Source organism: Onychostoma macrolepis, chromosome 03 (genome assembly GCF_012432095.1).
Source record: "Onychostoma macrolepis isolate SWU-2019 chromosome 03, ASM1243209v1, whole genome shotgun sequence".
Classification (NCBI taxonomy): Eukaryota; Metazoa; Chordata; class Actinopteri; order Cypriniformes; family Cyprinidae; genus Onychostoma; species Onychostoma macrolepis.
The window spans coordinates 4,384,018-4,445,552 of NC_081157.1; the positions used below are offsets into that span (position 1 = coordinate 4,384,018).

The window sequence follows — 61,535 nt, forward strand, 5'->3', positions numbered from 1 at the left end:
TATATTAAAGTGCAACTGAACTATGCTTTGATTCAACATCCCAACTTTCCTCTTTTATCAAAATGTGCTTTTTACCTTGGACTGGGTAATGTAAATTTAACTTTATCTTTAACAGAGATCAAAGTGTTTTAAACATATCAAAACACATCCTCATGTTAGCAGACAGATTACACTTTCACATGTGACCAACAATACTTTAAAAAAAAAAAAATATCATAATCATTTATTATCAAAATATTCATCTGACGGAGGTGCCAGACCTGACAGTTCACATATTATGGTGGTGACGAAAACCTGAATTTGAAGCATCACTGAATCAATCAATTACTGTATGAAAACAAATACAACAAACAGTGAATATGTTATTGTTTATACAGCTTTTATTCAAAATTCACATTTAAGTATTTGGATATAGCATTGGAAAACAAATGATCTATTTTCTCTCATCTCAGAACAGTATGTCTGCTGTGCATCTGCTATGGTAACACAGTAACTTTTAAAAACAGCTATATGAACAAATAAAACAATTAGTTGTTTAATTAACAACGCCTCTGATTGGATATGGCATTCATGAGCTCAAGAGAAACGTGTGATTGGTTATAATGCACAACACTGCAGACCACAGAATCCTCTCACAACACTTAAAAAGAAATTGGACGTAACGTAATATAATAAATCTTGATCTTGATCTGCAGCGAGGCATGTCAACGGCGGATTTTACTTCTTTTGAATGTTTAACGGCGGTTGGCATTCAGTGTAATTGGTGCATTACCACCACCACCTGCTCCAGAGTGTGGATCAGATAATAGGTTTACAGACTAATTCACCCAATTGCTGGATCTGAAGATGATCTACTTAAGGCTCATCCACACAAAGCCAACTCTTTCCCTGTCCAAGGGTTTTTTTTATTTTCCTCATTCTTCCGTAAACATATCTGCGTACACACGAAACCACTGGAACTGACTCGAAACAATGCCAGACCAGTATGTGGCACTGTAATTCTGAGATACACTAAAAATAGAGAAGACTTGGAGCATGCGCATAAACCTTGCACGCTCTATACAAACCCAACACAACAACAAGAAAAGCTAGTAAAGTTAGTGAAGCTAATAGGCTTCTGCAGCACGAACACAAGCATGTACTCTGCCTTTGTTATTGTTGATGCTGTTATGTGATGTAGCAGTGTCTGACTGGGGTAGAGACGTGGGGTGATGACATCGTTTACAAAATATATGGATTGGTTGTACAAAGGTGTCGTTTTCAGATTTATCCACTCTGGGACCCGGTTTAAAAAAAAAAAATAGCAGTTTCAGGCTCCCAAAACGCTGGCTCCGTCTGGACGAAATGCTGATATGATATGAAAAGTTTTACGTATACTGCTAAATGCTTCTCTTGTGTATGAGGCCTTACTATGATTGTTTTTTGTATGACTGTGTCGAGCAGATGATTGAATGAAACGCTTCCCACGTGCAGTGCAGTGATACGGTTATTCTCCAGTGTGGATCCTCTCGTGTCTTTTCAGATTTGATGACACACTGAATCTCTTGTCGCAGTGTGAACACTTATAAGGTTTCTCTCCAGTGTGGATCCTCTCATGTGTTTTCAGATGTGATGAATGATTGAATCTCTTGACACAGTGAGAACATTTATAAGGTTTCTCTCCAGTGTGGATCCTCTCGTGTGTTTTCAGGTCTCCTGACTGAATAAATCTCATGTCACAGTGAGAACACTTATAAAGTTTCTCTCCAGTGTGGATCCTCTCGTGTGTTTTCAGATTTGGATACTGATTGAATCTCTCGTCACAGTGAGAACACTTATAAGGTTTCTCTCCAGTGTGGATCCTCTCATGTGTTTTCAGATGTGATGAATAATTGAATCTCTTGTCACAGTGAGAACACTTATAAGGTTTTCTCCAGTGTGGATCCTCTGATGTGTTTTCAGGTCTCCTGACTGAAAAAATCTCTTGTCACAGTGTGAACACGTATAAGGTTTTTCTCCAGAGTGAATCATCTCATGCCGTTTTAAACACTTTGCTGAAGTAAAAGTCCTCCCACACTTAAAGCACATGCACTCTCTCACAGCAATATGCATTTTCTGATGTTCTTTCAACTTTTGTAGACAAAAAAAACTGTTACCACACAAATTACATGAATACGGAGTCTCCTTTGTATGAACTGTCAGGTGTTCTGTCAGGTCTGAAGCCCACAAAAATGTTTCATCACATTGATCACATGTGTACAGTTTCTCTCCAGTATGAACTCTCATGTGACGCTCCAGACTTGTTTTGCGTGTCAGACTCTTTCCACACTGAGTGCAGATGAAAGATTTCTTGGCTCCTCTGTTCATTAAATCTTTCTGTTTGGTTTGAGAGCAACTCAAATGTTTTTTTCCAGTTTTGACATTGTTTTTCTCCTCAACTTCACTTGATTCTTCATTCTCCACTTTTTCTTCAATCAACTCTGAAATTGAAAATTAAAAATGGTTCATTTTCAGTAACTTGTAAAAAGCTGAGAAATGTGAACATAAAAGTTATCCCTGATGTAACGGTGCAGGGCTCCAGACTACATTTGAGAGCAGTGCCACTAAGTTCTACAGATGGTGACACCAGAAGTAGATTTGGTAGCGCTGGGTAGAGGCCTGCACGGGGCCTCAAATATAGGTCCTAGCCTTATCAGAATTCTTGGCCCCACTCCAACATGACCTCGCCTTTTTTTCCCCCTTCTCCCAAAACAGCTTAAATATTGCTGTTTCAGATAATGAATTAGTTCCCTTTCGATACTTCACTTGTACTGCGTCTTGTAAAGACGCATATGGGGAAAACTCCTTTTTCTCCAATAACTGAACCCTTTTTTAATAATGCAGTGTTACTGCATGGCCATTGGTTCGTGCAGTGCTATAAAGGTGCTGCACTGGACTCACCAGTGTCCCCCACTGGCCTGTTCGGACCCGCTGTGGAAGGGTTTGCAGAGCGCTTCACTGCGGCACAGATGTAGTCCCAGGCAATGCGACACTTCCTGCGAAAGCGCTCCTGCTCTGCAGCTGGCTTGAGTCGCCGCAGATCTGCGCCGACTCCCCAGCTCGCTAAGACTGCGCCACTGGCTGCCCAGCCAGAGCCCAAACCTGCGCCTCGAGACAAATCTCGTTCGGCTAGACGCCGCTCACCTCCTAAGCGCAAAGAACCCCGGCCCAAGATAGTGCTGGACTCGGTGCCCAAAGCGTCGTCCTGATCGACGGGACAGGAAGAGGAGGGGGCCAAGTCCCGCGTTTGCCGGATCAACCCCCAAACTGCCTCGGTTGAAACTCCAAGCACCCCGTTTAATACCGGGTGCCAAGGGCGATGTGTTTTTTGCAGTCACTGGGCCCGTACAAGCGCCCAAATAGCCTACTGCTGTGATAGCGGAAAAAAATAAAATACAAACATTCTCAAAAAGAGAGCAGATTTCCTCTTCCACAGAATACGAGTGGCACATCCCCGCACGGCGACAAACCACTCAAAGCAATCCAACCCCTTGTCACGCGGGCTGAGGTCTGGCAGGCCATCCCCGCAGTGTCAAATTGGGTTATGGGGATAATAAAAGGAAGTTACTCACTGTAATTCGCTCAAAGACCCCCGTGCTTCAGCAGCGTAGTCCCCAAAGACACACACGTCTTTTACAAAGTGCATGGACGCAGCTCTTTCCCCTCTGAGACAGATGTGAATCCTCATTCTCAACTACCTCGACGACTGGCTCCTTCTGGCCCAGTCAGAGGTGGAGCTATTGTCGCACAGTTCCCTCCTCCACAGCAAGCTCTGGCCATACAGCGCCTCATGGCCTCCTCCGCAACAGGAGCCTCTCGCTCAAATCGTTTCAGAAGATTCTGGGCCTCATGGCCTCTGCGTCTCCACTACTACAGCTGGGCCTGCTTCGTATGCGGCCCCTTCAGCGCTGGCTGAAACCGAGGGTTCCATCAGACGCCTGCTAATCAAGGTAAACTGGGCCTGTGTGGCAGCCCTGGGCCCTTGGAAACGTCATCAGTGGATGGAACAGGGCGTACCCTTGGGAATGGTCTGCAGAAGGAAGGTGTTCTCGACAGGTGCATCCAACACGGGTTGCAGATCTCTGTGCAAGGGCCGAACGGCTTTCGGCCCATGGTCAAAGGAGGAAGGAAGTCTCAACATCAACTGTTGACCTCCGATCCCCGTCGCTAAAGACTGCTGTACTACTGGCGTTAGCATCAGTTAAGCGAATGGGTGATTTGCAGGCGCTCTCTGTAAGCCCCACCTGCCTTCAATTTGGGCCTAACGACTCCAAGGTCGTCCTAAAGCCAAGGCATGGTTATGTACGAAAGGTGCTCTCCAAGGTGTTCAGAGCACAGGTCATTTTGCTCTCTGCCCTTCCTCCCTCAGACGAGGACCAGGAGCTGAATTTACTCTGCCCCATTAGGGCGCTGAAAATCTACCTGGAGCATTCCGCCCTCTTTAGGCTGTCGGAACAGCTCTTCGTTTGCTTCAGTAACGGCACCAAAGGGTGTCTGGTCACGAAGCAGAGACTTTCAAGGTGCATAGTTGATGCTATTACGCTTGCATTGCCCCATTTGAGTACGAGCACACTCCACAAGAGGCGATGCCTCGTCGTGGGCGTGGTCTAGTGGAGTGTCCATCGCAGAAATATGTGCGGCGGCCGGCTGGGCCTCGCCATCCACATTTGCTAGGTTTTATAACCTGAAAGTCCCTGCCTTATGGCGCTTTTCCACTGCGTGGTACGACTCGGCTCGGCACGGCTCAGTTCGGCTCGGTTTGCGTTTGCTGTTTTCCTTAATGCATAACTTCACAGGTATATTCTCCATCTGTAAATGTTAGAAAGCCATGGAAATATTTCCATTTTGCTGTCAGAAGTGCATGAGCTTTTGCTTTGCGATTCTCCTCTGAACTTCACAGACTTCGTTTAGAACAAGCACAGTCACGCACATGCACGCCAAACAGACAGAGCTCAATCAAACAGGAGTGCAATAACTCCAACTAAAATATACATTTTGCTCAAATATTTGTAGTTAGGCAATAAATGTGACATATGCAGAATTTTAAACTTACAAGTAAGTGTATTTGTAAGATAGCACTTATTGTAAAGCGTAATGGGGTAATCAAAATAGCCTTTTTACTCAAGTAGTCTGTGCTTTTTTATTATTTTCATTTTTAGTTTAGTAAATTTAACTTCTGCTTTAAAAGCATTTTTGTTTTTAGATTGCACTTTGTTGATTGTTACAATGTTAGAATGTAATGTGATTTTAAACCTTTTTTGCACATAATATTTGCCTACATGCTTACATTCAATTTATTTGTTTAATCCAAATACAAAATACCGAGATATATACCATACCGCAAACCATCAAAAAAATACAGATATGAATTTTTGCTCATATCGCCCAGACCTAATGCGGAGAAGATGTTGTTGACCTCAAAACTGGAACCAAGCCATTCACACAGAATGCATATTATGTCATTTTCTATAGAGACATCTATCACAATTGCACTCACATCTCACACAAGAGAGTGGCATGTTTAGAAAGCCATGTAAAATTAATGTAAGTTCAACTTTTAAAAAACATGTCTCGAGACTTTATGGTGGTTTTTCTGCATCCCACTGCATCTAATGATTTTAAATTAAAAAAAGTAGGCTACTCTTTGTGAGTGGTTTTCGGCCCTTAGTATACTATACACTTACATGATGCTTGTTGTTTCTAATTGTTTAAGCAACTTAATTAATTATATAAGGTTTATAAACATTATTTTAAACATTATGCACTTTTTTCAAAGATAGTCTTGTTTTATTATTGCTTTGAAGAAACGTGCATTAGTATGGTAATATTTTGCTCGATGCGAGATTCCACAGGAGAAAAGCCAAAAGCTCCCTCCCCCCCAACAGAAATTATGCCTTTTAAATTCAAATATAATTCAAATTTTGATCATATTTTAGTACAAAATTCTAATTTAGTTTTTCAGCCAATTTGACAGCCCTACCGTGCAGTAACACTGCATTATAAAAAAAGGCTTTAGTTATCGGAGAAAAAGTAGTTTTCCTCGTATGTGCCTTTACAAGACGCAGTACTCGTTCCCGTATCTCAGAGAATGTGAATCTACGTCACGCCGCGTTGCAAGCTGGGGCGCCGCTGCCATTTTGAGAGGATCACCCTCTGCTACAAATGCTGAAATTAATACAGATACCTGCTTATCTATTGTTTTGTTTTTGCCTACAAGTTAAATATTCACATTCTTCATGGGATTGCTTGCAGGGAATAGAAGTTATTTTATCGCTTCACATGATAATTAGATTTTTTTTCTCTTAAATTTTGTAGAATTTTGTTTACTTTGATCTGATTAGCGTGAAAACAGTTTCGCCCGCTGGACGCTTCAGCCATCACATGGTAGATTATCCAAATAAAGTGTTTGTTCAACAAGCTGACAGAAGTCGATCCATTTATTTGTTGGAAACGTTTTAAAGATGAAGTATAATTGTCGTCATTGTAAAATATGAATTGTCCTAATTGAACTATGGCCTAATCCTGGTTTAGTCTAAGCCCTGTCTGTGAAACCGGGCCTGTATGTTTATATTTATTTCAACAACTGACATCTAGAATTAAATCCCTGGAAGACTGAACAGTTTTGTTAAAATGCTGGTTTAATGTCGTAAGACAGTGATGCTAAAAGACATGCAGATGAGGCCAGAATATTAACTTGTTTAATTACACATTAAGTGTTTTCCTCCCTTTAGAAAATCATAATGACGAAAACGCTTATGCATTAAGATAGCATCCTTGTTCCACAATCACGACAGAAAAACAAAATCCTGCCCTAAACTCAATAGCGGAGAGGCAGCGTGATTCTCCCAGTATGGCGGATAAATAAAGCAGTTACCCAGAACTCTACGCGGCGTGACGTCAGCTTCACTTTCTCTATAGCACCAGTTCACAACAGAAGTCATTTAAAGTTACCTTTGCTATAGAACAGTGCTCTGTTATTAAACTAAATAGCCTTATGTTATTTATCTTATTTACACGACAGCATGTCATTTCTCTCTCTACATGACATGGCAGAGATCCGCCCCGATATTCCTATATAGCTACATTATTACCTGAAGCTACTTGATGGCTCGTGTCAAAATTGTAATTCCACAATGTGCAAAATGCAAGATTTAAATCTTTGTAAGCCTAATGTAACATTACCACAAACAGTCATTAAAGATGAATGAAGAATAAACACCAACCTTCTTGTTCCTCCTGTTTTATTCTCAACGTTTCTGGTTCTGGTTCTGGTTCCTCCTGTTTTATTCTGCAGGTTTCTGGTTCCTCATGTTTTATTCTCCATGTCTCTTGTTCCTCGTGTTTTATTCTACAGGGTTCTGGTTCCTCGTGTTTTATTCTGCAGGGTTCTGGTTTAATCATGTCCTCCTCACTCTCCTCTTTAACAAACACCATCTTCACAGCAGCAGATCTCAGTTCAGATGATACTCCTCCAGATATTCCTGCTTGCTTCAACACTTAGTCATGACTCTGAGGATGAGAATATCACAGGTATTTACTGACCTGATTCAAAAACTGTATTTCTCCATTTATATAAACAACATTTTGTATTAACAGCATCACAACAAAACAACAGAGAGCGCGGTGAAACTGAACTTCTTCTTCTGAGGTTTAATGGTGTTTGACAAACAAATGCTTGTGTTTTAGCGCCACCCGCTGGACTGGAGTGAAGGGGCGCGAGGAGGGGATATTTTTAAACTGATCTGCACAAATAAATGAAAAGGACTTTAAATTATAGACTCGTATGGTGTTTTATCAGAATCAACAGTATTCGTGTGTGAGGATTAGAGGAGAAAAAGGAGCGAATTATTACTAAAAAATTTCAATGAAAATCACACAACAGTTGCAGCATGTAAATATGTAAATGAAGATCAATGACAAGATGTAACCTAATAATAATAATAACGATAATAATAATAATAACTAAATCCAAGCACCACATCTTGGCCAGATTATGCTTACTTGTTAAAACTGAAATATTGCTTGTGCTCTTTATTTTTTTAAAGTTTCATGATCATTGTCAGTTTCCGGTGTTCCTGTGGCTCAGCGGTAGAGCATTGTGTTAGCAGCACAAAAGGTTGTGGGTTCGGAACGTATAAAATGTAAATGGTACATGAAAAAAATGTTAATTACTTTAATTACTGTATTGCAATTAATGTAGTTATTTAAAAAATCAAACTGTTGTGATTCATATGGACATGTTAGGCTGTAGTAGTCAATTATTATATTTGACACACACACTTCCTGTCTGCCGTGCTGCTGAGTGCTTTTGTAACTTTGATTATCTGTTGATATCTATCTTAATCACTCTCTGTTGTTTAAGTATAATTTAATTCTCACCATATTTCTGATTTGGTCACCAGACTAATTTTCCTTTTTTCTCCCAAATAACATTGTCATTTACAAACATACTTTGTGTTCACTCAGGTTGCCTTTGTTTTATGGCAGGTTTTAATTTCTGAATTAATTTAGTATGAGAGGTACACAAAACCCAAAAGAAATCAAGATGGGGCAAATATTTTTGCAATGCATTATTTGACCATATCACTGTTTCATCTTCTCTTTTTTTAAAAAAAAATCTATACATGTGAGTATCACAGTATTTTGTTTGGCGATACTGTATCGATTCTCAGAACGAAATATCGATATTTAAAAAAAAAAAAAAAATCATACAGGATTCATGGCAGTTGTTTCGTTTTGAGTGTATATCCCGATCGCTAGATAGCAGTCCTATCTCATCTCTGAACTTAAACAGTGACAGGAAATACTAGCACAAGGGCACGCCACTAATGTTAGCCTTGGAGGATAAAAGAATTGTTCCAGATCCTGCCTCGGTGTACAAATTCACGTCTCAACCAATGAGAGCATTTGGGCTGGGCAGCAGCTCACGACTTCATAAGTGGGAAAGTGGGAACCCAGCAAACACAGTACAATGTGAGGACGTCGCCAGTTCGTCGTTCTTTGGTCAGCGCGACATTAATTTATGGTGATGTTGTGAGTAAAGTTCCATTTTTTAGAATCTCGGCTGACGTTCCAGAAACGTTGTGGGCACAGCCTCAAAAGACGTCGTTAGTTAGTCTCGTGAAGAACGTTGTAGCGACGTGGTCAGCTGGTCTCATGATAACGTTTCATATTATTGCACCATTTGGATAGCCTATTATTTGGGAAATATACTGAATTCATCAAGCATTTTAAAAGATGGCATGAATATTATATTTGTAGATATATCTGTTATCAAATTAAGGACAAAACAAAAAACAAATAGTTTGCTTAGCAAATGGTGATAATGTTTGTTAATGACAACTGACAGCTCGAGGTATCGCACACATTCTAAACGCGCGAGCTCAATTTCGAGTTCTGAGCTGCAAGATGGGTGAGTTTTAACTTCATTTATTATTATCATTTTAAATATATTATTTCAGTTGATAATAGCGGAGTTTTTAATGTTAATCAATGAAAAGAATCTGTGTTATGAAAAGTCTGTTATTGTTTTGTTGTATCTGTCTAGGCAACTATGTTACATACAGGGTTTGAAATTAACACCCACCAACTCGCTAGCCAATTTGGCGGGTTACTTATTACGTTCACTCATTATTTTCTTGGGGAAGTTCATGCAAGTCAAATCTGCGCAGGTTTAGCACAAATACTGAACTCGTGAGACATCATGATATTATCGAGTATATTGCAAAAACCAAACAAAACACACACAGAATGCACGCATATGCGACTATGATCTACTTAGACTATAGGCATATATATCAATTCATATAGTTATTCAATATCACACGAAGAGTGCCGTTTTGTGATATTGACTTTATAGAACAGTTCAATAAAAAAAAAAAATAATAAAATAAAGTTAATATCAAGAGACTTATGTTTTAGACACAATATTGGCCGTTTTTGCTCGATTTTGCCAACAAAAACATTCCAAACACAAACACTTTACATTTTAAATGTAAGAATTTGACTCAAACGATGATGCACACTTTTAGAAAAAAGTAGGTAAAAATGCCCATAAAAGGTAAAACTCAATTTAATCTTATTGGAAAAGTTTAATGTTACAGGGCGAACAAGACGTGAGACGTGTGGATCCATGTGCAGAGCTTTATTCAAAGGGGTGGTCACAAACAGGCATGGTTCAGTAAACAGCAAACAGACATGAATGAGGCAAGACAAAGAATATTCCTAGGACAAGCGTGGGTCTTGCGTCCATATCTGGCAAATTTTCCTAGGACATGCGTGGGTCTTTGACCGGCGAACAGTATCCAACAGGGCAAGGCAAAGAGAGATAATCCAAGTACACAGCAAAAACACAATCCAAAACAGGCAAGACTATGACTGCAGCTGTGTCCCAAAGTTAAGTCCACGGACTTGGAAGGCCACGCCTCCGAAGTGCATGAGACGCTCCACCTTTGCAGGATTTCCTAATTGCGACACCAGGTGTTCCCGATTGCCGCTCCTGTTGCATAGCAACAGTGCGAGAGGAGAGCTGCCATCCTGACAGGATAGGGGGAGCCAGAATTACTCATTTTTGTTTTATGTCATAATGGAGGAGACTGATTCGTCAAGACCGAGGCCAGGTAAGTTACACTGGTTTGCTGAGTCCTTAATTGCCTATGCAGGTATTAGCTTGGAGCTTACTTGAATAATGTAATGATACATATGAAAAACTACAACACACAAAACCTAACCCTAACACACACACAAAACACACAACGCTTTATTGTCTTGACCATGGTGATCATATGTAGACAGGTTTGCAACCTGGACTTTTTAGGCAAGCATAAAAATAAAACTGTAAAATAAAAATAGGGCATTGTTCAGCTCAATGTTCGGTGGCAGCTGTCACAGCTGAACAGTGCTCTGTTTGACCGGTCCGAGTCCTTCAGATGCAGCGTCTGATATAGTTAGCAACAATTTGTTAATATTCTGACAATAGATGTTACTTTCATTTTCAAAATAATCAGTGGTGGACTGTAAGGAAGTACATTCATTAAGTATTCTCGTACAAATGTGAAATACTAAGTTTTCTTTGTCTATTTCTCACAGGACAGCAACGCTACAAAAATATAGTCTTTTGCAACATTATGCATTGTTGTAGATTAAACTACCCAACAGCAACTTTAAATTGAACAATCTTGAACATATTCAGAAGTAAAATGCAACACACACAGTAGTGCAGCAGTAATATTAATGCAAAACCATCCTGACGAATTCTTTTTCAGAACAATACTGAATACCTTTACTTTTACTCTCAATACCTGAAGTATATAGAGTATATTATAGAGTATATAAGATAATACTTTTAATTAGAGGATAGATACCCAAAAATGAAAATTCTGTAATCATTTACTCACCCTCAAGTTTTTCCAGGTCTGGAATTTCCTTACCAACTATCCCTTCAACTAAGGTTATAAATATGACTAGTTTTTCCCCAGTGAGGTATTACTACAAGTACCTCAATATTTCTTCTACTAATTACTTTGTCATAGCTCTAAACACTTTCTCTTTTCCTTCTTTCGCTAAATCAGACCAGACCCCTGTACTGCAGGAAACAGCTGAATGTGTCAGCGCTGGACAGGTTTTTAATGGTTTTGGGCTGATCAGGGAGGCGCTGACAGTGCTGCTGGATCTTCTGAGAAGTGAATGATTGTCTCTCCTGTGCTCTTCTCTCCTCTCTCTCTCTGGGGATGTCCTCCCTGAGTAGCTCCACCAGCTTCCACTCACTCACTCCCGCACCTGTCCCAGGACACCTGCAATCCTAAGGCAGAGCAAATAAACTGTGCCTGTTAACAACAACAACAGCACATGAATTTCAGCAAAAATGTGTCCATTAACTTGATTACTTTGTATTTTTAAGTCCTTCCCCAGCAGGCTCATCTTCTCCAGAATAGTCCTAAAACAAGAGAAAATGGAAACACTTACGAAAAATATTTAGACAGCGGTGCAGTCTTTGAAAATATGTACAACATATTTAAACATGTGTAAAAATTGGTGCAACATTAGAAAATATGACACAGCAGCACATGCATAAAAAAATACTGAAGTGCTCAAGTTTGGTTAAAACGTGTGGACGTACAGTATCTTGCATGACAGCACTACAAAAACACAACAAAGGGAAAGATTGCCTTATATACTGGTTGTCTTATTGTTTGTGGGCTTTGTGTTTATATAAAAAAAAAAAAATTAATAAAAAAAAAAAAAACTGTCTTTTAACACTTTAGCTATGTATTTGAGTAAATGAAAACAATATTTGCATTTCAATGTGAATTCCCCACAGAACTCTCATCCGCCGTGTTCTCGGAATATAAATTCCATCGTCATCTGCGCGCTATGAATTCTGGGATATGGTGGGGTACCAAGTGTCCATCAGATGTACACTTTATTTTCCTGGGAAACGGAGGGCGCATTGGGACAGCTTACGTCCTGATGCTGTGACGCAATCACACTTCAAATCCGGACTTGGAAGGGCGCGCACTCAACTTTGGGACACAGCTCGCGACTACGACTATGACAGGCTCCGTAAAGTAACTATCAGCTAGGGTAGCGATATGTGCTTATAATACTTGAGCTGTGTCTGAAACCGCTCCCTATCCACTATATAGTGCACTATATCGGGTGTCAGCCATTTTGTAGTGCTGTCCGAATTCTGAGTGAACGACTACATTCCCTACATTCGTTCACTACTTTTTACCCACAATGCATTCTGATTTCGAGTGTACAACCGATGTACACTCGCTGAAGCACTATTTCCCACAATCCAATGTGGAGAACCGATGAGCTGTTAGAGAGAGCGGGAGCGAGCGAGTTTGAACGAGAGATGCCGTTTAATTTACAAAAATTATGAATTTGGTGGATTTTAAAAAATGTTTGTTGGTAGTGTATTCATTCTGATGTCAAATTAACGGTCGCCTGAGGGTGCTCTACGGTCATCTTATTTGAGTGCAAAAACGCTGCTCGGGAGAGTTTCAAGATACAACAAACAATAAATGCATACAATTATTAATATGTGCTAATGTGAGTTTATTTTTGTTGACAATATTTTAATAGTATTTAATGATTATGACCATATTACAGAACAAATGAATAATATACCATCAATGAAACCACAAAGCTGATTACAATAGTCATTTTAAGTGTTATTGCTATTAATATTATTTTCTAAAATGAGGTACATGAAATATAAAAGTACATCTAAGATGTTTTTGCAACAGCCAAGTCTCACGCGCAGTGTACACGTCACTGTCCGAATCCGTTCACTTCATTTCCTTCACTCCTTTCTAATATAGAGCACTCAACTGCCTTACACTATATAGGGATTAGTGAACGAGTGAGCGATTTCGGACGCAGCTTTGGTGATCTGACTTCTTAAGCGTTTTTGGCGGTTGGCAAACCAGCTAATAGGTGCTTTACCGCCACCTGCTGGACTGGAGTGTGGAACAAAAGTCTGACTGAGAAAGATAACAGGAGAAATTAAAAAAATAATAAATAAATAAAGACACACACAAAAATTCCATAAATAAACAAATAAATAAATCCTATTCTATTATCTTCATATTCGCTCTAGTAGACCAGTCTCTTTCATACATGAAAGTAACTGTGCGTGTTTTCCTTAGTGCTTTTTCAATTATATACAAGTTTATATTTTTCAAATACTTCTTTTAATATTATTCTCTTATTTTCATATGCATGACATTCTATTATTATATGTTTTACTGATTTAGGTTGGTTACAATGTGTACATAAACCATTTGTGTGTTTACCTATTAAATGCAGTGTCTTATTGAGTCCTGTATGCTCTATTCTGAGACGAGTAATGACTGTTTCCTCCCTGAATATTATAAAACTGTCTTCCTGTATCATTAATATCCCAGTATTCCTGCCATAGATTTTGTGCATGTACCTTTATGATAGTCTTGGCTTCATCTTTACTTAATTTAACCTGTAAATCTATTGTTTGGGGTTTGAGAGATTGTTTTGCTAAAAGATGTACCAATTCGTTTCCTTTCACACCTACATGCGCAGGAACCCAGACAAATTATACATTCTTACCAATATTATGTAATCTGAGGATTATTTGATATATTTCATTTAAAATGTCAAGTCTACATGATTTCCCAGATCCAATACTTATGAGAGCAGATAAACTATCAGATGCAACTACTACATTGTTTTTATTTCTTCGTTCTATCCACTGTAAACCTAATATTATTGCTACCAATTCTACTGTATACACTGATCGGTAATCTGTTGTTCTCTTTTTAATATTTTCCTTGCATTGTGGGATATATACTGCAGCACCTGTTCTTTGAACCATCTGTAAATACAATTATTTTATTGATGAAATGCAACTCCATATAATTTTTAACTATACACACCAGACAGTCATAAGCTTCGATTTCTTTTTCATTTCTTCCTGTAATTGCAAATCAATTACTGGCATTATAAATTTCCAAGGGGGAATTTCAGAGTATGGAACTGTTGGACAATATTGTATAGTATGTAAACATGCCTTCCTTGCTTTTGCATCTCCTACCCATCCAAAACTCCTAAAATTTGATTTATTATGTTCCCAACACTCTTGTACTATTTCTTTTGTAGGGCGTAACTCACTATGCCCTTGTATGTTAACCCAATACGCAAGCATAAGGTTAAGTCTTCTAATGATTAGTGGCATCTCCCCAATTTCTACCTGTAAAGCCGCTACTGGAGATGAATTAAATGCTACATATTCTAAGTTCTTGAGCTCTATGTCTAATTTCTTTAAGTTTGTTTCTGATGCTGACATAAGCTATACACCCATAGTCAAATGTTGACCTCATAAGAGCCCAGTATATCCTTCTCAATGAGGACCTAGTTGCTCCCCATTCTAGTCCAGACAAGCAACGCAAGACATTATTCATTTTCTTACATTTTAATTTGATCAATTTGCTGTTTCCACATCAGCTTCTCATCTAAAAGAACCCCAAGAAATCTAATTACCCTAACGTGTTCAAGTTCTTGGTCATTTAACTTTAATACAATTTTCTTAGCTAAACAAAATACCTGTGATTTTGTTACTGATATTTTAAAGCCCCACTTATGTGACCACTTTTCCACTGCAATAATTGCTTTCTGCATTTTCTTTTGCATATATTACACATTCCGTCCCCTTATCCAAAGGGCCCCATCATCTGCATATAATGATTTTCCTATATTGTGATCAATTTCTTCAAAAATGTCATTACTCATTATATTAAATAATAGCGGACTGCATACACTACCTTGTGGTGTACCATTTTCTACAGGGTGCATACCGGAGAAATCCTTTCCAACCCTTACTTCAATTGTCCTATCAAATAAAAAGTCTAATATATTATATATATATATCTCAAGCACACTATCCTCCATATGAGCTATCATTGTATAACAGATATTATCTTTTCATTTAAAACAGCTTTCTTTAATTCTGTCATATTAAAAGGTAAATCAATATCATTGGCTGTCATATTTCTTTTATCCTTTATATTACGATTTTCCACCATTGTATTAATTCCTTCTTACTTAACTGCATTTGATAAATTTTCAGAGCTTCCACCAGTTATGTCTTTCCTATCATTTCTTATTATCCATAGATCACAAAGTCCCATTGTGGTTTCAGCCATGTTTCTTGAATACATATGACATGAGGTTTATTTTGTAAAGTTGATATATATTGTTTGAACTCCTGTCCATTGGCAATTAAACTTCTTGCATTCCACTGCAGTATATTTAATGTACTGCAGTATCTCCATCCCATATTTGAGAACTAGTAGTCCCCCCTCCTAACATACTCTCTACCGTTTCCCTTCCCAGACCTTTAATTCCAAGATATTTCTCTGCTGATCTCACCATTATCTTGAGTTTTCTCAGTTTTCTTATCAGTTTGTGCTGTACAGTTGATCACATCTACCATGAATAGGATGAAATCTTTTTTACCTACTATCAACGCATCTTCCTTTATCTTGGCACAACCGTCACACGCACTCTTTGAGATACCTTCTGTTTCCCTCTCTTTTGGTCTTTCTGACTGAACCGTTACTCTTTTCACTGCTTCTGCATACGAGATCCCTTGAGATGTTTTCACTCTCTGAACTTCTGCTGCTTTCTTACTGACTTCACATCCTCGGTATGCTGAACTATGTTCACCTCCGCAATTACAGCATTTCAGCTTAGTTCCTTCTTCACATTTTCCATATTCATGTTCTCCAGCACACCTTCCACATTTTTGCTTGCCTCTACACACGGGTGCAACATGTCCATACTTTTGGCACTTAAAACATCTTAATGGTGGAGGAACGCATGTCCTGACTTCATAACTCATATATCCAGTGTATACTCTAGACGGTAACTTTTCACTGTCTATTTTAAGCATCAATGCTAAGCTATCACACTTCTCCCCATTTCTTGTTGTTTTCAGACGTTTTACGTCAACCACTTTGGCTCCAGTTACATTGTTTTTAATTTGTTCAATTTTACGGCTGTAGCAACCCCAGAGATAACTCCTCTGACAAATTTTTTATTCTCTACCCTTGTAACGACCACTCTTTGTCCCTCGATTTTATTTAGTTTGGCGGCCTTATTTTGTTGGGTGTTGTCTTTACATTCAATTAGCAATGCTCCATTTCGCATAACTCTTGCACTTGTAATTTCTCCTATTAGTTCATGTAGTGATACTGTAAATTGAATTGGGTTCCACTTACCAAATGATAATCCTTCTTGCTCTAGCTTTATTATTACTTTGTACTCTCCGTATTGCTTATCGATTTCCACTGTAGCTTTTCCAATTCCTTGATCACTGTCCATACCGTCACCATTTCAGATTATTTTTTTGTTTATGCCGTCTACGCGTTCGATGAGATTTAATGTCTACCAAATTCCAGTCTTCAAATTTCCCACTACCTACTTCCATTTCTCCTGCTTCGCTATCAAATCCGTCACTTCCTTCTGCCATCTCCTGTCCATTCACAGTCCAGGGTGTGAGGCAAAAACCCAGCCAACTCCTCGACCGAAGTTCAACAATAGCCAGGTGATCTGACTAAGGAAGTCCATGGCTTAAGTAAGGCGTGTGATGGGAATCAGCTGTGTGATCAGTGCAATCAGCTGTGTGTGTCATCAGTGCAGTGGATGATGGAAACTGTAGTCCGAGGTGAAGTGCAACAGTTAGTGTAGTGCAGAGATGCCCAAACTAGGGCCTGCGGGCCAAAGTTGGCCCGTGGTAACCTTTGATTTGGCCCGCCATAGTCATTTCTAATTTGACATAACATATTTGTTTGTTTTATTGTTGAACTACAACAGAGTAAACTGAAATTAAATGTTTAAATTAAATGTAAATTAATTCGATTTTTTTTCTGTACATGCGCAATTCAAGGTGCAGCACTGTGTGCTTTGCGACACTTGACATCAATTAATGTCAACAAATTAACAAACGCAATAATGGAGAAATCAAGGCGGTGGCACACAGACAAGATACATTTTTAAAAAGTTTGGCAAGATGAGTTTTTATTCACTGAAGTCAAATCAAAGGCAGTATGTCTAGTTTGCAAACAGTCTGTTGCTGTTTTAAAAGAGTACAATATCCGTCGTCATTATGAAACAAAACATTCTGCAGCTTTCTCAAAGTACAGCGGCGAGGAGCGAAAACAGAAGGCTAACGAGCTGCTTGCTAAACCTCGATCCGAACAGAGCGCGCTGCTACGTAGGCATGGTGAAAGAGAAGGTCCATGAGTATGATGCTGTTCTCAGCAAACTTATCCAGGAGTTTGACAGTCGCTTTGAGGACTTCAGACACAACACTGCTGACTTTGAGTTGTTTGCTCAACCCTTCACCATCAGTGTGGATGCAGTCAGAGATGATCTTCAGATGGAACTAATTGAGCTTCAGTGTGATTCAGAACTGAAACACAAGTTCACATCCCTTCCTTTGACAGACTTCTACAAATGTGTCCCAACAAACAGGTACCCAAAGATGTGTAAGCAGGCACAAGTGATGCTGTCTCTGTTTGGCAGTACCTACCTCTGACGCAAAATAACTGACTCTCACCTACATAATATCTTGTCTTTGTCTGTAAGTCAGCTACAGCCCAATCTTGAGAAACTTCTGAAAAATAAGGACCAGCTCCATATCTCTCATTAGGTCACTGACATTGCAACCACATGGTTTTATTATTGCTAGTGTATTTGGTATTGAACTGTATTGTACATTGAACACTTGAGGATTTGTTTGTTTTTATTGTAATAAGTTCATTAAAATGAAAAACTTTACAAATAAAACTGCATTAGTTAATCAGATTAAAGTTGTTTTATATTTATTTTAAATATTATGAAATAAATAAGGGGAACCCATAGCAACTTTAATGTAATACAGTTTGATTTATGATGCAAAATTTACTTTTGGCCCACGGCCCTCAATCAAGTTTGATTTTTGACCCTTCATAGGAAAAAGTTTGGGCACCCCGGTGTAGTGCAAGAGTCCATGTGGTGAGCGGGTGACCTCTGGTGGTGAGTGAACAGAAGTTCATAGACCAGATTTGTGACAATTAATTTCTATCACTGCTGTGAACTGACCACACAGAATATGAAGAATATCAAAAACTTTAGGAGTCAGCTGTCCACAGCAGTCCTTAAGATATCAGCACAGTAACACACTCAGCAAAATATTGTCTAATTATCTTTATTGATAGAATCCCAGAAAATATTGAGATATTATTTTTTGTCAATATCGCACAAGCCTTAGTAGCCTGGAACGTCCAGTGTAGACAGCCTCAAGCTGTTGGTTTATTTCTGTATTAATTTTTTTTTGGCTAGTAGAAGTTATGAATGGCCGGCAACTTAAAAATCTAGTAGCCAAATTGGCTGGCGAGTGAAAAAGTTAATTTCAATCCCTGGTTGTGAACATCGCTGTGTGGTTCCTCCACTGCATGGATCTTCATGTGTAGCTTCAGGTGACTTTTAAAAGAGAAACTCTTTCCGCACTGATCACACGTGTGCAGCTTCTCTCTGCTGTGGATCTTCTCATGTGATTTCAGAGATCCTGACCGACTGAATGTCTTGTCTCCAGTGTGGGTCCTCACGTGTCCTTTAAGGTGTGCTGATTGTGTGAAACTCTTCCCACACTGATCACATGTGAACAGTTTCTCTCCAGTATGAACTCTCATGTGACACTCAAGACTATGTTTGTTTGTGAAACTCACTGAGTGCAGGTGATAGATTGATTGGCTCTTCTTTTCTTTAAAAATGTATTTTTAGTCTTTGAGCATCTCAAAGGTTTTTCTCCATGTTTGTCATGATGCTCCTCCTCCACTTCACTCAGTTCTTCTCTCTCCTCGCTCTCTTCCATCAGCTCTGAAATAACATTTAAAAATCACTTTAAATACACCAATATTCAAAGAGAGAAATATGAAAGTGAGTCCTGATGTAATAGCAGAAACAAGACAGCTGCTGTAAAACATAATAATCATTCTGGTGTGTTTTTATGAATTAATTGCATGAATGAGGTACATTGACATTTCAGTTATTGTTTTCAAAACATTTTAGGCACAAATTAAATTTTGTTGTAGTGATTACTATCAATCATTTAATGATAAGTTAAAGGGATCAAACAGATCTCGCCCCCATTTACTTCCATAGTAGGAAAAATAATATGAAAAAGAAATACTATGGTAGTCAATGGGAGGCTATATCTGTTTGGTTACTGACATTCTTCCAAATATCTTCCTTTGAGTTCAGCTAAACAACAACAAAAAAAATATACAGGTTTGAAGCAACCAGAGGGTGAATAAATGATGGCAGAATTTTAATTTTTGGGTGAACTATCCCTTTAAGTTATTCTTACAACCCTGTCAGACAGTCTGGAAAGTCCATTTACTTCATACAATTTGCTGTTTATTGCTTATTGCTTAAAAAAATATAACAAAAAACACAATGTTGTATCCAACAAACTGAATATCTGTTGAAAACTCTACTCATTTCATAATTTAACTCTTTATCTAAATGTGATGAAGTGCTTGACGCTTTCTAACATGAATGTTCTTCAGCATGTAGATAACACATTATTCTCTGTATTTGCTAATATTGTTTAAGTTAAGCAGAGCTGACTTTGCCAAATTTAAATGTGTACACTCGCAAAGTATTTCTCATATTATTTCCCTCCTCTTCACTCCAGTCCAGCGGGTGGCGCTAAAACACATGCGTTTGTTTGTCAAACACCATTAAACCTCAGAAGAAGAAGGTTAGTTTCACAGAGCTCTCTGTTGTTATCTCGTGATGCTACAAACTGTTAGTTGAAATGTAGCCTACTATTTCTAAATAGAAAGACACAACATTGAATCATTTACCTGTAATATTCTCATCCTCAGAGTCGTGACTAAGTGTTGAAGCAAGCAGGAATATCTGGAGGAGTATCATCTGAACTGAGATCTGCTGCTGTGAAGATGGTGTTTGTTAAAGAGGAGAGTGAGGAGAACATGATTATACCAGAAACCTGGAGAATAAAACACGAGGAACAAGAGACATGGAGAATAAAAAATGAAGAACCAGAACCTGAACCAGAAACCTGGAGAATAAAACATGAGGAACCAGAACCTGAACCAGAAACCTGCAGAATAAAACACGAGGAACCAGAACCTGAACCAGAAACCTGGAGAATAAAACAAGAAGAACCAGAACCCGAACCAGAACCCTGGAGAATAAAACAGGAGGAACAAGGAGGTTGGTGTTTATTCTTCATTCATCTTTAATGAGTTTGTGGTGTTAAAGATTTAACAGGGTGCCTGCGGATCCTTAAATAGCTGTACATTCCTTAATGTAAAAAAATAAGTCTTAAATCCACCTTTCAAAGGTCTTAAAAATGCGATAGAACTGACAACGAGAAGATTTATATTTTATGACTCGTAAAACTGTTTAACTCGGAGCCTGTGAGACACATCAGATTCTAGTTGTTTTTGCATTAGTGTAATCTCAAACATTTTGTGGGGCAAAGCTTTACCTGTTTTCTGTCTAAAAATAATTAATGTACATTTATCACACTGTACTTGGTGTAATGTTACCTTGGCATGAATATGAAATATTTAATCTCTTTTGTCTGTCCTTTTCCTTCACTGTTGGACCAAACAGTGATAGAAAATTATATTTGCTAACTTGATAGGTGTGGTCAGGGGTTAAATTGGGATTTGTTATGTGGGGGGGCTCTATGGTATTGAGCGCATATATATATATATATATATATAAATATACCATCACTTAATTTACCATCATCTCACAATTGAAAATGTGACACTGATTTCATATGACAGTTCAACAAACAAGTTAGTAATATTAAATCACTTACATTTTAGACGAAATAATGACTGTTTTGGTCTATTTTAGCAGTGAAAATAGATCCGATGAATCCATTTACGTTTACATTTAATCATTTAACAGATGCTTTTATCCAAAGCGACGTACAAATGAGAACAATAGAAGCAATCAGACCATTGAGAGTGCAGCAGTATACAAGTGCCATGACAAGTCTCAGTTAGTCCAGCACAGCACACGTAGCTATTTTTTATTTTTTTATTTTTTTAAATAGATAGTCATAATAGGTAAGTGTTAGTATTAGTTGGTCAGGTGCTGGCAAAAAAGATGTCTTTAGATGATTTTTGAAGATGGCTAAAGACTCGAATTGAGATCAGGAGGTCATTCCATCAGCTGGGCACAGTCCAGGAAAAGGTCCGTGAGAGAGATTTGGCACCTCTTTGTGATGGCACCACAAGGCGTCGTTCACTTGCAGAACGCAAGCTTCTGGAGGGTGCATAAGTTTGAACTAGTGAGTTTAGATATATTGGTGCAGTGCTAGTTGTCGTCTTGTAGGCAAACATCAGTGCCTTGAATTTGATGCGAGAAAATTCGCACAAATGCGAAATGCGAGCTATTGGTAGCCAGTGCAACCTGATGAAGAGAGGAGTAACGTGAGCTTTCTTCGGTTTATTAAAGACCACTCTGGCTGCTGCATTCTGGATCAGTTGTAGAGGCTTGATGATACTTGCGGGAAGGCCTGCCAAGAGCGCAAACAAAGATCACAGCATAGCGCATCTCACAGCAACACTCAATCGTGTTTTGAATGACTCCCCCCGGGAGAGTGTCCACCGGTTGAGAACCACTGTTCTAGGTATTATCAAACGGCCAGTTTTGAGAATGCAGCGGACGTGGAGGACTATAATGTGATAAGAGCTCACTCAAGTACTGAGGAGCTAAACCATTCAGGGCTTTATAAGTAATTAACAAGATTTTAAAATCTATCTGATGTTTGACAGGAAGCCAGTGCAGTGTTGACAGAACCGGGCTAATATGGTCATATTTCCTGGTTCTAGTAAGGACTCTAGCTGCTGCATTTTGGACTAACTGTAGTTTGTTGATCAAGTGTGCAGAACAACCACCCAATAAAGCATTACAATAGTCTAACCTTGGATTCATAAATGTCATGGCACGGTAGGGATGCGCCGCGGAAAGAACAAGGTCTGGGTCCAAATGCAGGAAAAGACTACTTTAATAATAAATGAAAAGGCCAACACGGCAAAAAACAAAACAGGTTAAGGAGTGGGATACATGAGACGGCAACACAGTGCATGTATCCCCAGAGTTAAACAGCAACTACAACAATCAATTCAACCAGACAGAGTAGCAGGAGTGTGGTGTATAAATAGTCCATGGTGTGTGGAGTTATGGCAATTGCGTCCGGGAAGACGGGAGGTGGCGACCTCTGGTGGTGAGAGGGATCATCGTGGGCCCGGACTCATGACAATAAACACATGAATTAGCTTTTCTGTATTTGACGTTGTGAGCATAGGTCGCAATTTATATATGTTTTTGAGATGAAAAAACGCAGTTTTACAGATGCTAGAAACATGGCTTTCAAATGAAAGATTGCTATCAAACAGCACACCTAGGTTCCTGACTGATGACGAAGAATTGACAGAGCAGCCGTCAAGTGTTAGATAGTCTTCTAGGTTATTACATGTGGGGTTTTTAGGTCCGATAATTAACACCTCAACACAATTCTTTCAGAATTTAGCAGTGAGAAATTACTCGTCATCCAGTTTTTTATATTGACTATGCATTCTGTTAGTTTCTCAATTTGGTGTTTCACCGGGCCACAAAGAAATATAGAGCTGAGTATCATCAGCATAACAGTGAAAGCTACCACCATGTTTCCTGATAATATCTCCCAAGGGTAACATGTAAAGCGTGAACGGTACCGGCCCTAGTACTGAGCCTTGAGGTACTCCATACTGCACTTGTGATCGATATGATACCTCTTCATTCACTGCTATGAACTGATGAAGGTCAGATAAGTACTATTTGAACCATGCTAATGCACTTCCACTAATGCCAACAAAGTCTATTCAAAAGAATGTTGTGGTCGATAGTGTCGAACGCAGCGCTAAGATCCAGTAGAACTAATAAAGAGATACAACCACGATCAGATGATAGAAGCAGGTCATTTGTAACTCTAATGAGAGCAGTCTCAGTACTATGATACGGTCTAAATCTAAGGTGCCAGTAGTGAGCATTTAATGAGTGAGTCATTGAGTCGTTCATTCAAACAATTTGTTCAAACGGCAGATTCATCAGATGTTTATGCATGAGCTAATGAAACTTTGACTCAACCGATTCGTTCAAAACACTGAATCATTCAGCAATGAATCGGATGGTTGCTTTGAGATGCGCTGTGGTTCCGCCAAAAAATGTAAGTGACCTAATATTATTGTATTTGCTCATTGTACTGTTTATAGAACTATTAAACACTGGTAATGGTGAAAACGTTGATTGTACTAACTGTATTTTAAATATAAAAACTTTCCATTTTGAATTTTTACCTCAGTATGCTGAGTTTCTTAGTGTAGCGTTTGATTTCTCCTGGAGAGGCTGTGTGAACCTTGCCTCAGCAGCGCAACCTTATACTGTCAAATAGATGCATTATATACTGTACTATTCGTCACTTTCTCTAAATGTAATAAAATCAGAATAATACTTGCGATTTGGTGTTTACATGGTTATTTTTGGTTAGTGATGTTTTAATCATGTTAATTGTCTGGCATTAATGAAGCGTTAATGTCGAGCCCTGGAGTCTTATGTGCTTTAAATTGGGCCGGGGCCATCCGGCTCAGCCCCGGACGGCCCCGGCCCAATTTAAACCCTGGGTGTGGTGTATGCTGGAAAGTAGTGATCGATGATAAAGCGTGGCAATAAGCACAACTCTGCCTCTTTTTGTTAAATGACAGTTTTAATTAACAATAATAGCCATTATTAAAGTTTAAGAGGCTTAAGAGGAAATAAAGACAAAAGCAAACAATTCAGGCAAACATATGCTACAAAGTCAGCACTGTAACGTTATACTAGGGCTGCACTATATATCGTTTCAGCATCGATATCGCGATTATGCACATCCGCGATAGTCACATCGCAGGATGTGCGATTTTTAGTATACTGACCGTTATATTTATACTGATCGTTTTCGCGACAGCTATCGCATCACGCCACCTCGTGACGCACTGTCTTCACTGGATGCGAAAAACGACCGTTGCAAATCCTTTGAACTTTGTGTCAGTAAGTCATAAAAAGAATGAGGGATTTACTCGCAAGGATTTGCCGTGTCGGCGTGGCGGCAACCTCCGCTGCCTCTAGTGAAACCAACACGGAAGTGACTAAAACTGCAGTTCATCGACTGGCCGCTGGAGGCTGGCTCCAAAAGGGAGTCAATCAAATTGACTCCCCATGTTAAAATGCCCAACTTTACAGCAGAAAAAAACATGTTTACAGCCTGGTACAAAAAATTATTTTGGTCTATATAGCTAATTTTGCCCTTCGTGACAACTGTGAGGGGGGTGAATTTTTTTATAACTCATCCGTTTAAATTATATTAAGCCTTAAAGTTCTGCATAATTAAGGGCGTGGCCACTTGAGTGACAGGTGGACTGCCATGAGCTCTGCTGCTCCAGAGTGTGAAACTCACTAGTGCGAAACTTAGAAAACTGGCTTTAAAGATTTGTATTTGTACAGAAAAAAATAATTATAGGTAGGACACTGGGAATCTGGCAATTAGATGTTTTAATCGTTATTGCTTACAGTGCTTTGTTATATGGAGCAGTTTGTTAGATCGCGGTCTCTCTCATTCAAAATATAAAGCGCTGTTTATTTATTTTATATCTTTGTTCTATTATATTTATCTATGTTTGTAATTTGTTAATTTTTCTATGCTGATTTACTCATCTACAATATTTTTTTTCCAAATAGAGATTTTCAAGTCATCTGGAGTTTTTTTTTTTTTTTTTTTCATATCGCAATATATATCGCAGAAATACAAAATATCGCAATGTGAGTTTTTTCCAATATCGTGCAGCCCTACGTTATACTATGGTAAAGTTAAAAATAAATAAAGTTAAACATAATTTTGTGTTCAGCCAAAACGATATGACCAGGAACAAATCATAGATTCATGAGACCACGAATGCCTGTTAAATATACCCAAAACGAATTGTATCTCATGTTTAATCACTACAGACACATCAGAGCCAGCGACAGATGTCAGAAGGACTAAGGCTGCTCGAGGTGGATACACGAACACTGAGCGTCCGGTGATCGCCTGGAGCTCAGAAATCGTCGAAGCAAATTTTCCAAATAGATGCTATCTTTATAAATAAATCGCAGATTTGAGTTTTAAACAACTACATTCTCGCCTGAAAAACTCTTAAAATTACATTTCATGACACAATAACAGTAATATTTTGAAAATTACACAGGTTTTTGGGCAATGATGTTTCACAAGTCCACAAGAACGCATATTGAGAAACTGCTGTTGTCTGTGTGAAAATATCAAATTTAGTGCTGTCAAAGTTAACGCAAATTCATTTTAACGGCACTAATTTTTTTTTACGCACGATTAACTCTAACCTGTGGCTCAACCGTAGTGAAATGGAGAAATGGAGATGCACAGTGTTGCCAACTTATCAACATTGCAGACCCCTTTAGCGACGTTTTTCCCTTCAAAAAAGCGCCCAAACATTATTTATTTTCTGAGAATCGCCGGTACTGCCGCGTGAGCACGAGGTCTTGCTCTCCCAGCGTGCGCACACCTCTCTATCTCTCTCTCTCTCTCTCTGCGTCTGCTCAGTTTCTGTTCAGCACGCAGTGGAGAGGAGCAGCGCTTTAGTTCAGTTAAACACAGATATTATGTTGCTTCTCTAATTTTACATGCAAGCATAGCCGAAATCACAGCACAGCTATTGTCTTATCTTATGTCTGTTTGATTTCTTCAGACGACGGCTCGATTATCATGATTTTTTTGTGCAGATTAACATCTTAAGTGAGAGCTGGTTATGTTGATCGCGTTTATGGATCACATTTCAGTCACCATTTCATATTCATTCCGTTGTCTGACAACAAAAACAGTAAAGTATATAAAATGAAAACAGTTTTAATGAGAATTTAGCTTTATCAAAATACAGTATGTTTGCAATAATCAATAATAAATGTACATTTGGCATGTTCAGAAGAAGAGCTTCCCTGTCATGCAAAAATGTAAACAGGTTTGTGTCAGTAAACTGCTCAGTGCACAGAAAGAGAAGTAATGGAAACCTGGTATTTCTTCTTGCATGTGTCTAATAGACATGAACAAGTTCTTTGAAAAACATCTATGACCTTTGAAACATGTCTCGTCTTCATGCTCTGTTGACTATAGTTTCAATAATAATAAACATACATTTGCATAAAGCATCCATATTTGTCCATGGCCATGTTGATTAGAGTATTATAAACTTGAAAAGTATTAATTTAAGGTACATTTAGAACAAATAAAAATGTGCGATTAAATTGCGATTAATCACTAGTTAACTCGTGGCAATTGTGCGATTTAATCGCGATTACAATTTTTAATCGATTGACAGCCCTAATAAAATTATAAAATACAGTTATATATTTTTTTGTGTTTGCACACCCTGATGTAATTATAAGCCCAACACTCATGGACAGAGCAGAGCGAGTGAAGGAGGAGCTTTATCCCCTTGTATCACACAAAAGTGACGATTCTAGTAAACCAATCAAGCTTCTGCAGTGAGTTTAGCTCCACCCTTTTGGTACCCTTTGCTGTGCTAGGTACCCCAACGGAAGGGTACCAAAAAAGTGTTACGGTACGGTTCGCTATTTTGGTACCATTCACAACTTCTGACAATGGAAACGGACATAATTGTGTACCGTACTGTACTGTACTGAACCGCACCGCTCAGTGAAAATGAGCCATAAGAAACACTTTATATGAACTGGGTTTTTAATAACATTATGTTTGATCATTTTTGTACTGGATTAAACATATTTAATAGTTCTTCCTATAGAAACATGGATTTTTGCCTATAATGTTTTAAAAATCATTTGAAGATCAGTGTACCTCATTCATGGGAAAGATTTCAGGGATAATTTACAAAAAAAACTTTGTATAATAAATATCTACTTTACACTTTTATATCAGGTTTCATTTTTATGTCCACATTTCTCTGCTTTTTACGAGTTACTGAAAATAAACCATTTTTATTTTCATTTTTAGAGTTGGTTAAAGAAAACAAGGATAATGAAGAATTGAGAGAAGTTGAGGAGAAAAATCATGTCAAAACTGGAGAAAAAACTTTGAGTTGCTCTCAAACCGAAAAGAAAGATTTAAAGAAAAGAGGAGCCAAGAAATCTTTCACCTGCACTCAGTGTGGAAAGAGTTTCACACACAAACATCATCTTGAGTGTCACATAAGATTTCATACGGGAGAGAAACCATACACTTGTGATCAGTGCGGGAAGAGTTTCTCACAATCAGCACATCTTAGGGGCCACATGTTCATCCACACCAAAGAAAAACTGCATGCATGTGATCAGTGCGGCAAAACATTTTCGAGGACTTCAAACCTGAAGAAGCACCTGAGTGTTCATACAAAGGAGAAGCCACATTCATGTCATTTGTGTGGAAAGTGTTTTTCATGTCTAGAACATTTGAAAGAACATCTGAAAACACATTCTGGTGTGAGAGATTATATGTGCATCGAGTGTGAGAAGACTTTTACTTCAGCAAAGTGTTTAAAACGGCACCAGAGGGTCCACACTGGAGAGAAACCTTATAAGTGTTCACACTGTAACAAGACATTCAGTCAGTCAGGAAGCCTGAAAAGACACGAGAGGATCCACACCGGAGAGAAACCGTATCACTGCACTGCATGTGGGAAGAGTTTCAATCATTCATCTGGTCTACACATTCATACAAAAAACTATCACAGTAAGTAGATCATCTTCAGATCCAGCTCTTTCAGATCTGATGCTGACTCCTCAGCAATTGTGAAACAATAATGCATCAAGCAATAAGATATCATCTGGATAAATCTTTCCTAACCAGACATTACTAGCAACATGACAAAGAAACATTATCTAAAGTTTTCACAGTGAATAAAGTCCATCTTCATCTTCAAAACCAGCAGATTCAACTGAGATTCAGATCAACTCAAAGATGGAGTTCCTCCCCAAAGAACAATGTCACAAAGTTATATTCGTGTATATCATTTTGTTTCATGATATAAATGATATCAGTGTTTTCTTATGAGTTTCATATTGTGTTCAATTGTCTTATGATGCATGTAGCACTTGTACTGTGAGATTCAGATCAACTCAAAAGCCCTCTTCGGATTAACATGATAGTAGATGATGGACTCATGAAACAGCGGAAGTTCTCTCATCATTTGATGTTGGATTTAAGTATGATGTGGTGATGATGATGATGATGATGATGTTTGTTTTATACATTATGTTTATTATGTTTGAACTGAACTAACAGACATGATCACAGCAGTCCTACTGACTTCAGGAGGTACCACACACGTCTTTACATTGTTCGTTGTTTTATACCTTTCATTTCATTCCCAGTTTCACAGACTGAGTCTGTTTTCTCTTCTTCTCTTGATTGTGTCTATCATCTGTCCTCTCGCAGTGATTGTGATTATTGTTGAGTTTGCAGTGTTTGCTGCTCCTGCTGTGATTCTTCTTCAGATCAAGAAGAGCTGGTGAGTTTTTCAGCTTCACACAATCCAAATTCTGGCCAGAGGAGAACTGAGCCCCGTCTGAGCCTGTTCTCTCACAAGTGTTTCTCTCTCTCTCTGATGGAGTTTAGGTTTCTTGCCACTGTCACCTTTGGCTTGCTTAGTTGGGGACACTTAATATCTGGCAGTATTGTTGACTTGATTGCACAGACACTATCTGAACTGAGCTGGACGATATAGACATCACTGAATCAACAATGAACTGACTTTAACTGGAAAACTGACTGTTCTCTATTGTCCTCTTGCATTATCAGCACACGTTTAACACTATAAAGCTGCTGACACAATCTGTATTGTATAAAGTGCTACGAATAAAGGTGACTTGACTTGACAATCTGATGATTCACATTGATCTGGAACAATCTGCAATCATGAGAGATCAGTAAATGCTTTTGTGTTGAATTATTTTGCAGGGAGGAAGAAATCGCAGCACCGAGAGGAAATAGTGATGAATACAATATTAGAATAAAATACCCTCTACAAATAACAGGCCAGATTACAGCAATATTTATCTTCATTTTTTTATTTTATTTATTTTAATCTCTCAACATTTTACAACAGTAGCCCAGTGGTGAAGACAAAAAAAAAGAAATAATTACAATGTCAGTTGCAATCGCCACCTACACTCTCCTCTCCTGTTGCAATCAACACAAATCATGTGTGTTGCCAATGGAGACGACGCTGTGGTGGTTCTCTTTCATAGGTTCATCTACACCAGGGATACTCAAATCTGAACTTTACTTTGTCATTAAATAACTGACCAACCAATTATCAAAAGAAAACCTTTTAAATCTGAGGAATATTTGTCACACTATAAAATCCCAGTTACAGCAGAGAATTGGCTATTGTTTTTGGAGCCATATTCCTTCTGGGATTATTATGTTTATGAAGGGTTTTAATAACCAGTTTTCTGACCTGTGCACTGTAGCAGACCTGACCTGTTGAAAGAGATGGTGTTCATCCCTCCTGGGGTGGTGCTGCTCTTCTCTCTAGAAATATGACACATAGTCTTAGAGTTGGTACTTGACTAACTGGAGCCCAGGTCAGGAAGCAGACAGACTGGCTAAACCGACCGTCTGCTAGCCGCCTCACGTCTGTCACGTGTCTGCCTGTCTGAGTTCCCGTCTGTCCTTATTTGGTTTAGCGCTACCAGAGCGCCCTCAAGAGTCTCCGCTGGTTCCGTCCAGCTCCGCGCTGCCAGAGCGCCGCCAAGAGTCCGCGCAAAGACTGAAAGCCCCTAACGTCATCAAAAAAATTGGGGGGGGGCTATATACCCGTGATCCTGTTAGCCATAGTGGCCACGCTCAGGACTTTGGTCAGGGCCACTATGGCTCCCCTGTCTAGGCCTTTCAAGTTCCCTGCTCCACCATGGCCTTCCAAGGCCCCTGACCCGCCATGGCCGCCGGAGTCCCCTGACCCGCCATGGTCTCTAAGAGTCTCCTGTTCCGCCCTGGATGCCGCCTCTGTATCCCTGTCCTGCACCGGCGTCCAGGGCGCCCACCCCCCCTCCCAGGTGGTACTGTTACGGCGCGGGACGCGCCTACCGGGAGGGGGAGGTACTGTCACGTGTCTGCTTGTCTGAGTTCCCGTCTGTCCTTATTTGGTTTAGTTCCGTTCCTTGTTAGTTAATTATCGTTTCATTGTCCCCACCTGAGTTTCATTACGTTGTTTGCTCTTTTGTTCCTGTTCTTATAAATGTCCTCAGTTCTCCCTGTGAATTTGTCTGTTCTTAAGTTAATAAAGTGGGAAAAGTGAGTTGATGCCGTTTCGTTCTCCTCTCTTTCATTTATATTTCTTTTATTTAAACTACAACCACACAACCCGTAACAACGTCACAGAAGTCAGTTAATTCTCAGCACATAGAGACTCTTTCACCTAGATATCACACTATGGAGACTGTGTCCGTTCCCCGAACTAGCAAATACAGAAAACATCCAAACCAATTTAAGAGTAACAATTTAATTACCAATAAAAAAAATATATAATACAGAGAAACAAATGATAAAGCTTGGCTTACTGAATATTAGATCCCTTTCTACGAAAGCGCTTTTTGTAAATGATATGATCACTGATCATAACCTAGATGTGCTCTGTTTGACAGAAACCTGGCTAAAACCAGATGAATACATTATTTTAAACGAGTCTACCCCCCAAGATTACTGTTATAAAAATGAACCGCATCCAAAAGGCAAAGGGGGAGGTGTTGCTACAATTTATAGCAATATTCTCAGTATTTCTCAGAAGGCAGGCTATAAAGGGCATATTCCAGGTTAGAGACTCCAGTGAGTCGATGTATAGAAAAATAATGTAGGAACTAGATTTTCTTTAAAATACGATATTAAGGCTTCTGGAGTCATTTTTTTTGTGAGAGAATTTTACTTCCGCATCTGAAAACCGCCAAAACCGGAAGTGACGTAACGAGAGGGAGAGCGGTCCATGTTAACCACAGGAAAGCAATGGATCACAATGACAGTTCGGACGCTGAGGAAATTTTAAATGTTTATTTACACTTGTGTGACGGACCACAGATAAAATTATGAGCCTGTTATGCAGCCAAGACAGCAGGGACAGGCCAGGATTAGACAGAACAACGGTCAGAGGAGACGGATTGAGTTGATGTGAGGAGAACAGCAGGTGAGAGTCTTGGTGAGAGACCAGTGTTAGCTTACAGATATACACACGTTAGCTAACGATATGTAATCAGGCAAAAGCAAAGCTAGTATTGGTCATATATGAGTATTGATACTTACCAGTAACAGAAACTAATAAGCGTTGATCAGGCGTGTCACGCTCGTTAATCCGACACAAACGTTACGTGACACCGCAGGAGAGAGAGAGAAACACGTTTTTGATTCATTAAGTGTTTGTGTGGTAAATGCGAGGTCATGGTCACAGCTGAGGAAAGTCAGTGCTGCAGGGTCTTAGATGAGAATGTGACCCCCAGACTTGATGTGTAGTGTCCGACTCTGCTCCCAGGCTTTGAGGCTTGCTGTCTGAACCCATATCTGCTACAGATAACCTATATGCACTTCAGACAGGAGCATGGACCTCTCCAGGCCAGCAGACATGAGTGTTTAGGGCAGAGATCATTTATTACTCTGAGCTAAACACTTGTATGTATAAATACATAGTATATTAAAGATTTGAAAACCATTTTAAAATCATCTGAATAATTGTGTCTTCTTCAATTACAAGTTGCCTATATTTAAGTAGGTCACAACTACCTGTAAGTCACTTTTTGATGCCATTGGTATAAGACAATCAATACTGGCAGCATACAGACAAGTTGTCCGCTGGGCCTGTGGTGCTCTGAGCAGCCCTCACCTGCATGTGTCGAGTCAGACATTAGAAGACAGTTTACAGAGGAAGGAGGACTTTATAAAGGTTTTGAATGGCCCCATTTTGTCGACCATCAATAAAAAATAATCACAATCACAAATTGTCTTACTGTGTAAAAACTTGTTTATGAAGTTTACATTAGATATATATCAAGCAGCTCTGCATTTATGGTTAATTCAATTCATTTTATTTATGCAGCACTAAATCATAACAAATATTAATTTCATAGCACTGTTAATACCCAACTCAAAACACAACATTGCAACTGTTAATTAACAAATTATATGTATATATAGATATAGATGCACCAGACATATACTACTGAAAGAAAAATATACCATCTGACCCATTTAACAATCTTTCAGTCTGGGTATCACACTAATGTGTTGTTAAAGCGTGTTAAATCATGAATGCTGTGCTAGACACACAATCCAACAGCCTGATCTTGTTGATCCTCTGGAGGGATCTGGAAAGAGGAGCAGGTGTTTGCAAAGAGGAGTGGGACAAAATCCCTCCTGAGATGTGTGCAAACCTGGTGGCCAACTACAAGTAACGTCTGACCTCTGTGATTGCCAACAAGGTTTTGCCACCAAGTACTAAGTCATGTTTTGCGAAGGGGTCAAATACTTATTGGTCACACTTTATATTAGGTGGCCTTAACTACTACGTACTTACATCAAAAAATAAGTACAATGTACTTATTGTGTTCATATTGTATTGCAAAACACCTCTGCTGCTATTGAGGTGGGATACGGGTAAGGTTAGGGACAGGTTTGGTGGTATGGGTAGGTTTAAGGGTGGGTTAAGGTGTAAGGGATGGGTTAACAGTGTAATTATAAATGTAATTACAGAAATGAATTACAGATATGTATTTTTAAAAATATAAGTACAATGTAAAAGTATGTATGTATACAATAAGTGCATTGTACCAAATTATTAATTTAAATGTAAGTAGTTAAGGCCACCTAATATAAATTGGGACCTACTTATTTAACTCATTAAAATGCAAATCAATTTATAACTTTTTTTCTTTAAATGGGTTTTTCTACTATTTTTACTTTACATGTAATAAATCTAAAATATATGAAAGTTTCACTTTTTGAAATAAGTTACAAGACAAAATGAACTTTTTCACAACATTCAAATATATTGAGATGCACCTGTATTTACACTGATCAGCGAACATAAACAGAAGCTGATTGGTTGTGCTGCGAAACACAAGAATGATCCTCATTGATTCTTCAATGACAAGCAAGTGTGCTTGAGCTTCTGTTTGCCACGACTACTGTGTGTGCTGAATGCTTAATGCACATACAACCGCAACTTTAAAATGTACAACCATTACATTTGTGATATAAAACCATTACATGACATCAGAAATTAAACCAAAGGCGTTTCATTGCAGACAGTGATATTTGTGAAGCACCACATCAGTCCTTGAGTCTGCTTCAGCTTCAGCTCCAGCTTTGGTTTAGTCAGTCTCTGGTTAATCGTGAAGTCCTGCTCTTCAGTGATGTTCTGATAAACTACATCATTCTCATTACTGGCTCTCGATGTAGTGATACATGTATATTGTAAAGGTGACTTGACTTACTGTATACTTATAAAGTGTTACCAAACATATTATCTAGTGTCATAATCAAACTTTAGCTCATGACACACAAACCTAACAAATACACAGACTACAAAAACCTGAATCAGGAATCATTTTACAAGTCAATGTCTTTTAGAGTATTTCTATTATGTGTATTTCAGCACGTCAATTACAGTATACAACATACATATACAGGTGCAGATACAGTAAAATACAACAATGAGCTTTAATAAAAGTTTTCTTTCATTACACTACTGTAAAGAGATCTTCAGTAGATGAAAAGCACTAGAAAAGAAAAGTTTAAAATACCAAAGATTTGAAAATGATTACAAAATACAGCATATTTACAGTAAAAATCAATCAATCAATAAATTCAGCATTGATAATCACCATATTTGTCATACTATAGCAATTTCTTCCTCCCCTCGACAGTCATCTCTCAGATCTGCACAAATACAGGACATGTATGTCAGTAAATCAGTTTGACGGTGATGAGTCTGAGGGTGTTCAACATGTGCTACAGTATTCAGAATGTGCATACATACTGTATATACATACATGACATGGGAACAGAAAGAACTTTTAAATAAGACTAAGAAAATAATATTAGTAATGTGATATACATCTGGAACAGAATACTTATGTACAGATTTATGCATTATGTACAGTATATACAGCTGTATAAATAAAATGTGTAAATATATGCATTCACATAATATTTAATAATTGTATCTTTATCAGGTACTGAGAGATGAATGTCTTTAAGCTGGAGATGGCATGGAGTAAAAACTGCTTATCTGCTTCACACAGTCTGGTCTGATCAATGATCTGGATCAGTACATCAGAAATCAACACCTTTGTGGAGATTTTCTGGTCAGTATGTCTACATTGTGTTGTTTGGCCAAGTGTACAGTCTAAATGCAGAAACTGGATATGGGTCATTTTAGAAGAAGATACAAGCTGGTCAGCAAAAACATCAGATATAGTCAACAAATTGGAATTAGGCATCAAGACCTGCAGGATAAATGCAGCCTAAACAGACAAGATCGGCTCAGTCGCAAGCACGAGCTGCACGGAGCGGAGAGTAGACACATGCAGTCAGTCCATGATGAGCAGGAGAACGACAGAAGTGATAATGCACCGATTACAGCAAAGAATCACGAGTTTCACACAACAGCATGGGACACAGTTAAAGGGGCTGACATGACAGTAAATTGCAGACTTGAGAAACAACAAAAAGTGGGTATATGCAAATATAGTGTGTGTGTGTATGTTCTTTAAAGCTTTAGGCATAAAGGTTTTTAACTGTATAACTGGTTTGATTTCTGTCATTAGAAACCTCTTCCTCTGTTGTGTGGGTGTTTTCCCCTCAAGACATTGTCAGAAGCTTGATATGTTAAAGCTTAATGTATTCAGCTGTGGTTACATATTTCCTGATTTCTCATTAAAATATATGTATTATGCATGTCACAAACCACCTCAAATATAACATGGAGATTTACTTTGTCTTACTGAATGCACAATATATTTTGAAGCAATTCAATGGGCAATTCTGTTGGAATCTGTGTATCATTCGTTTTTTTAAATTTAATATTGAAAGTAGAAAAATGAAAAAGGGCTCCTTTTATATTTTTCCCAAAAAAAAACGAAAAATGAAAATTCAGCTTAATTTTCCGTCATCAGTTCTTCCACAGTATCATGCAGCAGAATAATAGTCCTCCACTGCTGCAGTTGGGTCCGTGTACTTTTGCGTCAATTCGTTTTTCGTTTTTTTACCCAGACCAAAAAAATTAAAAAAGAACAGTTATTGTATTTTTAAATGCTATGCTGAAAACCAAAACTGATGCATGGACCATGCATGGTTGCTCAAAGTACAGTATCGTGTTAGAGCGATACACATGGTTTAATATATGGGGTAAATATAGAAATATACAGATACAGGCAGGCCTGGTTCATAAATCAAATCACTGAGGGTGCTTCTGAAATCATTTGAAAATCTGAAATCATTGTCTTTTTTCCCCCTTCTCCCAAATCAGATTATAATAGCCTACTGTTTCAGCTATTAAAATAGTTCAGTTTTATATGTAATGTCAAAGTGATTATATTTAGTTTCGTTTTTTTATTAGGCTAAGTTAATTTAGAAAAACGTTTGGAGCATTTTTTTTCTTTCTTAAAGTAACGACCAAGCGGCCTGCTGCTGGACACTAAACACAGTCGAGCCACTCTTCACAGTCGCGGCACGTTCTCGTGTTGTTTCCACCAGCGCGGCAATTTTTTTCATCACTAATTGATGGATGTCTAAAATATAAAAATAAGGAGAAGGCTAAAACAGGCCCGAGGCCCGGCCTGCGTCTGAACTATGACCTGAAAATTGGCCCGATCGAAGCCCGGCCCTAGAGGTGTAAAAAAAGTCGGGCCGCCGGCTGAAATGCAGGGCTCTAGCGTTCCCCTCGGTAGAAATCACGTTTCCCCCTCAGGGGGCTGAACTGAACTAAAAGCATGGCCACTCAGGAAATCAACATAAAATGTCAATTATCCTATTTCTAGCTTTAACCAAAGTCCCTTGTCTTTGCTTTCACTGACCTTCTCTTGCTTTCGTTTCGTTCCCTCTCCTGTAGAACTTGTCCAGGATACAGTTATTTGCAAAGAAATGGACTATCTAATGTGTATTTCATACATGTTTTTAGGCATGAAAAATTATTAAGATCATAAAAATATCGAAGCTAAATGTTTTCATAAAGCAGTTATGGTAGCTACGTCAGTAGCGCGAGAGGGTGCGTCTGTATAGAAACACTCAAAAAAGGTAGAAATTAAACTTAGCATTTACATACATTACAAAAAACAAAAAAAGAGCTTTATATCATTTTTACGATTTTTAATGAAATAGGAATTTTGAATAATGAAAATTAGTTTGTTCCTGCTTATTCTATTCATCAGAGTTTGAACCATTATAGAAGAAACCGCATTTTCCGTATTTCATTTCTGGGTTAAAAAACGAAAAATGAATGGACGCAAAAGTACACGGACCCAGTTGTATGGATTCTTAACGCATTCATTGCAACTACATTTCATGTTTTTTCATCAAACAAATAGACTAACGAATAGCTCGACACAACTCATACCGGGGCAGAGTCTAGACAGGGCTTTCTTCTGTGTAGATATAAATTCTGTTCTTTGCATCAGCTGGGCATCATGGCAGGGTATAGCCAACTCTGCTCACCCAGTAAGTCTGTTTGTTTAATTAAGTAATTCATTCATTCATTCATTTCAAAATAAATATTTTAAACACTAAAACAAAAAGGAAAGAATTATAAATTGGCTTGAGTATATATAGGCCTATAATGTTCACGCAATAATTGTCATTCTGACTGACAACCGGAGAACAACAGATATTAAATAGCCTACTGTTAGAGTTTTATAATGTAGTCTTGTTTCATTAAAACTGATTATAACTGAGCTGCTGTGTACTCGCACACAGGACTGCAACACGAGATTTTCATAAAATATAAAAACTTGCCATTTCGGTTTGTTTTTTTTACCAAACCCACAGTATACCTTCAGAATGCTTGGAATATACACCACCAGATGCATAGGATTATTTTATGACAGATATGCATCTGTTTAAAAAAACAAAAACAACTAAAGTCACCATTCTCTGCCATTAAATTGGCAAGTGCGAGCGGGACATTTTTTGTGTTAAGTAATAAGCCTTTAGATTAGAACAACATTAAGGTGAGTAGTTATTCTAGTTCACACAGTTCCAATAAATTGCGATGGGTTAAATAAACTCAATAAGCAGGCAGACACGACTACAGTCAAGCACAAACCAGTATTGAAGTGCACAGGAAATAAGCAGCAGTCATCTTTAAAGCAGTTTAAATTAATATTGAGTACTGATTGATGTTCACTTGGATTTTTTCCCCATCGAGGGGAAATAACGTAATACTCTGTCATTAATAATCGTATGGTAAAATAATGGGTTATAAGAACAACGACTTACTGCTGCTGCTAACTCGTGAATCTGCGACGGTGGCTGATGCTAAATGTGTATTGCTGCTGCACTCTGATGTTTTGTCCGAAAGTGAACCGAGGTAGTTAGTTATCATCTCCAATAATTTCTTGTTATTTTATACTTTTTATCCAACTCAGATATTCCTCAGCTTATTAACAATAATAATGGACAACACTGCACATCTCAAAGCATGCAAAACAGAACAAACAGCAACAGCAAAAACACAAAATGAACACAAATGTATATGTGTATGTACGTATATATATATATATATATATATATATATATATATATATATATATATATATATATGTGTATAATATAAGAAAAAATACCAGGATAAAAAAAAAAAAAATTATACATTAGGGCAGTTACATAAATTTGAAAAGCTTTAGAATTTTTATTGTTTTTATATTGTTCTTATTTTGTGATCTCACATTAAAAAGGGTTTCAAAGTATGTTTTAAGATCAGCGTTACAATGATGGTTTCTTTTGAATTACTTTTGACTTATGAATATAAAACTTTGCTAAGATAAATAACAGATTAAAAATGTAAATATATTTATCAGAAAAGATGGGTTTTGAAAACAGGGCTTTGTGTGTGTATATACATATATATATATATATATATATATATATATATATATATATATATTTTTCTATTATTTTTGTCATGTCTATCTTAAAGTTACGACGGCGTTTTAGTGCCACCTTAATAAATAAAAAAAAATCTAAGATTACGAGAATAAAGTCGAAACTACGAGAATAAAGTCGAAATGTTACGAGAATAAAGTCAAAATACTTCGAGAATAAAGTCGAAATGTTTCGAGAATAAAGTCGAAATGTTTCGGTCATTTAAATCGTAGAAATTAAAGTTATAATATTTTGAGAGTATAGCCTATATCGCGCATGCAAATGGCCCGCATTGAGAGCACCGGGAGAAGTTGCAGGCCACAGGAATTGATTTGAATATTGTTGTGTCCGAGCGGCCGCATCATCTTACTGGGATGTCAATTTTAACGACTCATGAAACAGCTTAATATCAAGAATATGATATTTATTAACAGACTGAACAGGAACAACTGTTTATCTTAACATCAGCTCTAGCTCTCTTATTTAACCCTTTTTTAATACACTACAAATATAGCTATGTGGGATTATTAGCAGAAATCATACCATGTGTCATACTCGCGGGGACAGTATGCTTGGAAATAATATTTAATGCATTCCATTGCATTCATTATTTGTAGTCGTCAGCCACACAATAGCAATAGCTTAAGCTTTTAGTGCTTTTAATATAAAACAAAGTCTCAGCTTTCAAAATCAGTTTTATAACGAAACACAAATTATGTGTCTTACAATAATGTGATTTTCAAGCTCTTTAATGTGGTGTGACAGATCGCTGTATTTATGTGAATAAATTCATTAAATTATTGTGAAAATTCCACCTGCTCCTCAAAAACATCCCAAACTTTCATTCCTCACATGTAGCCTGTTTAATTAAACAGCAATAAAACGTTCTAAAGGTTGAAGTGGACTCAAATTTGTTAACATATGTTATATTGTTGTCTTTTCTGCTGTAAACGTTAAGTGACTATTCACAAACTGTTTTATTCATGCTATACTGCAATGACATAATATTTAACGTCTTCCATTCATTATATGATACCAGTAATCACAACAATTTTGTGCTTTATTGCTTTTACACACAGCTCAGCTTTCAAATTATGCCAGTTTTATAACGAAATACAAATTATAAATGTTTTTGCTCTTTATTTCAAGTTTATAGCAAGATATAAATTGAAGGAACATCATAAGGCATAAAAAAAAAAGATTACGTTTGTTATTGTAATCTGAAAGATGATTGACTCACATGCCGCTTGACAAGCACATTATTGCAATATAGCCTACATATTGTTTGTATTTCGCTATAAAACTGACAGATTTTGAAAACTGAGATTTGGAATATCTCCCGGTGCTCCCAATCCGGGCCATTTGCATGCGCAAAAGGCTAGAATAGCCTATCTCAAAATATTATAACTATATAATCTTTATTCTCAAAACATTTCGACTTTAATCTCGTAATATTTCGACTTTATTCTCGTAATGTTTCGACTTTATTCTCGTAATATTTCGACTTTATTCTCGTAATATTTCGACTTTATTCTCGTAGTGTTTCGACTTTATTCTCGTAATATTTTGACTTTATTCTCGTAATGTTTCGACTTTATTCTCGTAATATTTCGACTTTATTCTCGTAGTGTTTCGACTTTATTCTCGTAATATTTCGACTTTATTCTCGAAATATTACGACTTTAATCTCGTAATCTTAGATTTTTTTTATTTATTAAGGTGGCACTAAAACGCCGTAGTATAAAGTCAACCCAAAATGAAATAGAGAAAGTGCAATAGAAAAATAAATGTTCAATATCTTCAACAGATATATTACAAGAGGTACATTTACAGCTGCATTTACAGGATAACATCTGTGAATAATATTGTAAAGTACTTATTTATTAGAAATTACATATTTATATGGTAACTCGCTAAGTATTTCTCTCACATTATTTCCCTTCACACTCCAGTCCAGCGGGTGGCGCTAAAACACATATGTTTGTTTGCCAAACACCATTAAACCACAGAAGAAGTAGTTCAGTTTCACCGTGCTCTCTGTTGTTTTGTGATGATGCTGGCTTAATACAGACTGTTATACATGTGCTTTCTGTAGAAAAATACAGTTTTTGAATCAGATCAGCAAATACCTGTAATATTCTCATCCTCATTGTCGTTTTCACGAAAGCAGGAATATCTGGTGGAGTATCATCTGAACTGAGATCTGCTGCTGTGAAGATGGTGTTTGTTAAAGAGGAGAGTGAGGAGAACATGATTAAACCAGAAACCTGCAGAATAAAACACGAGGAACCAGAACCTTTGAGAATAAAACACGAGGAACCAGAACCCTGGAGAATAAAACATGAGGAACCAGAACCTTTGAGAATAAAACACGAGGAACCAGAACCCTGGAGAATAAAACATGAGGAACCAGAACCTTTGAGAATAAAACACGAGGAACCAGAACCCTGCAGAATAAAACAGGAGAAAAAAGGAGGTTGGTGTTTATTCTTCATTCATCTTTACCCTTACAAAAATTAACCATGATTTTAGTCCAAATTAAACCAAAAAACCATGGTTACTATAGTTAAACCATGGTAACCACAAATTAATAATAGGTTTGCAACACTAACCATGGTTTAACATTTATACAAATGTTAATAAATACACCAAAATAAAACTTGTTTTACATCACGTGCATGCCGTGGCCTAATGGTTAGAGAGTTGGACTCGTAACCCAAAGATTGCGGGTTTGAGTCTCGGGCCGGCAGGAATTGTAGGTGGAGTGAATGTACAGCCAGTCTTCCACCTTCAATACCACGACTGAGGTGCCCTTGAGCAAGGCACCGAACCCACAACTGCTCCCTGGGCGCGTGTTCACGGTGTGTGTGTGTGTGTGTACGTATACGTACTTTGGATGGGTTAATCGCAGTATGTCACATCACTTTCACTTATAAAGCTGTAACAATACTGACAGTTGTAAAGTTTCAAGCAATATTTAGTTTGTTGTAATAGAAGCAGTCTGTAGAGCGGTTGAATAATGTAGATGGAGCAGCAAATAATAGGAGACACTTTTTTTTTACATAATGTTAGATAATTTTGTAGTTGATCAAACATTTAATAGTTCTCCTTGTAGAAACATGGGATTTGAAGATCAGTGTACCTCATTCATGAAAGTTTCAGGCATGTATAATTAAAATAATTGCATCAAAAGGAATACAATTTTGTATAGAAATTGACTTTACATTGTTACACTTTTATGTCCTTTCACATTTCTCTTTTCTTTGTTTGCTTGTTTTTCAGGCTACTGACAAATTAACTGTTTTTGCTTTTATTTTAGAGCTTACTGAAGAAAGCGAGGAGAATGAAGAATTGAGTGAAGTTGCGGAAGAAAATCACGTCAAACCTGGAGAAAAACCTTTGAGTTGTTCTCAAACCAAAAAGAAAAAGAGAACGGATAAATCTATCATCTGCACTCAGTGTGGAATGGGTTTTGCATACAAATATAATCTTGATGTTCACATGAGAGTTCACACCGGAGAGAAACCTTACAAGTGTTTGCACTGTGACAAGAGATTCAGTCGGTCAGGAGATCTGAGAAGACATGAGAGAAAACCGTGCAAGTGTTCACACTGTTGACACATTTGACATGTATCATTTGTAGTTAACTTACTCTTTCATGAAGGAAAGCAGCTTTCTACAAACTGTTCTTATTCAGGAAGCTGAAGAAGAGACTGTAACACTTTTGAGAGACAAGATTTGTTTTTAATTTGTTCTTCATTGTTGTTTTTTAAACCACTAGTTCTTCTTCGATGATGTATTTAGAAAACAGATATTGTCATGTAGCTTTGTCACTGGTTGATCTGTGCTTCTCTTGTAAGAACAATGTTACCTGATGTTACCTGAACCTGGTATTAAACAAGCCCGGGGGCTGAATTACGATAAAACGTAGTATCTGACGCTATCAGTTCTGCTTCTCAGTACCAGAGAAACTAAGAAAATACACTTAAAATGTATTATTGGTACATAAATGTTTTCAAGCTAATTGCATTTTGTCAACCGTTTCTATATGCGATAATATCAAGACATTCATTTATGATGTGTTTTTTGCTATTTGCAATCCAGAAGTGAGATCTCTCTTGCGTTTTCAGTCTGAGAGATTAATCTAATTTCATTTTCAAATTTGAGTTTGACTTCCAAGAATTATGAAAACAATGGGCTTCATTCATGAAACACGAGCAGAGCGAATTTTTGGGTAAATCGTTCGTAAAGCCGTTCTGACATAAACTTTCGAATTCATGAAAATGTTTGTATTTTCAAAGCGCTAGTTGTACGAAAGAAATGTACACCTGCTCCCCACCACATGTAAATGGGGCGTAAAATGTTCTGTGTTCTTTCTGGCAAACTGATGACACTGAATTTTGATCCACTGCCATAATATTTTACAAGTTCGTTTGCTCTGGGGTTTTTTTTTTTTTAAGTTGCTAAATTGTTTAGCTTTGGGTAAAACACAGCGCTTGTCACTGTCACTTTACTACAGCAACCAATCATCCTACTTCTACAACAACTGAACAACAATAGATAAGTTAATATTGCTGGTTACTGCATTTTTATCATAGCAACCAAAACTTCTCAGCTGGAAAAAACACTGTGCCACCAAAGCATTCTCAAGCGCCACCAGCTGGCCGTTTTATTTTTTTAGTATTCATCAAAATGAATTAAAACAGTGAAATGCAAACTCAGAATATGACCCAAACCTGCAATAATTAAATATGTTAAACGACACGAATGTATCTAATCCCATTATTAACCAATGTCTTTCCTGCTGACCTTTGATGATCCGGTTCAACCAAACTAATAAGCAAAATGACTTTAGATAAACTAACAATTGTGCTTCATTGTTTTTTTTATTGCTGAAGAGTGTTGAACCTTCTTCTCCTGTGTTCTACTGTACAGACGTGAATTTACTTTTCCTTCAGCCTGAGGTTTATTCATTACACTTTTTGGTGTGAAAGGGCTTTTAATAGAACTTCTTATATTAAAAACAATCAAGCCCTGCTCATATTTTAAAAAGTAACGCGAAAGTAATGTAACGCGTTACTTTCCTTAAAAAGTAGCTAAGTAACGTAATTAGTTACTTTTTTTAGGGAGTAACGCAATATTGTAATGCATTACTTTTAAAAGTAACTTTCCCCAACACTGTTAACATACGCATGTTTAACTATCAATTGGACGTTTACGAAGCATAAAATACACCAATATTCAAAGAGAGAAATATGAAAGTGAGTCCTGATGTAATAGCAGAAACAAGACAGCTGCTGTAAAACATAATAATCATTCTGGTGTGTTTTATGAATTAATTGCATGAATGAGGTACATTGACATTTCAGTTATTGTTTTCAAAACATTTTAGGCACAAATTAAATTTTGTTGTAGTGATTACTATCAATCATTTAATGATAAGTTAAAGGGACCAAACAGATCTCGCCCCCATTTACTTCCATAGTAGGAAAAATAATATGACAAAGAAATACTATGGTAGTCAATGGGAGGCTATATCTGTTTGGTTACTGACATTCTTCCAAATATCTTTATTTTATTTATACAGGTTTGGAGCAACCTGAGGGCGAGTAAATGATGACAGATTTTTCATTTTTGGGTGAACTACCCCTTTAAGTTATTCTTACAACCCTGTCAGACAGTCTGGAAAGCCCATTTACTTCATACAATTTGCTGTTTATTGCTTATTGCTTAAAAAAAATATAACAAAAACACAATGTTGAATCCAACAAACTGAATATCTGTTGAAAACTCTACTCATTTCATAATTTAACTCTTTATCTAAATGTGATGAAGTGCTTGACGCTTTCTAACATGAATGTTCTTCAGCATGTAGATAACACATTATTCTCTGTATTTGCTAATATTGTTTAAGTTAAGCAGAGCTGACTTTGCCAAATTTAAATCTGTACACTCGCAAAGTATTTCTCATATTATTTCCCTCCTCTTCACTCCAGTCCAGCAGGTGGCGCTAAAACACATGCGTTTGTTTGTAAAACACCATTAAACCTTAGAAGAAGAAGGTTAGTTTCACAGAGCTCTCTGTTGTTATCTCGTGATGCTACAAACTGTTAGTTGAAATGTAGCCTACTATTTCTAAATAGAAAGATACAACATTGAATCAGATCAGTAACGTTACCTGTAATATTCTCATCCTCAGAGTCATGACTAAGTGTTGAAGCAAGCAGGAATATCTGGAGGAGTATCATCTGAACTGAGATCTGCTGCTGTGAAGATGGTGTTTGTTAAAGAGGAGAGTGAGGAGAACATGATTATACCAGAAACCTGGAGAATAAAACAAGAGGAACCAGAACCTGAACCAGAAACCTGGAGAATAAAACACGAGGAACCAGAACCATGGAGAATAAAACAGGAGGAACAAGGAGGTTGGTGTTTATTCTTCATTCATCTTTAATGAGTTTGTGGTGTTAACAAAGATTTAACAGGGTGCCTGCAGATCCTTAAATAGTTTTACATTCCTTAATGTAAAAAATAAGTCTTAAATCCACCTTTCAAAGGTCTTAAAAATGCGATAGAACTGACGAGAAGATTTATATTTTCACTCATTGCTTTTTGAATCGTAAAACTGTTTAACTCGGAGCCTGTGAGACACATCAGATTCTCTTTGTTTTTGCATTAGTGTAATCTCAAACATTTTGTGGGGCAAAGCTTTACCTGTTTTCTGTCTAAAAATAATTAATGTACATTTGTCACACTGTACTTGGTGTAATGTTACCTTGGCATGAATATGAAATATTTAATCTCTTTTGTCTGCCCTTTTCCTTCACTGTTGGACCAAACGGTGATAGAAAATTATATTTGCTAAGGTCCCCCGTATACAGCTACTTTTACCATCTGTAGATCTTACTGGGTCTGGTGCCACTGCTCTCAGATGTTAGTCTGGAGCCTGTAATGGCTGGTTTCCACCGAGTGGTACGGGTCAGTACAGTACAGTACGGTACGGTACGATTCGGGACAGAACACCCTGATCCAGCTACTCGATAGGTGTGGTGTATGCCAGAAAGTAGCGATCGGCGATAAAGCAAAACTCTGCCTCTTTTTGTTAAATAACAGTTTTAATGAACAATAATAGCCATTCTATAAGTACAAAACGAAACGAAATTGAGATGTCTCAATTGAAGCTGAATAAATAATCTTTCCATTGATTGTATGGTTTGTTGTATCGGACAATATTTGGCTGAGATACAACTATTTGAAAATCTGGAATCTGAGGGAGCAAAAAAATCTAAATATTGAGAAAATCTCCTTTAAAGTTGTCCAAATGAAGTTCTTAGCAATGCATATTACTAATCGAAAATTAAGTTTTGATATATTTACTGTAAGAAATTTAGAAAATCTCTTAATGAAACATGATCTTTACTTTACTATCCTAATAATTTTTGGCTTAAAAGAAAAATGGATCATTTTGACCCATACAATGTATTTTTGGCTATTGCTACAAATATACTCCAGCGACTTAAGACTGGTTTTGTGGTCCAGGCTCACATATAAAGTTAAACATAATTTTGTGTTCAGCCAAAATGATATGACCAGGAACAAATCATAGATTCATGAGACCATGTATGTAAATGATGTAAATAACAGTCACGGACAGAGCGGAACGAGTGAAGGAGGAGCTTTATCCCCTTGTATCACACAAAAGTGACGATTCTAGTAAACCAATCAAGCTTAGTTTAGCTCCACCCTTTTGGTACCCTTTGCTGTGCTAGGTACCCCAACGGAAGGGTATCAAAAAAGTGTTACGGTACGGTTCGCTATTTTGGTACCATTCACAACTTCTGACAATGAGCGGTACGGTACGCAATTATGTCCGTTTCCAGTGGAAACGAGCCATAAGAAACACTTTCTATGAACTAGGCACTTTTTTCAATAACATTGTTTGATCATTTTTGTAGTGGATCAAACATATTTAATAGTTCTTCCTATAGAAACATGGATTTTCTATAGTTCTTCCTACAGAAACTGTGGCCTTTAGCCTCCTTGTCAGAGCGCCCTCCTCCCACGCCGGAGACCGCGTTTCGAATCCCACTCGGAGCGAGACGAGTAGGACTGCAACATTGGTGCCGTGACCCGGATGGGAGTGAGGTTTAGGGGGGTGAGTGTAGCAGAGGCCAGCGGGTAAGTGCTGTGCAGGTAAAACCTCACTCCCCTGATCTCAAGAGGTGCTCTAGCAACTGATGCTAGAGGCCGTGGCCTTTAGCCTCCTTGTTAGAGCGCCCGTCTCCCACGCCGGAGACCGCGGAAGATCAGAGTACCTCATTCATGACAAAAATTTCAGGGATAATTTACATAAAACATAAAAAAACATTTTGTGTAATAATGATCTACTTTACACTTTTATATCAGGTTTCATTTTTATGTCCACATTTCTGTGCTTTTTACGAGTTGCTGAAAATAAACCATTTTTACTTTCATTTTTAGAGTTGATTAAAGAAAACAAGGAGAATGAAGAATTGAGAGAAGTTGAGGAGAAAAATCATGTGACAACTGAAGATAAACCTTTGAGTTGCTCTCAAACCAAACAGAAAGATTTAAAGAAAAGAGGAGCCAAGAAATCTTTCACCTGCACTCAGTGTGGAAAGAGTTTGACACGCAAATGTGGTCTTGATATTCACATGAGATTTCATACGGGAGAGAAACCATACACTTGTGATCAGTGTGGGAAGAGTTTCACAAACTCAGCAAACCTTAAGAGACACATGTTCATCCACACTGAAGAAAAACTGCATGCATGTGATCAATGCGGCAAAACATTTTCGAGGCCTTCAAACCTGAAGAAGCACTTGAGAGTTCATACAAAGGAGAAGCCACATTCATGTCATTTGTGTGGAAAGAGTTTTTCACGTCCAGAAAATTTGAAAGAACATCTGAAAACACATTCTGGTGTGAGAGAGTTCATGTGCTTTGAGTGTGAAAAAGCTTTTACTTCAGCAAAGTGTTTAAAACTGCACCAGAGGATCCACACTGGAGAGAAACCTTATAAGTGTTCACACTGTGACAAGACATTCAGTCAGTCAGGAAGCCTGAAAAGACACGAGAGGATTCACACTGGAGAGAAACCGTATCACTGCACTGCATGTGGGAAGAGTTTCAATCATTCATCTGGTCTACACATTCATACAAAAAACTATCACTGTAAGTAGATCATCTTCAGATCCAGCTCTTTCAGATCTGATGCTGACTCCTCAGCAATTGTGAAACAATAATGCATCAAGCAATAAAATATCATCTGGATAAATCTGTCCTAACCAGACATTACTAGCAACATGACAAAGAAACATTATCTAAAGTTTTCACAGTGAATAAAGTCCATATTCATCTTCAAAACCAGCAGATTCAACTGAGATTCAGATCAACTCAAAGATGGAGTTCCTCCCCAAAGAACAACCTCAAATAGTTTTATTCTTGTATAACATTTTGTTTCGTGATATAAATTTCTTGTGTTTTCTTATGAGTGTCATATTATGTTCAACTGTCTTATAATTAGGGTTTGTTCTTAATTTATATGCTGCATTGTGCTATTTTCAGTTTTGCACTGCTTTAATTGTACGCAGCAACGCTGCAGTCGTTTTGGCAATACAAATGTAAACCTGAAATATAAATTCTCACAGAAGGTATTCATTAACATATATTGAACTCTGAAAACAGAGTCCAGACATCAGAAAAGCAACCGTCTATGAATGTGTTTTATATTTTATATTTGGGAAATCTATGGGTTATGGACATGACAAAAAAAGACCCGAGGTTTTGGGAGGATTTTGTAGACTTTCTGTGATTTGCAATGCACAAACAAGCAACAATATCTGCAGAATGGAGAAGGGTTAAGAATTTACAAAACATAAAATATCAATTTTATTTAAATTTTCGTTTTTGTGTTTCAAGTCACCTTTTTTTATATAGTGCTTTGAACAATACAGATTGTGTCAAAGCACTTAACAGTATCAAATTGAAAGATAGAGTGTCAGTAATGTATAATGATAAGATTAAACACTCAATTTTCAGTGAAAGGCATTTCATTATTGAATTCAGAGATGTCATTGTCTAGCTCAGTTTAGTTTAAATAGTATCTGTGCAACCAAATCGGCGATAATCGCTAAAGTGTCCCCAACTGAGCAAGCCAGAGGCGACAGCGGCAAGAAACCAAAACTCGCTCTGTGACAGAATGGAGAAAAAAACCACAAGAGGTACATTGAGATCATGAAACTGCATCTTACACTTCAAATGTTTGCCAAAAAAAAAAACTCATAAGAGGTTCTTTGAGGTTAAAATTCTGTCATTAATTACCCTCATGTCGTTCCACATCAATAAGAACGTTGTTTCATAAAAAATTTCATCATTGGATTTCATCAAAAATATCTTAATTTGTTTTCTGAAGATGAACAAAGGTCTTATGGGTTTGGAACGACATGAGGGTAAGTAATTAATGACAGAATTTAAGTCCTTCTTGTACTCCAGGATGAGTGCATACAATAATCCAAAAAAAGTACAATAAATGCTTTTACAAATTCTTCTAGGTTGTCAAGCACCACCTCCTCTTCCAGGACAACGGAGACATTCAGCACACTTGACAGGGCCCTTGAAGTGCAACTGCTGCTGCTTACTATTTCAAGAATTCCCATTTTCATTACAATTGTGTGGTTCTCCAATAGATCTGTACTCCGTAAAAAAAAAAAAAAAAAAAAGAGTATAAAATAGCAATGTCAATACGCAGCCTACATTACACCGAGCCATGTTTCATGGCAGCACTCAATAAAGCGACTCCTCACAAATGACATCTAATAGTATTTGACACTACTATGGAATAAACATATATCCAATAAGAACTACTGTTAAATACTCACTGTGAAATTCGTATGTGAAAAATGGTGCCTCGTTATCAGACCTAGCAATGGTGGGTTACACTAATGGGAACAAAAAAATAGTTATAGCAGAAACGTATTCCTCATGTCTCATACATTTCATATATTCATCATAAAGTGAGATAAAAATAATTTAGTTCAATAACTTTACGTAACTGAGAGATAGGGGTGTGCAATATTTTCTGGGATTTTATCGATAATGATAATTAGACAATATTTTGCTGACGGTGTTATTGTGCTGGTATCTTAAGGACTAGCGTGGACAGCCGGCTCCTAAAGTTTTTTATATGAATGATTTTTGTTGGCGAAATAGAGCAAAAACAGACAGTAATGTGTCTAAAACGCATCTTGTTTATTGAACTGTTAAAGACTGAATAATGCAGGGAAAAAACACACTGTAAATGCACACAGGCACTAATCTAATCTTCATCACGCAACGTTAATGTATTAACGTGTTTTGTTTGGTTTTTGTGATATACATGATAATGTCAAATCCCACATCGTTAAAACAACAATTACAATGTGATCACAGACGATATATATCGCACACCCCTGCCGAGAGATCAGTACGGGCTAAAGACGTGAATTCACTGTTATTCTGCAAAATACAATGTAGTACGTGAAACGTGACTTAATAAATACGAAACTTAGTATACTCAACACGATGCATATTATATGAATAATACTGTACACGCTAAATGTTTCAAATCTAAAATATGGTATAATAAATATAAGCGCAGGCTCATAGGCTTGACATTTATCCTGCTTGAATTCGTTCTAAGAAACGCACATAACTTCATCAGTACTAAATTTCTGTGAATATTAAATATTTTAACTAGTGTTTTTCTTTAATTTTCCGCCGACTGCAGCCGTCAAATTTAACACATCGGCTAGGCAAAGCTGACGGCTACTTGCTAAAATGTGTTTCATTTAATGCTTTCACTTGATAACTTGTGGTTAAAGCGCCACTAGGCGGTCAAAAGTTGCAAATGCACCTCGCAGACGCGGCGACGGCGGTACCTACGGCGGTAAAATGCACACTTTGGTTGGCCTCCAACTGTATTTGCACCTTGCACCTTGTGTGGAGTTGATGAATGAATGAAGTTCTTAATGAAAATTGTGTTATCAATCACTTACCCCCCATGTTGTTCCAACCCGTAAAAGCTTCATTCATCTTCAGAACACAAATTAAGATATTTTTGATGCATTCTGACAGCTCTCTGATACTCTCCAAAATGGCGCTAGGGTGATGCGGAGGAGACAAATTGTTGAATAAAGTCGTTATGTTTGTTTTCTTTGCGTACAAAGTATTCTCATAGCTTCGTAAAATTATGGTTGAATATTATTTTACCGATCTCCTTACTACGTTTCTGGACGTCGATTGTGTTAATTACATTGCTGTCTATAGGAGGGTCAGAGAGCTGTCAGAATGCATCAAAAATATCTTAAATTGTGTTCAGAAAATTAACGAAGCTTTTACAGGTTTGGAACGACATGGGGGTAAGTGATTAACGCCAAAATTTTCATTTTGAGGTGGAGTAACCCTTTAACCTCATTTGTGTGTCAGTTTGGAGGACACAGGTAAAAAAAAAGTTTTTTACGCCAAACCCACAAAATTAATGAATACATGTAAAATCCAGTCATCCTTGATATTATTATTTGTGACATTAGAATTAAATATATGGATTTAATAGTGTATGTACAAATCAAAATTGATCAACAATCTTTTAAACTTTTTATTTTATCTTAACATTTTCATCTAATTTACAATTTCATTAAATATGGACCTTTACTTTCATTAAAAGGCTTATTCCTGCTATTGTATCCTCATTTTGTGAGTGTAAGCTATTAATTTAAATTACAGACAGTTGCAAAATGGGTGCTTAATGCAATGTAATTGGCCACATTTACAAAATCAGGCGAATATGTTCGCTCAGTCATGCAAATGTGTCTTTATGTACAGTGTTGGGGGTAACGCATTACAAGGAACACGAGTTACGTAATCAGATAACTTTTTTCAAGTAACTAGTAAATTAACGCATTACCTTTTAATTTACAAAAAAATATCTGAGTTACTTTTTTTAAATAAAGTAACGGCAGTTACTTTTTTCCCATTTATTGACTGACAGTTCTCCTGTCCCCATGTTGGGAGAAATCAGACATACAGAGGCGTTGTGTGAGCTGTGAACATGATGTTACTGTAGTTCTAGACTACATGTGAACATGCATTCATTCATCCCACTCGCAAAAAACTGATTTAGTATTCATCAAAATGAATTAAAACAGTGAAATGAAAACTCAAAATATGATGCAAATCTGCAATAATTAAATATGTTAAACAACACCAATGTATCTAATCTCATTTTATTAACCAATGTCTTTGCTGCTGACCTTTGGCAATCCAGTTGAACCATACTAATAAGCAAAAATTACTTTAGATAAACTAACAATTGCGCTTCATTGTTTATTTATTGCTGAAGAGTTTTGAACCTTCTTCTGTCACAACAATCAAGCCCTGCTCATATTTAAAAAGTAATGCAAAAGTAATGTAATGCATTACTTTCCATAAAAAGTAACATAATTAGTTACTTTTTTAGGGAGTAACACAATATTTTAACGCAAAAGTAACTTTCCCCAACACTGTTTATGTATAGAGACAAAAGAATAAGGTTAGTCACTGTCGTTTTGTAGTGATAGTGTAGATTTGCAAAGACACTGATAGAAGGCACACCACAAACATTTTGATGAATTAATGCACGTTCACATTTAGTCTAGAACTACAGTAACATTGCTACTGGGGTTCCTCAAGGCTCAATGCTTGGATCACTTCTCTTCTCCATCTACATGTCGTCACTAGGATCGGTCATTCAGAAGCATGGCTTTTCTTATCACTGCTATGCTGATGATACTCAACTCTACTTCTCATTCCAACCAGATGATCCGACGGTAGCTGCTCGCATTGCAGCCTGTCTGAGTGACATTTCTAGCTGGATGAAAGATCATCACCTTCAGCTCAACCTTGCCAAGACAGAACTGCTCGTGGTCTCAGCCAATCAATCACTTCACCACAACTTCTCCTATAAAGCTGGGTTCGTCAACCATAACTCCTTCCAGGACAGCCAGGAACCTTGGAGTTGTGATCGATGATCAGTTAACCTTCACAGACCATATTGCTACAACTGCCCGGTCCTGCAGATTTGCCTTATACAACATCAGGAAGATTAGATCCTTCCTGTCAGAACAAGCCACACAACTCCTTGTCCAAGCTCTTGTTCTCTCCAGACTGGACTATTGTAATGCGCTCTTGGCAGGCCTTCCCGCATGTACTATCAAGCCTCTGCAACTGATCCAGAATGCAGCAGCCAGAGTGGTCTTTAATGAGCCGAAGAAAGCTCACGTTACCCCTCTCTTCATCAGGTTACACTGGCTACCAATAGCCGCTCGCATCAAATTCAAGGTACTGATGTTTGCCTACAAGACGACAACTAGCACTGCACCAATATATCTAAACTCACTAGTTCAATCTTATGCACCCTCCAGAAGCTTGCGTTCTGCAAGTGAACGACGCCTCGTGGTGCCATCACAAAGAGGTACCAAATCTCTCTCACGGACCTTTTCCTGGACTGTGCCCAGCTGGTGGAATGACCTCCCGATCTCAATTCGAACAGCTGAGTTTTTAGCCATTTTCAAAAATCATCTAAAGACACATCTTTTCCGCCAGCACCTGACCAACTAATACGAACACCTACCTATTCTTAAAAAGAAAAAAAACTATCTACGTGTACTGTGCTGGCCTAACTGAGACTTGTCATGGCACTTGTATACTGCTGCACTCTCGATGGTCTGATTGCTTCTATTTATTTTATTTATTTTTATTTATTTATTTATTTACAGGGGCAATGCACATTAATAAACATAAATGTAAATGTGCCAGAATTAGCCCAAAAGGCTATTTTACATCTGTAGACCCTTGACAGAATGTTAAAACGTCACCCTAAAAACAAAGACAAACCGTCATACGATACACAGCATATAAAGAGAGAGTAACGGAAGAGAGAGAAAAAAAAACAAACAAAAAAAACTTAAAATTCACACAAACAAAATCGCTACAAAAATACAAAACATAAGTAAATTAGAGAGAGAGAGAGAGAGAGAGAGAGAGATGGCAACAGGAGAAGGCAACATAGCCAAGAGCAATTAGCGCAAGGAAGTCTATTGTCAAGAATACAATACTAATGTTGACAGTGCTGAGTTGTCAGTAACCATTTTTTAAGATGAAACTGAAAAGAACCAAAAGTATGTAAACTTCTAATTGTTAATGGGATGGAGTTCCATTCCCTTGCAGCTTTGACTGAAAATACAGACTGACTGAAATTACTTCTTTTGAGAGGAATAATACAGTCCCCTCTTTCCCCACCCCTTGTAGATCGGTGAGCAGTTGTTCTAATATTCACAAACTGTTTTAGTGGTGAAGTCAGGCTATGCATAGTCTTAAATAGCAGACAGATATGTACATATTTGATCAAGTTATCCCAGCTTAACAAATTGTATTTTTTTAGTATTGAACAATGATGAAACTGAACTGATTTCTTATCAAGAGTTTTTAGTGATTGTTTATACAAAGACTCTAATGGTTTCAGAGTAGTAATGCTAGCTTGCGACCAAGTAGTTAAACAGTAAGTAATATGAGAAATAATCATGGAATGCATATACATCAAAGCAGCCTCAGACGACATATAATCACGAATAAATCTAAAATTTGATAAACTAAATCTGACCCGGTCACAGACCTTTTAACCTGCGCCTTAAATGAAAGTTTGGAATCAATCAGAACACCAAGGTACTTATATTCAGATACAACTTGTAATCTTTCCCCTGATACAAATACATCTGGCACTACACTTAAACTTTTAGTTTTGGTAACGAACATACACACTGTTTTAGAGATGTTTAACTGTAAGCAGCATTGTTCTAGCCAAGCTGTAACATGATTCAGGGATTCTGTAAACTCATTTGCAACTTGTGACGACTACTTCCGTGTATATAAATTACAGTATCATCTGCATACATTTGAATGTTAGTGTTAGGACAGACAGATGGAAGATCATTGATGTACAATGTAAAAAGTAAAGGTCCCAGAATAGATCCTTGTGGAACACCAGTGGATATACTTAGGGGAGCTGACTTATAATTCTGTATACTAACATACTGTGTGCGACCTGACAAATATGATTCAATCCATCTCAAAGTATGTGGAGAGAAGTTAAAACTAAATAATTTAGAAATAAGAATTTTGTGGTTTACAGTGTCAAAGGCCTTCCTGAGGTCAAGAAACACAGCCCCGACGACCCCTCCTTTATCCAATAGAGACTTGACTTTTTCGGTGAAGTAGCAATTTGCCATCTCTGTTGAATAGTTTGCTCTGAAACCAAACTGCATTGGATGTAAAGCAAAAGAACTATTATTTAAGTAATTAGTGATTTGTGCAGCCACCAATTTCTCTGAAACCTTTGAGACTATAGGTAAAATACTAATAGGTCTATAATTACTAACAGAATGAGGATCGCCACTTTTGAATATAGGCACAATAACAGATGACTTCCAAGCACATGGGAACATCCCCTGAGAAACTGAAAGATTGATAATATTATAAAAAGCTGGGACAGAAAACAACTGCTAAGTGGATTTGTCTTTTTGAATTTGAAAGGATAAATATCCTTTATCAGTATATCCTTGCAAACATAGTCAGGTATGTCTTAAGTCCCAGATATTTGGACAGACACATAACCCAAGGATGTTGTTTTTCATGCTAAACCTGATCAATATTTTGGATTTAGTTTTTTTGTTTTGTTTATTCTTGTTGTTTTTAATTACCATTGTTGTGTGTTTTCACTTATCTTAATTTCCATCTTGTGTAATTTTCAATGAAATATTTGACTAATAATTAGCTCGTTTCTCTCCTCTAATCCTCACACACGAAGACTGTTGATGCTGATCAAATACCAGGCGAGTCTATAATCTTAATTCCTTTTCATTTATTTGTGCAGATGGCTTTTTTTAAAGAAAGAAATCAGCGCACCTTATGGACACACTAAATAATTTTCCCTGTATTATTTCCCTCCTCTCACTGCTTCACACTCCAGTCCAGCGGGTGGCGCTAAAATACTTTAGTTTACCAAACACCACTAAACCTCAGAGGAAGAAGTTCAGTTTCACTGCACTCTCTATTGTTTTGTTGTGGTGCTGGCTTTTGAGTTTTTGAATCAGGTCGGTAAATACCTGTAATATTCTCATCCTCAGAGTCATGACTAAGTGTTGAAGCAAGCAGGAATATCTGGAGGAGTATCATCTGAACTGAGATCTGCTGCTGTGAAGATGGTGTTTGTTAAAGAGGAGAGTGAGGAGAACATAATTATACCAGAACCCTGGAGAATAAAACACGAGAAACCAGAACCCTGCAGAATAAAACGCGAGAAACCAGAACCCTGGAGAATAATAAAGGAGGAACCAGAACCCTGGAGAATAATAAAGGAGGAACCAGAACCCTGGAGAATAATAAAGGAGGAACCAGAACCCTGGAGAATAATAAAGGAGGAACCCGAATCTTTAAGAATAAAACAGGAGGAACCAGAACCCGAACCAGAACCTTGGAGAATAAAACATGAGGAACAAAGAGGTTGGACTTTATTCTTCATTCATCATTAATGACTGTTTGTGGTACATTAGGCTTACAAATAGGGCTGCACGATATTGGAAAAAACTCACATTGCAATATTTAGTTTTTCTGCGATATATATTGCAATATGAAAAAACAAAATCAGCAAATAAACAAATTACAAACATGGATAAATATAACGGAACAAAGATACAAATGAAATAAACAGTGCTTTATATTTTTCAGAAAAGTCTAACAGTATTCAATACAGAAACTGAATAATCAAATGTAAAATAACACTGCATATAAATTAAATCTAATAAATCTGTGTTACAACTACAAAAGTGTTTTACTGACAGTTATAAAATTTCAAGAAGTTTTAGATTTAGTTTGTTGTAATTGAAACAATCATTTGAGCTGCTGAATAATATAGATGGAGCAAATAATAAGGGACACTTTTTTCAACAAAATACATGTTTGATAAGTTTGTAGCTGAGCAATCATTTTTAATAGTTCTCCTTATAGAAACATAGTATTTGTGTCTGTAAGATTTTAAAAATGATTCATGAGAAGCTTAAGGGATGTATCATTTTCTAAAATTGCATTAAAAGGAACACATTTTAGTATATAAATTGTCTTTAAACTGTTACACCAGGGTTCACTTTTATGTCCTTTCACATTTGTGTGTGTATTTTTTATTTTTGTATTATTAGTTTGTTTTTCAAGTTACTGACAAATGAACTGTTTCTGTTGTTTTTTTTTTGGTTGTTTTTTTTTAAGAGTTTATAGAAGAAAATGAGGAGAACGAAGAATTGGGAGAAGTTGAGGAGCAAAATCATGTCAAAACTGGAGAAAAACCTTTGAGTTGCTCTCAAACCAAACAGAAAGATTTAAAGAAAAGAGGAGCCAAGAAATCTTTCACCTGCACTCAGTGTGGAAAGAGTTTCACAGGCAAAACAAGTCTTGAGCGTCACATGAGAATTCATACTGGAGAGAAACCATACACTTGTGATCAATGTGGGAGGAGTTTCACACAATCAGCAAACCTTAAGGTACACATGAACATCCACACTGGAGAAAAACCATACAAGTGTTCACACTGTGACAAGAGATTCAGTCGGTCAACATTTCTGAAAACACATGAGAGCATCCACACTGGAGAGAAACCATACAAGTGTTCACACTGTGACAAGAGGTTCAGTCAGTCTCGAGACCTGGAAAAACATGAGAGGATCCACACCAGAGAGAAACCTCATAAGTGTTCACACTGTGACAAGAGATTCAGTGTGTCTCGAGACCTGGAAAAACATGAGAGGATCCACACCGGAGAGAAACCTTTCAAGTGTCTACACTGTGACCAAAGATTCAGTCAGTCAACATCTCTGAAAACACATGAGAGGATTCACACTGGAGAGAAACCTTATAAGTGTTCATACTGTGGCAAGAGATTCATTCAGTCAATACATCTGAAAACGCATGAGAGGATCCACACTGGAGAGAAACCGTATCACTGCACTGCATGTGGGAAGAGTTTCAGTCAATTATCTTCCCTGCAGAGTCATACAAAAATCTATCACTGTAAGTAGATCATCTTCAGATCCAGCTCTTTCAGATCCGGTGCCACATCCTCACCAAATGCAACACAATAATGCATCAAGCAATAAGATATCATCTGGATAAATCTGTCCTAACCAGACATTACAAGTGACATGACAAAGCAACATTATCTAAAGTTTTCACAGTGAATAAAGTTCATCTTCAAAACCAGCAGATTCAACTGAGATTCAGATCAACTCAAAGATGGAGTTCCTCCCCAAAGAACTGTTGTCAAATGTCAAAACAATTATTGTTACCAGTTATTGTGTATCATTTTGCTTCATGATATAAATTATATTATTGTGATTTCTTATGAGTTTCAAAAAATGTTCAATTGTTTTATGTTGCATACAGTATGTGTCACTTGTAGTTAGCTTACTCTTTCATGAAGGAAAGTAGAAGCTTTTTCCAAACTGTTCTTGTTCAGGAAGCTGAAGAATTGACTGTAACACTTGAGCTTTAATTTGAATGTTATTCTTTCACTTAAGATGTATTTAGTAAATCAGATGCAAAATATACTGTCATGTAGCTTTGTAATTGATCCTTATTTTCTTCTCTTGTTAGCAGGGCTGGGAAGGTTACTTTTAAAATGTATTTCACTACAGATTACAAAATACATGCTTTAAAAAGTAATCAGTAATGTATTTCGTTAGATTACTCAGGTTTAGTAACTTAATCTAAATGCTTTAGAATACTTTGAAATACTTAAGCTATATAACACAAAGGAACATATTAATTTAATGTTTTCTCTTTGCATTTTTTAACAACATCAGTTTTCCACAGCATTTCTATGAACAACAACAACAAAATGTTATGTCATTTAAATCTACCAATCAATATTTGAATACAATGAATGGGATTCCGTTCTATTTCATGCTGCATTCCAAGCTTCAAAACGAATCCAAACACGCCAAACATATCATAAAAGTGGCCAAAACAACTGGCACAGTTCTCCAAGTTATACAATAGATTTGTTTAATGAATGGACCAAACTTTAAGTGATTACTTCATATAGCGATCACTGAGTCAAAATGTACAGGGCTCGTTTCCCAAAGCAACTACGGTCGCAAGTAATGTCGTTATAGTTCAATGTAATTTAACAACCACAGTTCGCTAACGATGCTTTTGGGAAACATACCCCAGATCTATCCAGTTTAATGTGAACCATTCACACTGGTTTTGTTAAACAAAATGATTCATTTAAAAGATTGACTCAAAAGAATCATCTGTGCACGAATCGAATCATCAACTCACATTACCGCGCCAAAGATGATCTATTCAAGAACATTTCGAATGAATAAAGACACACAAAGCTATCGTTTGACTTTATAAACTTTTATTTAATGCTTAATTCGTATGGATCTGTTAACTGAATGCAAAGTGTGAAATGTAGGAGAATTCGGTGTCAGTTTTCAATTAAATTCTTAGAAATATTAAACATAATCATTCAACACTCAAAATATGAGAAAATAGAAAAACGAGTTACTGGATACAATTTTTCAAACATCAAGATCAACTTCCCTCAAGATGCTTTTTGAGATTAGACGTTGTATCCTTCGATGCTGATAGAAGTTTTGTTGCAGGTAGGCATTGCACTGCACTGAGATGTTACGTTACCTTTTTCAGATTTATATAATAGTCTTTGTATTTCCACAAGAGAAATGCATTACGCGAATGGCTTTCTGTTGTGTCATCCATTTACTGTATGTGTCGTGATGAGCGTATGCACTCGCACTACGAGCTGCTAAATGAACAGGCTGCTGCACGCAGTTTTTTTTTTTTCAACGGAGAATCAGTTGCCTTATTGGTTAAAATCCCCAAACTGTTTATATAAATATTAAATTAAGAAATTACATTAAAATTCAAAGTAATCACGTTTCGGATGTAACCGAATTTAAAATGTAATTATAACGAAATACAGTTACTCATATTTTGTATTTTAAATACGTAACGCTGTTACATGTATTTCGTTACTCCCCAGCCCTGCTTGTTAGTATGGATGGGTACCTGAGCCCTGTGGCTACATTACGAAAAACTGTAGTATCGATAAGCTCTAATGTTAGCTGTTCTGCTTTTGATGCTGGGGAAATTAAGGACATACACTTACAATTTATCATTGGTAAATAAATATCAAGCTAACTGTATCTTGCCAACCATTTCTACATGCGATAATATCAAGACATTCTTCAATGAAGCATTTTTGTTATCTTGCAATCCAGAAGTGATGTCTTTCTTGTACTTTAGGGCCGTGTGATTAATGTAATCTTATTTTCGATCGAGTTTGACTTCCGAGGATTATGAAAGTAAGTTCTCGCAGTTAAAGTGATATATTAGAGAAAATATGATGTCTTGAAATCCATGTGACCGTAGTAATACATTATTATGAGTTTACACCACTGAGCTATAATAGAGAAGCCCTTGTGCTCCCATCCATTCTATTGAGTTCAGAGTAAATCGTATGATTTCAATGAGAAAACTGCACCTAACGAGTCAGCGGTTTTATATGTGAAGTATCTGAATAAAATTGTATACTCACGTACCTTAATTCACCTTGTACAAGTATTCACTGATTATGCAATTATGTTGTTTTTATTTGTAAGTGCAAATGTTTCAACAACGATTTCATTAACAGTCTGCATTTTGAAGCATTTAATGATTTTAAGGGTTGGTTAAATTAATAATCAATATATACGTAACATTTACATATTTAGCAGACGCTTTTATCCAAAGCGACTTACATTGCATTCATTGCATTACAGTTTTTACATTTTATCAGCTCTTGCTTTCCCTGGGAATCGAACCCATGATCTTGGCGTTGCTAGCGCCATGCTCTACTATTTGAGCTACAGGAAAGCTTTTAGGTAACATTTTACCGCACCACGTTCACATAGTTTTCGATTAAATTACATTAAATTTGTCCCGAATCGTTGTTAATGTACATAATGAATTATGTATTGTGCATTTTCAGCAAACGTTTGTCTTTCTGTGCCTCTAAAAAAGTTATAGACCTATAATATAGATTGCGCTTTCTCTTTCCATTTGCTCAGTTTTTTTAAACACCAAACTTCATACTCAACTATGCCTCATTGTTCAATCTTGAAGTAAACTGATGTCCGTTTGGTGATTAAATAAACAGTTTTAGACCGCTGATCGAGTTAAACGCGATTATTATTATTATTAAATAATGCCATAATAAATGGTTTACACCATTGTTTCCATATCTCAACATTTTTCAGGTTTTTGTTCTCCATGTACTTGCTGTCAGACCAAGCATTCAATAGTCTTATAAGTAATAATTTCCGTATAAAATTTATCAGAAGCTACATTTCAGTAAGTTTAATTTCAATGTTAGAAAGTGTTCAAATGCTAATACGTTTGTTCTAATTTAAACAATTGTGTATTTGTGTATTGTGACTTATTTAACACATGATCTGGGCAGGATTAGGCTGGCGTATGGCGGAACGTTGGCTAAACGTCTGATGCATATGGCACAATTATCTGGAAACATTTCAGGACTTTCAAAGTCGTAATCGGATTGATTAAATTATACAGGATTTCAGGGAGATGAGTGTGTCGCTTTCTTTAATGTTCCGCCTGGAAACAAAGATGC

At 37.3% G+C, this 61,535-nt stretch overlaps 3 protein-coding genes and 1 pseudogene across 8 annotated transcripts; 3 read left to right on the plus strand and 1 right to left on the minus strand.

The window, feature by feature from the left end:
• LOC131536032 (gastrula zinc finger protein XlCGF7.1-like) overlaps positions 1-8,174 on the minus strand; it is a 15,070-nt pseudogene extending 6,896 nt beyond the window's left edge.
• Positions 8,175-20,089: 11,915 nt separating this feature from the next.
• Positions 20,090-31,021, plus strand: LOC131536031 (zinc finger protein 239-like). 6 transcript variants are annotated; one of them, XR_009269816.1, is made up of 5 exons: positions 20,090-20,305; positions 20,433-20,784; positions 27,650-28,948; positions 29,069-29,141; positions 29,249-31,021. XR_009269816.1 is itself a non-coding variant. In XM_058768658.1 (3 exons), exons 2-3 carry the CDS (start codon positions 20,508-20,510, stop codon positions 28,369-28,371), a joined length of 999 nt encoding a protein of 332 aa, XP_058624641.1. In that variant the 5' UTR covers positions 20,090-20,305; positions 20,433-20,507; the 3' UTR covers positions 28,372-31,019. The 6 variants fall into 6 exon arrangements, 2 of the variants coding, with proteins under 2 accessions (XP_058624641.1, XP_058624642.1); XR_009269813.1 differs by having other exon boundaries at positions 27,650-29,141; positions 29,249-31,020; XR_009269815.1 differs by having other exon boundaries at positions 27,650-29,141; positions 29,591-31,020.
• Positions 31,022-40,741: 9,720 nt separating this feature from the next.
• LOC131536035 (zinc finger protein 184-like) lies at positions 40,742-43,626 on the plus strand. The gene is made up of 2 exons (XM_058768663.1): positions 40,742-41,231; positions 42,075-43,626. The coding sequence occupies exons 1-2, from the start codon at positions 40,973-40,975 to the stop codon at positions 42,371-42,373; spliced, it is 558 nt and encodes a 185-aa protein (XP_058624646.1). The 5' UTR covers positions 40,742-40,972; the 3' UTR covers positions 42,374-43,626.
• A 1,197-nt stretch (positions 43,627-44,823) lies between these two features.
• LOC131534015 (zinc finger protein 271-like) lies at positions 44,824-60,603 on the plus strand. Its single transcript, XM_058766587.1, has 4 exons — positions 44,824-45,180; positions 47,237-47,950; positions 55,988-56,350; positions 57,110-60,603. The coding sequence occupies exons 1-4, from the start codon at positions 45,030-45,032 to the stop codon at positions 57,913-57,915; spliced, it is 2,034 nt and encodes a 677-aa protein (XP_058622570.1). The 5' UTR covers positions 44,824-45,029; the 3' UTR covers positions 57,916-60,603.
• Positions 60,604-61,535: the final 932 nt, after the last annotated feature.

Excerpts from the sequence above, each read along its gene's own strand:
- LOC131536031 (XM_058768658.1), top strand. The coding sequence starts at position 20,508 with ATGGTGTTTGTTAAAGAGGAGAGTGAGGAGAACATGATTATACCAGAA. Across the intron at positions 20,785-27,649 it reads AAAACAGGAGGAACAAGGAG|AGTTGGTTAAAGAAAACAAG; the intron begins GTTGGTGTTTAT and ends TTTCATTTTTAG.
- LOC131534015 (XM_058766587.1), top strand. The coding sequence starts at position 45,030 with ATGGTGTTTGTTAAAGAGGAGAGTGAGGAGAACATGATTATACCAGAA. Across the intron at positions 47,951-55,987 it reads TCATACAAAAAACTATCACT|TGTTGAAGCAAGCAGGAATA; the intron begins GTAAGTAGATCA and ends GTCATGACTAAG. Across the intron at positions 56,351-57,109 it reads AAAACATGAGGAACAAAGAG|AGTTTATAGAAGAAAATGAG; the intron begins GTTGGACTTTAT and ends TTTTTTTTTAAG.
- LOC131536035 (XM_058768663.1), top strand. The coding sequence starts at position 40,973 with ATGGTGTTTGTTAAAGAGGAGAGTGAGGAGAACATGATTAAACCAGAA. Across the intron at positions 41,232-42,074 it reads AAAACAGGAGAAAAAAGGAG|AGCTTACTGAAGAAAGCGAG; the intron begins GTTGGTGTTTAT and ends CTTTTATTTTAG.